Below are 72,089 nucleotides of genomic sequence, written 5' to 3' on the forward strand. Positions count from 1 at the left end.
ATAACCTAGAGAATCTATGTCTCGATGTGTGGTATGAGATATTCTAATTGTGCTAAATTGTTATATTTAGTTGATGTTGCATTTTAGATTTCATGTTGATAACCTTGAGAATCTATATGTTGTTGCTTTGTGTAAGCATGACCCTATGTCGCTAAAATTGCATGAATGAGGTGATTAATGCTAGAAATGATCTTAGATAGCTAGGATGCCTTTTAAGTCTCACCTTTGACATAGACGTTAGGTGGAATGAACCGCAATAATTAAATCATGCAAACTTGTAAAACATAGGTCGATGCATACTCATTTCCTACGAGTAGCTTTATGTTAGGGTATTTTGGGAATTTTCTTTGGGAAATAAATTCCGTTCTTCACATGGTCGGCTTACTTCCATGTAGAGTCGATATGTGGTTTCTTGGAGTCCTTTCGGTGGTTATTTTTGGATCGGTTTGATGGTTCATCAGGAGGAATGCTTTCAGTTGTTGTCTTCCATTCCCTTGTCTGACCTTGAGTTCAGTGTGTGAGTTCGGACTTGTCGTGTGGCTATGTGGTCATTTTTCCTTCGAGAGGTTGTCTTGTCAAGAGCACGTGGGTGCAAATGACACTGGTTCGTGTGTTCCTTTCAGCTTTGAGGTCGCTGGTGTGGCGTGTTGTATGGGGTACTCGGAGATGTACTCCGTAGTTATCCTGGTTTCGCCTTTTTATTTTGTTGGGGCTGGATTTCGGGGACGAAATCCCTTTAAGGTGGGAAGGTTGTAGTGACCCGGATTTTTCGAATAAATTTTTTTCCATGGATCTTTTCCTTTCTGAGTTCAGTTTTACGTCGCTTTGTGTCGTCTCGAGTGCTCGGGAGTGATTTCCAAGACTCTTTTCTGTGGATTAACAACTTCCTTTGAGGACTGAGTCGTTTCCACATTTTTCGTTTTTCGACACTATGCGTTATTTCGTCTTCTTTCCTATTTCGTCTTTTTCCCGTTTGTCACTTTGTTTGCGTAACCACACTTCTTGTGTTCGGAGTTGGTTTCTGACTTCGCGTATCTTCATTCCCAATGATTTCTATGAGATCCGTATCTTTACTTTCGTGAGAAAGTACTCTGGTTGCTCCCGGTGCCCATAGGGGCATAAGTGTAAAGTTCTTTGGAAACTTTTTCTTTTCTTGGGGTGTTTTTCATAAATATCTTTTGAAGATATTTTGTTTTAGGGGTACCTAGAAAATATATTTTGGAAGATATTTTCATTCTGGGGCAGTTTCGCAGTTTTCACTTTCTTGTGGGGCCATTGTGCAATTAATGAAAGTTATTGCTCAATACCTTGTTTTGAGCTTGGATCCTTGTATGGGATTCATTTTCAAATTTCGTCAAGTCACGGACCCTTAGAATTTCCTCCTGGACGATGTTTTCCAGTTTCAGGGTTTCTGTCCCCGATTTGCGCCAAACTTGTTTTGGGCATAACTATCTCCTCGGGACTCACTTTTAGACGCCATTTCTTCTGTTGTTCATATTATCTCATTTGAATCTTTTTTGTTCATGGAGTTTTGCCGTTTGAGCACGTCTGCTTGAATTTCACTTTTCCGGACCCGGCGGGGCCCATTTGGGGCACTTTTTGAGTTTTTCTATAAATAAGAGGTCTTAGAAAGAAAAATTAGATTTTTCTCTCTCTCCTCTCTCATGTCAAGTCCAAGTTCCATCCATGGCTACCATCTTCTCTCTCCTCTTTTGGACTTCTTCCCTTCATTAAAAAGTGGTGATGCCTTTGTGTTTATTGTTCCCCTCGGCGAGGCCTTCGATTCCAACCGATTGGAATCTCATTTTGGCCATTTCTTGAGTTCGAGTTTGAAGTCAAGTTGTGTTTTTGATGGGGCTTCCTTGGGATTCATGTTCGTGGTGTTGTCCCCGACAAAACCTAGGAGTTACGTCGGATTCGGAGTCGATTTATTTTGGTGGGGATTTGAGATTTCATCTCAAATGGAGATAGGAAATGTTTTAGGCTTTTGTGTGTGTTGTATTGAGTATTTAACATGATTATACAACTTATATATGTGCCTTGTATCAAATCTAGAAAGTTAGTAATTTTTATTTCTTTGTATAAGATTTAAAATTCATGATGATATATAACTTTGATTTGAATTGTGGCATGGTAAAAACTCTTATTTTAATATGTTGGTTAAAATATATTAATTGGGGATTAATTAAATAAGAATTGCTCTTTTTAACTAATATTTATCTTTTGTGAAAGATTTAAGTTCATGGCCATACCTTGCATGGAATTGAGTTGTGCTATGCTTCTAAATTAAGTTTTGGCATGTTTGTTAACATACTTTAATTTGAGAGCATTTGGTTAAGTTTGGAAATCTAGAGACTTTAATTAAAGGAATTAATTAAAATCTATTTTGGTGGTTTCATGGGCCTAATTAAGCTTGTGTGTGAATATATGTAATGACCATGATATGTCTATTAACATATATTAAATTAGGGCCAATTAGAAATGATTTGAAATCTAGAGAGTTTAATTATTTTGATGTAATTAAATTTTATCTTGTGTATCCATGGACCTAATCATGTTTTAGAAGTTGTTTCTATTTTAAGAGTATAGATTTAAACTTGTGATGTATTCACTAGATTGTGTTATATGCATTGAAGAGCATTGTTGTTAAGTTTATATTTATGAGAGTATGTTTCTAATATGAATATATTATTGGCTTGTGATTTCGTAGCATTATGGATATGAAATGCTTATTATGCACAATTGAGAGTTATATTGCTAACTTGTTACTATGTAGTAGTAATATATATAAGTTATGAACTTATTTGGCTTATTTTGGAATCTTGGAATATTATTGAGTTGAGATGGCTAGGGTTTGGCTCTAGTACGGGGACGTGAGCCCTCTAAGTCGTTGAGATAGTGCGCTCTTAGGGTGGTCTTCCCTGCGGGTTAGTGCCCGGAATAACCATTGAGGTCTCGGCAGAATTCCGAGCGTGATGTCCAAGTCTTCCACTATTTGTTTTCGCATTCAATTCCAAGTTGACAATCATGTTTACCTTGTTAACTTGTGATTTTGGCTATTGGCGATTTTGATGTTGTTAAGTACATCCATACTAAATTGCTATATTTAGTTGATTTCACACTTTTAGATTTCTAGTTGATAACCTAGAGAATCTATGTCTTGATATGTGGTATTAGATATTCTAATTATGCTAAATTATTATATTTAGTTGATGTTGCATTTTAGACTTCAAGTTAATAACCTTGAGAATCTATATGTTGTTACTTTGTGTAAGCATGACCCTATGTTGCTAAAATTGCATGAATGAGGTGATTGATGCTAGAAATGATCTTAGGTAGCTAGGATGCTCCTTAAGTCTCACCTTTGACATAGACGTTAGGTGGAATGAACCGCAATAATTAAATCATGCAAACTTGTAAAACGTAGGTCGATGCATGCTCATTTCCTATGAGTAGCTTTATGTTACTCACCCCTACGATACTGGGGCATATTTCAGGTATAAGAATCAAAGTTGAGGTCTTCATTATGCTTGGATGGTTTGTGGACTTGGAGACTTCCATTTTTGTGAAGGTTGGCTTCGAATGCCAATTGTAGTCTTATATGTCAACATGTGTACATTTGATTGCCTATATGTAATGCGTACATAAGTACACTCTTTACAATGTATTTGACATGTATGAGATGAGGCCAGAGGCCAATGACATATAAATTGTATCCTATGTAAATTTTGACTTCATGGAATATTATGAAAGTATTGTAAAATATTGAGTTTTTGCTTCACCATGTTTGCATTAGGTATGGGAATTCCATTTTGATTCTTCCATTAGCATTCATTCACCATGCATGAAGTTTGGCCAAGGGCCAAGTGGAATTTTGAAACCATCTCATGATTTTAAATTCCAAGTTTTCGTTCCAAACTTCATTTTTGGCATTTTGGCCGTTGGGGGGTCATATTTTGCATCGGCCATATTTTTGGCCCATGGATCATTGTAGCACATCTTACTAGGTAAGTTACGTTTGCGTGCATGGTCGTTTCTGGGCAAAGCTTCTTCTTCGGTGAAATGAGCCTCTTACGGACTCATTTTTCACTTTTGTTGCATATTCTGACCTAAGGATATTTTAGGAATTTTCTTTGGAAAATAAATTCTGTTCTTTATATGGTTGATTAGAAAACATGATTTTAGGGGGGGTTTATTTTTTGTGTTTTTCCATAAAATGCCATCTTGGCATCGGAAATCGCATCCGAAGTTCAGCTCTCAGTTTTTAAATTTAGCAGCTTTTCGGACCCTTTGGACCAGTTTTCTTGGGAGGGCATTTTGGGCATTTTACATTGCATATTTTTTTATTTTCCTTGAGATTCAAATAGAAAACTCGATTTTGAGGGGGGTTTCTTCTTTGAGTTTTTCCAAAAAATATCATCTAAGGCTTCAAATTTCCATTTTTTTCCGGAAAAACCCCTGCTGCCAGGTTTTTGGGCTGCCCATTCTGCCACCTTCACATGTAAACGTTTAGATAGGGCCTCGTAACCGATTACATGTGCATGGGCAGTGTTTTGGTCGAATTTTTTGGTCTCCTAACCGGTTAGGAAGGCTTGGTAACCGGTTAGATGTTCTTGGTTGTCACCTTTTTTGACCGTTTTGCCCCCTTCTTCTTCCGTTAGCCATATCTTCTTCATCCGGACTCCGAATCAAGCGATTTTTGAGTCTAAGTTCATTGATTTTTCGTTGTCTTTCCAATGGTGTGCTCGGTGGCACCCACTTTTAAGCTAAAAATAATGATTTTGTCCCTAGGTTCAATCTTGTTCCTTTTTGAAACGTTGCTTCCCCATTTGATTCCTTTGGGTTCCGTGACCTCGTTGAGGGTCATAATGGTGTCTTAGAGCCATGTTGTATCTCTAAGAGACCATTGTTTTGTCTTTTGCTTCCGCATATCGGATCCGTTATCGGGTCATCTTTCGGTTCATCACTGGCGCACCGGGTTGAAAAACTTGGGCCGTCACAGCCATAGAATCGGATAGAGAAGAAACTTGCTAATAGGAGAAAGAGATGAGAGGCAAAGGATGTCCCACCGAGTGTGCCAGAAATTTGTACACACAAATTTTGTAAGTCTGCAATTGAAACAAAATATGGAGCAAATAATATAATTTTATTAATTTGAGAAATTGAGGTACAATCCTCTGTAATATTCTTTAGAAAAGAAAGGACTGGTCCTCTTATTAAATTTCCTTTTTGTTGTTGGTTGGTTAGATCCAAGGGTAACACGAACTTGTTCTTGAATCACCGTAGATTTTGATGAAGAACTGTATGTCTTTGACTGTGCTTGTTGTTGATCACCGTGGAATTTGATGAAGAACGGCACGTCTTTGGCTGTGCTTGTTGTTGATCACCGTGGAATTTGATGAAGAACGGCACGATTTGATGTGCTTGGTGTTCTTCGCTTTTGGGTTTGGATGTTGGGGATGAGAGTTTCTGTATTTCTCTCTGAAATTCTAGATTTTTGAATTCTGACTTTTTGTGTCCCCTTCTCCCTTCCTCCAGGCCTCTATTTATAGGCTTCTTGGATCCATAGGATTATGACACGTGTCCTTTCTGATAAGGAAAATATCATAACTGGGCCGAGCTAGTTATATTATGATAATTATTCTTATAAATAATTATTCCAAATATATTTTATTAGGAATAATTATTCTTTTTTATTTAAACATCTGGACCGGACTTAATTAAATAATTTAAGTGGATCAAATTTGGACCAATTAAATAACTTAATTAAACATTAGGCCCATATTTAAAGGGTCCATTTGTCCAAATCAAAGTCTACTAAAATTTTAGTGTCTATAATGGGTCTTAGAATATTGTGGTTCACCATACTGACTACCTTGGTGGAAGTAGGTATTAAGTCTCACAAATAAAGATATCAATAACATCCATCCCAAGAAGCGCCAGACTTGTGTGACTGAAAAATAACAAAAGGGTAAATGCATATTAGCATAAAATAAAATTGATCCACAAATAATTCAAAATAAATTATATGCAGTTATTATTTATTTCTCAAGTCCAGGCCTTGTTCATGCCTTTTCTATAAAAATGGCAAATTTGTTTTTTTTTTTTTTTTTAAAAAAATAAGGAACTTACACGCACCTCTGGCGTGGGATTAAAAACAAGAACGACATCCACGACTCACACGACTAGCATTGAAATTTGCAAGCATTCTCTAATTTATCTATGCATCTCTCGTGCGGCTATGATTGCAAATATTATACCATTCATTTTATTAACTGTACAGCTTGTACGCACGACTACAATTGTAAACATCGTGCAATTCATTTTGTTGAATGGATTGTACGTGACACGCTCCCGCGACTACGATGGCAAATATTATGTAATTCATTTTCCTCCACAAAACCTAGGCTTGTGCGTGAATCTAACTTCAAGGTCTTCAAAATTAAAAAAAAATAAAAAAATAATAATAATAAATTGGGGGAAAAAATAAAATAAAATAAAATAAAAAGAAAAAAAAAAAGTGAACTTTGGGAGGTTTTAGTACTTAGAGATCGAGTCAAAGTCAATATTTTTCAAATTCATAGACTTTAACCAAAATCTAATGTGGATATGAAAAAGCATTTTTCATTTGCCCAAACTACCCTTACTATCTTCGGGTATTACTTTTATGCACATAAGTACCACTTTTGTACATGTAAGTACTACTTCTGTGATCAAATGTATCACTCTTGTGATCAAATGTACCACTTTTGTGCACAGATGTACTACTTTTGTATAAGTAAGTTTACTTTTTTACAAATGTACCACGTTTATGTATTTAAGAATCGCTTTTGTTCGTAAATGTATTACTTTTTATTCAGAGCATTTTGAGTACTTGGTTCGCTCAAAAATGGTACCTGCATAATACCTCTGTACACAAAAATAGTACTTACGTGCACAAAAGTAGTGTCCGAATATACTAAGGGTTGTTCGAGCAAATGAATAGTATTTTTTCATGTCCATATTAGATCTGAATTTGAAAAGTGTTGAGTTTGATTTTATCTCTAAGTAAAAAAACCTTCTAAAGTCCAATTTTTTATAATTTTTCCAAAAAATTGTGTATATTATTCCGTTCGAAAGTTCTCGACACAAGGAATTCAACGATACTACATGAAGATCAGTTTTCTTACGATAATTCGAACTACTAGCTGCTCATTCAAGAGCAATATAAGCACTCCCTACCCTGTCGCCTGGCTCTAAGCATCAGCAAACAAAGAACAGGACGTTGTTCACTTGGATCAATTGCGTGACCGGTGTTGAGAGCGCATGCACAGGATCAGACTCTATTTGTCTCGTGACTTTGCCCCCAACAAGATTTTACTAATCGTTTTTGGGCCTAAAGTTTATGGTTTTATTGAAATTCCATAAAAAAAAAACATGTTTGGTATATCTCACCATTCTAACCACATCTATTCACCAAATTTTAAAAATTCCAATTAAGTAAACCAGCGTGCAAGATTCTTCTACATTTTTCATGCTACACCCATGAATTTAAATCATGCATATTTAATTATAAGCCAACAAAAAGCATAATGTCTCAGATACCAATGATGAAAATAATAAAAATGATTCGGTTACCTCAAGTTGCTCAAATATCCAGAAGCCAAGTATCCAAAATATTATGTTACTAATTTTCCTGAAAATTACATACTAATAGAACGGTACCAGAATACTCTATGGGAATGTTCGGTTGCATCAAATTGGAGTCTTGAAATTAGAATTTGTAGAATTTGAGAAGAATTAAGAAAATTGAACCAAAATTTTTCTTAAATTCCAAGGCTCTGATTCTAATTTCAAAGCTCCAATTCCATACAGCTAAGCACACCATATAAATTTTTCACAATTCAAATTCAGAGTATGCATGATGGCTACTAGAGAAATATTTCCGTTTGGTTATACAGAAATTAATGAGGAAAAGTGAAAGTGAAAAAAAGTGAAATGAAAGAAAATAAAATAAAGTTTTCACCATGTTGACGCTAAAATCGGCCGGCTAGAGCCGATTCAGAATTGATGTAGTGCGAGCGTGCCAGAACCAATTGTATGGTTCGAATGTGAGTTGTCAACATTAGTCTCTTTGGGAAGGTTGACTTTCAGGCGATGTGAGGATAAAGAAAACAGTAAAACTCCTCTTTGAGTTCAATAATTGCCTTAGTTAAAAGGACTTTACAATAAATAATTTATAATAATAATTGAGAGAATAGAAAGGGAGAGAAATAGATAAAGAAAGAAATATAGAGAGAAAGATTGAAAGAAAGAGAGACAGATAGAACGAGATATTGAGAGAGATAGAGAGAGATAAAGAAAAAATAGCAAGGATGTTATTCTAAGAAAGGCTTGAGAAAACAAAAAAATAAATTAAAGGATTCAGCATGCCTATTTGATTATTTATAGAAAATTACGTAAAACAAACTCCTACACACAAGCACTTTACTTGCATTACAACTCTATCACAACTAACTATAAATTTAAAATAAACTAATCATATAGATAAACCAACTAACTATAATTTCAAAATAAATTAATCCTAATGATAAACATAAATATTTAACTTATATCAACTATCAATCTCATTTGCCTCTGAATATAGCTTCTATAACCTTTTCCACGTGTCAATTTATACCCAATTTAGTTGCCATGTCATTAATACAAAATTTACCAAAAAGGGTGTCAACACACCATGCATTTGGTTAGAATGAAAATTTTTCAAGAAAGATACAAGAAAATATAATTTGTTAGTTTGTATAGCAAGAAACGGAAAAGAAAATGATTGTACTTTTCTAAACTACAGTTATGATTTCAAATATTAAATTAATATGAATTTCTTGTTGGATAAGAGCATGCATTAAATTTTGTCATTATTGTTGTTGTTGGTGATAATATTATTATGAACTCAGGGCACTGAAATTTCTTTAATAAAAATATTGTCACATTTTTATTTTTGTTGACAGTTGCAATTTATGTAGTCGGTTATAACAACTTTGATGGAATCAAATAAGATTATGATTGTTCCACTAAAAGTTTGTGTCAATTATAATAACCTATAGAAATTTAAATATAATATAGGGTTTAAATCTAAAAACCCCCACTACTTTCAAAAAATGATCATTAAATGCCCACCAATTTGAAAAACCCCAATAATATTACAACGTTGTCATTTTACCCAATTCTGTCAAATAGGGCCGTTAACCCAGCGCGTGGTTAACAATTGTTTTGCCAACGTGACTTTTGTGACGAAAACACCCCTAGTGTAACATGCGCCAAACAAGTGATATATATTTATATATGTTATTCTAAAAATACCCCCAAGCATCTTTTCTCTCCTCCATGCGTGAAAGTGTTTCAGGAAGCCCTAGAATCTGACACCTTGAAGAGGAAAGCAATTGCTCTAGCCCTTAGCTTTAAAGTTGAGCAATCTTTAAATGCTATAAATGACAAAAACGAACCATTGAATACAACCAACAATTACAATAATAAGCATAAAAATTGTAATTAGAATGCAGCACACATTCGCAGAGCTTTCATTTTGAAACTTGAATAACTCAAGAACACATCCAATGCCCTCTGATCAATCTTGTAATCAATCCAAGCCGTTATCAGATTCCCACACAATCCCAATCCCAACCTTTGCTCACAAAACAGTGTACCTCTTTTGATACTCTTAATTTGAAAAGAAAAAAAAAAAAAATCCAGAAATCCAATTGCAAACCCAGTTTCTGCAACCCATTTTCTTCTTTTGTGAATGCATCAGCAGAGTGTTCATTGTTTATATATATATATATATAAATCAACCCCAAATATATTGTTACAAAGCTTTAATCCCGCTCTGTTGCAAACCACATCATCACCGAGAAGATCACTTAACAACAAGCTTCAGTCACCATCAAAATCATAACAACTACCGTCAATCCTTCCTCTCACCACCAGTTTCAACCAAGTCAGCCACCATAGTTCATTGCAAAGAGTCCCTCCAAGCTCGCCGTTCCCGCCGGCAGCGGTGATGAGAACGGTGGTTGGGATCTTCCTTTCCTAGCGAGGAAGATGCGATGAGGATCGACCGTGAGCTTGCAGCTTCGGATAATGGCGACTAGCGAGCAAGAGGGAGCTCGGCGATGGATGGGATGATGGTGAGATGGAACCGACGAGTAAGGATGGTGAACGGCCATGATGAATCGACTGTGACCTTACGGCGCGACACCTGCAGGCAAGGAAAAGCTTGGTTGTGAGCTTCTCAGTGGTGAGTTCAGCGAGGATGAACTCGGCCGACGGTCCAACTGTTGCCAAACTCACTAATATATATATATATATAAATTAGTTACTAATTTTACTTTTGGTCCTGTTGCCTTTATTTATTATTTTTTTCTAGTTGTTAATTGTAATAGTCAGATTAAATCAAAAGGATAATATTGTAATTTGTAAAATATGATTTTTTTGGTTTTTTAAATAAAATGGAATATCATAAGGGTAATTTAGTCATTTCACTTTCCCTTAACGGTTCATTGACAAAATTGGGGTAAAATGATAAAATTGTAATATTGTTGTGGTTTTTTAAAACTAGTGGGGATTTAATGATCATTTTTTTAAAGTAGTGAGGGTTTTTAGATTTAAACCCCGTAATATGTGACAACAAAGTGGTTTCTTTTTTTTAATTCAATTATAGATAGACTATAAATAACTAGTTAAAATATGAGTATAATAAGAATTTAAAATATAATTGTATAACTTTCGTTTTTGCGTTTCATGCGAGAATTGTTTTGAGGAAAATTGACAATTTTATTTTCTTTTTCATCCTAAACAAATGCAAAAAAAGTTAAATCTTTTCCAATTCTTTTCCTTTCCTCTACTTCCATTTAACAAAACCTATCCTAATAGAGATAATTGTTAAAGATGAACTTAACTTAAATTCAAGTTCGAACAATCAATAAGATAAAGACCCCATCTTATAGTCTCTCTCCATTTGAATTTGAATTTGAATTATGTGGATGCTCTATATGGTTCATGGATTCCAGACAAAGCCAACTAACATTTTAACAACTATTGTGGAAGATGACTAGATATTTGACACAATCCAGTAGTTTAGGCACCCTAATTCACATCCAAAATAGATTTTGATCCAAAATATATATATATATATATATATATATATATATATTCTTACTGAATACAACTGCAAATATATATACCCTTTAACATGAACATTTCGCTCTTTAGAGAGCGATTTTTAGGTTTAGGGTTTGCATGTCCTTAGGCATTTTTACCGTGGCTTATCCTCATGGAGGAAGGCAACCCCTCCTCCCCTCCATCGCCGGCTATGTCTCTGGGCCAACATGTTACCCTTTCACAACCTAAACTCTCTTGGAGGAGTTGTTTTGCTTCTCCAAACTCCTCTTCTTCCGCTTTTACTAACCTGCAATTTCATAGTTCTAGCCTGGATCGAAGGTCTCTATTACCATTGAAGATATAGCAGATGTGATACCCCTCGGATCTAAGACACGGGTTGATCAGGCCCAGGCCCAAACCCGAGGGAATATCAAACAATTAAAGTATTTTAAAGCAAACACAGATGACAAAATGAAATAATAAAGATGGAATAAAACTAGAAGAAACATTAATTATAAAACCCTCCATGCATAACTGAAATAATAAAACTCCAATCCTCCTAAAACTTCAAGGTTATAACTTGGGAATCCACTAATGGACCCCTAACTAAAAGTTCAACTGAAACTGAAAACTGAAAATAGATAATACAAGAAACATCGAGAGAAGTCCTACGTAATCGAGAGAAGTCCTAAGAAATCGGTCGCTCCTCCTGCATCAATACACATCCAAGACCCTGCAACGAAGCATCCGTGTAAACAAGATACTCTATCCCGCTCTGCGGAGTAGCCAGAACCGGTGCAGAAGTCAGCTTCCTTTTCAGCTCATCAAAAGCTCGCTGACAGTGTTCATCCCACACGAACTGTACACCCTTCTTGGTCAGATGAGTGAGTGGTCCTACTATCTTGGAAAACCCCTGGATGAATCTCCTGTAATATCCTGCCAGACCGAGAAAACTCCGAATCTCAGTAGGTGATGTAGGCTGTCCCCACTCAACCACCGCTGAAACCTTGGCTGGATCCACTGCTATCCCCTTTTCTAACACCACGTGACCCAGAAATTTCACCTCCCGCTGCCAAAATTCACACTTCTCGAACTTGGCATATAACTGGTGCTCATGAAGCGTCTGCAAGACTATGCGAAGATGTCTAGCATGATCGTCCTCCGACCGAGAATAGATCAAGATGTCATCAATAAAGACAATAACAAACTGATCCAAATAAGCCCAGAAGACTCTATTCATTAAGTCCATGAATTCTGCAGGTGCATTAGTCGTCCCAAACGGCATAACACGAAACTCATAAGAACCATATCTCGTGAGAAATGCTGTCTTAGGAACATCCTGCTCCCTAACCCTCAGCTGATGATACCCAGAACGCAGATCAATCTTGGAGAAGTATGTGGCTCCCCTTAACTGATCAAACAAGTTATCAATCCTGGGCAAAGGATATTTGTTACGAATCGTAACCTTGTTCAACTCCCTGTAATCTATACACAGACGAAGCGAACCATCCTTCATCTTCACAAATAGAACCGGTGCTCCCCAAGGTGATGTACTCCTACGAATAAAACCCTGGCTGAGTAACTGCTGAATCTGATCCCTCAGCTCTCTCATCTCTACCGGTGCCATCCTATAGGGTGCCCTAGCAATAGGCGCAGTGCCTGGAGCTAAGTCTATCACAAAATCAATCTCTCGACTAGGTGGCAACCCTGGAATCTCCTGAAATACATCCAGGAAATCCTGTACAATCGGTATCTTATCCAATGGCACAATAATCCCCTCCTCATTTTCCTCCTCCACATGGAACAAAAAGGTGCTACCGCCCCCTTTAGAACGTGGCATAGCTACTACATACATATCCTGACCAGGTATGGTAAAAATAATAGATCTATCAAAATAATCAACTTGGGCATGGTAGTGAGACAACCAATCCATCCCAAGTATCACATCAAAAGTGTGCATGTCCAGGACCAATAGATTGGCTAGAAATTTGAGTCTGCCAATATCTAGTGTCACAGGCCTATCACTCTCATGTATAATAGCTGTATCACCCAATGGTGTAGAAATACCCTGAGGTTTAGTGCATACCCTCGTCCTCATCCCAGATAAAGCAACAAAAGTCCTAGCTACAAATGAGTGTATAACACCTGTATCAAATAAAACATGTCCATGTAAACCATGAATAGGAAACTTACCTTCAATAGTCTGAGGTGCCTGAACATCCTGTGGCATGGATTTATACACCTTGCCATAATGCAACTGCTGTGGTGCCTGTCCTTGAGTCTACGGCGGTACCGATAAAGCCAGATGTGTCTGTCCCTGAATCCGTGGAACCTGTGGAGCTGGTAGAGGCACTGGCGCCCTCTGTCCCTGCTGCACATACTGTCCCTGTCCCTGTCCTTGTCCTGCTTTAGGGCACTGCCTGGTGGTATGACCATTCTCTCCACAAGTGTAACAACTACCCTGGAAAGTACCAAATGGCCTCCTCTGTCGGTTAGCCTGTGGCTGACCCTGTCCTACCTGTGGTCCCCTATTCTGTTGCCTCTGAATAGGTACCACATTCCAGTGAGTATCTGAACCACCCTTGTGCTTCTTCCAAGGCTGTTGTCCCTGGAACTTGCCTTTGTCATTCTGCCGGTGACCATTGCCATTCCCCTTTTCAGCTGACTGATTAGTAAAGTCTTTATCACCCCGCTTCTCACCACGAGCTTGTCTAATGTCCACAGTCAACTGATACTATTGTAGAGCGGCGTCTACCACCTGAGCATAGGTAGTATAGGCTAGACTACCTGTAATAGCTCTCTTGATAAACCACATCAGTCCCATGACGAAACTGTTACGCTTCTTCTCATCTGTATCCACCTCCTCCGGTGCAAAGAGAGACAAGCGTGTGAACTGCTGCTCATACTCCGCCACTGTCATGTTTCCCTGCTGCAGATTTAGAAACTCGGTCTTCATAGCTGCCCTGACTGCATAGGGAAAATATTTCTCGTCAAAACGAGCACTGAACTCATCATAAGACAATGTCATCATCTCCTCTGGGGTGGTAACTGACTCCCACCACTGTAGTGCATCCCCTACTGGCTTGAAAGTAGCAAGCATCTGCTTCTAAACCTCCGTGTACTGAACCAAACGAAGATGACGCTCAATGTCCTGTTTCCACTAGTGAGCTGCTCTCGCATCGGTGGAGCCTGAGAAAACAGGTGGACTCCCCTTTGTGAAAGAGCTCCTAGCCTTTCCCCAAGAATTCGTCTGAACCACTGGTGCTGGTACAAGTGCCTGCTGAACCTATGGTTGGTTCCGGAGCAGCTGTTACCCCAGCCTCTATAGCCCGAGCAACAAGGTCATTCAGGTGTGGAGGAATCTCTAGATCTCTGACCCGACCCTGAGTCTATTGAACTTCCTCCTGCTCCTCCTGAAACCTTGGCATTTGCTGCTCTTCTTCCATTTGCCGACGTTGTAGACGTTCCTACTGTCTACATGCCGCTCTCCTCTGTCGACTGTTCATGTTCTGTCCTCTCCCAGTGTTAACATAGAAAGACAGACATCAGTACGAGTTTAAATGAATCGTAAAAGAATTCAACGAATCCTAAACATGAACTCTATATAAAAAAACGCTACGCGGAAGTCTTAATACGAAACGTCCTAGAGACACTTGAACCCGGAGTGCTCTGATACCAACTGTGATACCCCTCGGATCCGAGACACAGGTTGATCAGGCCCAGGCCCAAACCCGAGGGAATATCAAACAATTAAAGTATTTTAAAGCGAACACAAATGACAAAATGAAATAATAAAGATGGAATAAAACTGGAAGAAACATTAATTATAAAACCCTCCATGCATAACTGAAATAATAAAACTCCAATCCTCCCAAAACTTCAAGGTTACAACTTGGGAATCCACTGATGGACCCCTAACCAAAAGTTCAACTGAAACTGAAAACTGAAAATAGATAATGCTAGAAACATCGAGAGAAGTCCTATGTAATCAGATGAAGGTGAGACTATCCTCGACAAGCATGATCAAGCTCTAAGGCTGGAACCATCCTGTACCTGAAAAGAATAATGAAGGAGTGGGTCAGACCCACGAGCAAGTTCTAATCTAACTGCAATCCATACAATGACCCGATACGCAGATACATCGTAGACACCTCACAATATATATCTAGTCCATACGTATAAATATATCCACACTAAAGGACATTCACTAGTCTATAATAGGGGTCTCAACCTGAATAGAAGGCAACATGTGAATACGCACCCAGAGGTGGGCATGAGTACCTAGACCTAACAGGGTACACCTCAACCTATTATAACCAGCTACGCATCCACTGCATATACGCACCCTAACCAACGAGTCTGAGACTCAAGCTCAACTCGTGGTACCATAAACATATATATAAAGTCCGTCCAAATCCAGGGTATGTAATTCAACTATTTATTAAACTGACATACAATAAACCAACTAGTTAGTCACTCAACTTATTCAGTTGATATGACTTAACTACCATCCGTTAATCCAGGAAGTCATCCAACTTGGTTACAGCTGATCTAACTTAGTCACAATTAGGATTCGATATATTTCAATCCATTCCATTAATCCATTAGGTTAGGTTTATGCGTTTTGAGCTAAACCGTCCCTAGTATGTCACCATCCCATACCAGTGCATACAATCCTCCATATCCAGGTAAATTACAATGTATACATAATGAATAAGTAATTTACAGTCCAAAACCACCATCCAAATAATTGCAGAAAAGTATTTAAGATTTCAGCAATTAAATCCCAGAATTAAACCATGTAATTGCAGGAAACAGTTTAATAGTTTACACAACTAGCATCCAAAGCATGCATAGACCCAATCCAATATATCAATGACTCTATCATGCATTTAGAACAAATTCTATAATCCCATTATAGTCCAACAAATTGCTAGATTAACCTAAACAATTTATTTCGTCCCATCCAATAACAGTGTACTAAGTCATTCGCTTTTATACTGTTTTATCCTTTATCTTAGAGACTTAAACCATGCATCAACTAGTTTAATCACACTTAGAATCAAGTAATTAAATCCTCTAAAAAGTCCCCACAATCCATTAGAAGCATCCCAAGGCTCAAACAATGTCCAGAATACCAAACAGTGCCTTAAAACTAAAAAAAAATAAAAATTAAATGTATATTGCAAAAGGGAGCCTGCTCCAAATTTTGGGAGTAGGCTCTTTCAGCCTAGAGCCAGCTCTAGGAGTCCTTAGAGCTGGCTCTACTTGTTGTGGGAGCCGGCTCCCACATCCATGGAGCCAGCTCTCACCTCCTTTGAGAGCCTCTGTCCCCATTGCTTTGTTTCAGTCCGTCTGCTCCCTCTCTGATCAACTCCTACCACTCTGTTGATTTCTAAAGTAGATCTTAAGCATCTTATTAACACCCAGGAGCATCCCAAAGGTTTGATAACAACCATTAGAAACAAATATAGAGGTTAAATTTGCTACCGAACTAACACGCGTTAGGAACAAATCTGAAACTTTTCAATAACTGTTCTAGTTCAACCCCTCTGTTCCTCTTCACTATTGATCTTTAGAGTCCTATAACACCCCATAATCATCCCCATGATTTATTTACAGAGGTTTAAAAACAATTAAAGAAACAAAAATTGCTAACAACCATTACATGCTTAAACAGAGAACAGAATAAGACTTGCAAACATTTAACAGAATTTATTTTAACACGCAGAGATCATCAATATTTTATACGGTAAGCATTTAAGTTCTGATTTAATAATTAATTAAACCCTAGAGATTATCTAGGTGCACAGAACATAAGCCAAATGGAAGGAGGAAGAGAAGAACTTGCCTTTGAGTTTCAGACTTGAATCTCTAAATTCTCAGCTTCTGTGGTGATATGTTTGTGTCCTAAACTGCAAGTCTGTTTCCCCAGTAACTTGGTTCAACCCAGAGACACCTCCTATCTTCCTCTGTTCTCCCTCTGTACCTCACAATTTCTGTGTCTTTCACAGAATGCAATTCACGTCTCCGAGTTAACTGCTATGAATCCCAACCCTAAGCTTAACGCACGTAATATGTTTATAAGCTTAACTCTAAACCCTAATCCTTGTAACCTTAAAGCCAGAGCCCATCTCGGCCCATAAACCGACCTAAGATATATACCTACGTCGGCCACCCATGTAAATTGCAACCCTAAATTCACGTAGAGAACAGAAAACTAAATTCCCTTAAATTTAAATTTCCATTAAATAAAATTAATTAAACAATTAAATAAACACAATTAAATAAATAAATAAAATTATATAAACAGTTACCAAAAACAGATTAAGTAACATGACTGATTAAACAAATAAACCATTAAGCAATTAATTAAGTAACATGACTGATTAAACAAATAAATCCTAAAACTATTACACAAATAAGCAAATAAAATGCAAATAAGCCATAAATTAAATTTCAGAAATAGCCTTTTAAAATTAGGGGTATTACAGCAGACGAGGTAGATTACTGGAAGCCATTTGTGGTGGGTTATGTGTTGGGATGTCGTCCATATTATCACCACTTCAACACGTTTGTGGAAAAATAATGGGATAAAAATATTACACTGGTGTATCTCAAAAATGGGTTTTTCATGGTTCGGTTTCAAAATGAAGATTTGGTGCAACAAGTTTTGTCTAGAATCCATACTTTTGAAGGGAGATTGATCAATATGAAACAGTGGTGCAAGAATGTGATTCTAGAACGAGAAGTTATGGACTCGGTACCTATATGGACTCGTATACATGATTTGCCTGTGCACTGTCGTAATGCTGTATCGGTCTCAAAGCTTTGTTCTTCATTCTCGCATCCAATCTGTATGGACGATCCGGTCAAATACAGAGACAAAGGACGATTTTTTCGTGTCATGATTGAGGTTGGTATCTCTGAGGAATTGCCAAAAAATATGGTTGTTGACATGCACGGATTAGATTGTGATGTCACTTTTGAATATGAGTGGAAGCCTCGTGTTTGCTCCTTGTGTAAAAAGATTGATCATGTAGCTGATCAATGCCCCAAGAAAGTTATCCCAGCCAAGACGAAGAAAATCACAGACAAATGGGTGATCAAAAAGAAAGGAAAACTGGTGGACAATGAAGACGCCGTGCAGGTTGTTGATGAAATGCCTCAACGAGGTTTAGAAGGAACTGCCATGCCAGGACATTCGGGTAACACTACTACTTTGGAGGTATCCAATCCTTTTTCTTTGCTTGGTGATGATACAGAAGCTATATATATTGGAGAGTCATGGAGATGCAAAGGTTGTTGAGGATCTGGAGATAGTTAGTATATAGGGGCAGGTCCAGCAGAATGTTGAAGGGGTTGCTAGTCCAATTAAGATTGTTTATGATTTAACTTTACCAGAGGAAGAGGGTTCTAAGAAAGAGAATTTTAAAAAAACTTTGGAAGAGTCACCACAGGTTATTGAGGAAGCCTTAGTCAAGGGGCTTGTTTTTACTACTGAGGCTAGTACAGAAATTGTTGACAGTGGTAAGGGTGGATCTTCAGGTTTTGGTATTGAGAAACTGAACACTAAGGCATAATTAGAGCCACAGAAGACTATTTGTAGTGAGGTAGCTTTAGTCACGGGACTTACTTCTACTGAGACTTGTAAAGCAAGTGAGGGTAGTGGCAAGGGTGGTTATTCAAGTTCTATTACTGAACAAACTAAAGAACAAAAATTGAAACCTAAGAAGAGGTATCAAGCTCCACCCTCTGATAGGGTTACTAGAGGTAAACAAACTGGTGGTGTTTTACCACCAAAGTCTCTTTCTTAATGCTTGGGATTTGGAATGTTAGTAGTCTAAATAGACCAAATATGCAGGCAGTTGTCAAGGCCTGGATGGGGGAGAATAAATTTTCCTTGGTGGCTCTGGTGGAGACTAGAGTTAGGCAAGGTAAAGCCTAGAAAAATTCAGCATAAAATTAATTCTAGGTGGAATTGGTTGGATAATTATGATTCTCATTTCTTGGGAAAAATTTGGTTTGCTTGGGATCCTCTGGTGTTTGAAGTTTAGCTTATACAGGAAGATACTCAGGACATATTTTTTAAAGTTAGGCATATGTTAATAGGTGAGAATGTCTTTATATCGGTTATTTATGTTTCTAATACAGTGCATGAAAGAAGGAAGTTATGGTTGAATCTGCAAGATCAAGCTGCTGTGGTTGATTGTCCTTGGATTGCTCTTGGGGAGTGGAATATTTCTAGGTTCCATAGTGAAAAAATGAGGGGATTAAGAGTGCCTCAACATCTCCTTGATGAATTTAATCAAGTGATCAAAGATATTCAAATGGAGGAGCTTCCTCTAAATAATGGTGGTTGGTCTTGGAGTAATAAGTAAGAGAGAACTAAAAAGATTAATATTAAATTAGATAGGGTGCTCGCTAATAAAGATTGGTTGCATAAGTTTACTGATACTAGAGTGCATTTGACACCTGCTTCTTTGTCAGATCACTATGGGTTGGCAGTAACTTGGCATTTAGAGTGTGTTGTTGGTCCTAAACCTTTTAAGTTCTTAAAAGTTTGGTGTTTCCAACAAGAAATTGATGAATTGGTGCTAAAAGCATGGACTGAACCAGTTGATGGGAACCCCTTACACAAGTTACAGAAGAAACTTAGAGCTGTGAAATCTATTATCAAAGATTGGAATAAGAAGAAGGGTAAGGTCTCTGAGCAGGTTCAAGCTGCGAGAGGGGATTTACATCTAATTCAACTGGATTTGCTGAAAGATTCTATGAACAATGATTTAATTACTAAGGAGAGGGAAGGCTACTTTGAAGTTGCAATCAACTTTAAACCTAAAAGAAATTTTATGGTGTCAAAAATCAAGGGTTAAGTGGCTTAAAGAGGGAGATAAATGTTCTGTCTTTTTTTATAATTTGGTAAAACAAAGGAGATGTTACAATGCAATTACCTATTTGAAGCATCCTGATGGAGCCATATCTTCTGATCCTCAAGTGATTAAGGATTGGCTTATGCACTATTATAAAGATTTATATGCTGCCAAGGATACTATTATGACAGAAGTGGCTTCCCCTAGAATTCAATTAGCTGTTGCAGATTTGCAGGAGCTTGATAGGGAGGTTTCAGCAAAGTAGATTAAAAGGGTTATGATGGCTTTTAGTCCTAACAAAGCATCTGGTCCAGATGGTTTTCCAGCCAGGTTCTTTCAAAAATTTTGGCATATTGTAGGTCCTGATTTGATCAATGCTATTGTTTTCTTTTTTAATGCTACTGTAATGTCTATGGGGATTAACTTTACTTTCCTTACCTTGATTCCAAAGCTAAATCATGGGGATAAAGTAGAAAATTACAGACCAACTGCTTTATGTAATCTTAGTTATAAAATTATTTCCAAAATTTTGGCTAATAGGCTAAGTGTTATTCTTCCTAATATTGTTGGGTTGGAGCAATCTGCTTTCATCAAGGGAAGAAAAATTCATAATAATATATTGTTGGTGGCTGATGTGATCAAAAATTTTGGATTGAAGACAACAGGTCCTGCTATGGCTTTGAAGGTGGATCTTAGGAAAGCTTACGATTCTGTTAGTTGGGATTTCATACAAAAAAACTCTCCAGTTATATGGTTTTAGTAGTAAATGGGTTCAGTGGGTAGTCCAGTGTGTTACTTCTTCTAAGTTTTCAGTGCTTTGCAATGGGGTGCCTATTGGTTATTTCTCAGTTGGGAGAGGTCTTTAGACAGGGCTGTCCTCTTTCTCCTCTTTTGTTTACTTTAATTATTGATCATTTCTCAACTCTGATACATGATAAAATTATAGGAGGACAGATTAAGATATGCAATGTGGTTCAGAAAACTGGAATGCTGGTTTCTCATGCATTTTATGCTGATGAATTATTTATTATTGTGAAGGCAGATATTTCTACAGCTAAGATAATTGATGAGATGCTTAAAAGGTTTCATCAGGTATCTGGGCTTGAAGTGAACAAAGATAAGAGTTCCATCATATTTTCTAAGGCTGCCAGGGGGAGAAGGAGGATTTTACAGATTCTGCAAATGAAAGAAGAAGCTTTTCCTATAAAATATCTTAGAATTACTCTAGTGAACAGAGTTTTGAAGAGTGTTGATTGCAAAGGTCTATTTGATAAAGTAAATGCAAGGTTGGATCACTGGAATACTATCAACCTTTCCCTTGCAAGTAGAATCGAGCTCCTTATATCAGTTCTATATTCATTCTTATATCATTGGGTATTTGGTTTCAAAATACCATGGGGATGTATTACTGCTTTGGAGAAAAAATTTAAACATTTTTTATGGAGTGGCAAGTTAGACTCAAGAAAGATGTCCCAACTCAAATGGAGTCAAGTAACTCTCCCTTATGCAGTCTTTAATCTACGTAGAATCTCTGACATTGATTTTGCAGCTAAGGTTTCAATTTGTTGGGATTTTCTGAGGAACAAGAAGACTTTATGGGTGCAGTGGATGCATGTTAGATACTTACAACATCATAATTTCTGGATGGTTTTACCAAACCCTCAAGACTCAAGTATTTGGAAACAAATTCTGGATACAAGAGATTTTATTCAAGCAAATGTGGTGTTCAAGATTGGAAATGGTGGATCCTTTAATATGTTATTTGATCCTTGGTGTGCAGGTTTGTCATTGGTTCAGAGATTTGGGGCAACTATGTTTAGAATTTTTGATAAACAAGCTACAGCAGCTACTCTTCTTGTTGATGGTGAATGGGTTTTACCTGTTTCTTTCCCAGAACCAGCTACTGCGTTTGTTGTTAGTATCATTCCAAAAACTGGTAATGATGAGATCTGTTGGATACATGGTGTGTTCAATTTGAAGAATGCTTGGATAGCTTGCAGGGCTAGAGGGCAAGTGGTTCGGTGGAAGGGTCTGTGTTGGAAATATTGCAAACCAAGGATTTCTGTGGTTTTTACAATTATCGTGCATAACAAAAATCTTTCTTTTGTTAATTTACAGAGAAAGGGTTTTCATAGACCATCAGTATGTCATAATTGTTTTCAGGCTGAAGATAATAATAATCACTTATTCTGTACCTGTGTGTATGCTATTGAAGTCTGGCAGCATATTGTTTTTTGGTTGAAAATTCCTGATCACAAGTTCCAAGAGCTTAATTTGTTTGTTGATTGGATGCTTCAGATTACATAGCCTAAGGGTTTTAAGTTCAAGTTGTTGAAAAGGTTCTTTGTTGTGTTTGTTTGGAAGATCTGGATGGTGAGAAATTCAGCTTTACATTGTGATACAAGAGTATCCTTTGCTGCTACTGCAAATGATATAGTTTGGGAAGTTTTAAACTTCTTTTCTATTGGACTTGCTGATTTTCTTGCTCTTTTTGATGTGGTATAATGAAGCTTTGTTGCTGATAGAAACTTGGTTGCATATCTGGTTTGAGTTCAGCTAGAATGGAAGGTCTTGACATAAGTTTTTATGTATTTTGACAAGAATTTCATATGCAACATTTGGTCTGTTTCAAGGTCTTTAATGGGCTGTTTAGTCTGTTTAGGTTTATTTTGCTGTGCTTTGTAAATGGACTTAGTCCATTTATTCTTCTTTTTGCTGGAGAATTTATCTCCTCTTTGTAATTGTATTCCTTTTTCTTTATTTAAATCAAAAACACACCATTCAGGAAAAAAAAATAAATAAATAAAATAAAAGAAAGAAAAAGAAAGAAAAAATACAACTGCAAATCTTTGATTCCGATGGGATAAAAAGAAATGGTCCAATGACTGATAAGATCCAAGGGTATTTGTAGTAGTATGTATAGTGATTATTTGTGGACACGGTGGCTATAAGATATGGTTTCAGTAACCATGGGGTGATGCCTTTGAGCAACGACTATTTTGATGCCTTTGAGAAAAAGATATATGAAATTTTTATTATATATATATATATGAATAACCACATATAGTTATACAGTATGATTTTCCATCTTGTTGATTTATATATATATATATATATATATATATATATTCTATATGACATGTAATTTGGCTAGCTTACCTTTGCTCCAAAAATAGTATGATTGTGCAGTTTTGTAAGAATTGTGAGTTGTAGCACTCTTGAGGTTTTGATTAGTAGATCTGTTCAATTTTTATAGTAACCATTTCCTTTTCAGGTCAATCAGCCTATACTATAGTGCAATAGCTCACATTGGATCAAAAATGTACATTAGGTTGTCTGTTACTTACAATTGCCGGGATGCAATGTGGTCTTCAAGCTGCTTTTTCGCTAAATTTGCAAATCGAGGAGGCACTGAATTCTGATGTGCAACTTATATATATTGTTCGTATGTTTATATTATTTGTGGTAGAATGTACTAATTTTGATACTAATAATAAAATTAAGATAAATAATATAATTAATATTTACATAAGAAAAAGATAATAAAAATAATTTAATAATAAGTGATAAATATAATGAAAACGGAAAAAATAGTCTTTGTAATGAATTTGTAACAAATTAATATTTTAGGAGATAATTTTTAATTTAAAAGTTATTTACAAAAAAATAATAGTTGAACGGACAATTTACATAAATTTAACTTTAAATAAAATGGCTGATCAGTGTAGATTAGATAAACTCTCTGGTCAATTGAATTGACCTTATCTATTTGAGAAATTATTAGATGGTTCTAGACCATTAACACTTGGTGAACCAATTAAATACAGATTCTTGGATTAAGAAGATGGTCTCATAAGAGTGCATTAATAAATTACAAAGTTTCATGATGGGAGGGTTTACATTGAATTAGTTCACCAAATGTCAAATAGATCACGTCTATTTAATAATTTCTCATTCTAAAGAGTCAATGGGACACACCAACACTGACATGTGAATTTGTCACCCATTTCTTTTCGATCAACGAATATGATGTGAGAAAAAGGTAGTGTGAATAGGAGACAAGTTATTTTTTAATTTTTTTATTATTTTTTTTTTTTTTTTTGACAACAACTACACAAAAACAAACAAACTCTCACACTAAACCCGCAACATCAACTACCAAAAGCTGAGAGATGAAAGGTGGGATCAAATAGAGCACCAGATCCCCCTCCATGTCAACCCTCGAGAGACCAGCTAAAGCATGGGCCACCTTATTACCTCCCCTTGGAACATGTGCTAAAGAAAAAGAAGAGCAAGCGTGCAACTCCTTCCGAAGCTCAGACACCAAAGGTAAGCACTCACCATCACCATATCGCACACCCGCAATAGCTTCCACCACCACTTTAGCATCTGTTTCAAAGCAGACATCATGAAAGTTAAAAAATTTGGCCCAATACACAGCACGAGAAAATGCAAAAGCCTCAACTTGGCACAAACAAGGAAGAGACTGGTTTAAAAATCACTACTTAAAGAACAAATCCATAAGATCTCCGAACAACTACCCCTCCACCGCCTAATAATGAGGCATTTTTAAAACTAGCATCCACGCTACATTTAATTAGACTAGGTGACGGGTGTATCCAACGATCAGAGGACACAAAACAACTTCTAGAAAAATCAAACGACTAGCATTTTTTCTACACACGTAGAAATTCCCACATCCGATCCATTGCTTAGATTAGCCACCACCAAAGGATCCCAAACTTCCTTTTCAAACACCATTTTATTTCTAGCCTTCCAAATGATCCACAAACTAAAAGCAGCCAACCCTCCCACTACCCTGTTATTTTTCATGGAAATCAAATAAGCTCTCAAAACACTCTCCCACCAACCAATAAAAGACAAAGAAGAATGCTGAGAAAAATCCCAGCGAAAAGGAATGAGTTTCCATACCTGGACGGAGTGAGCGCACCAGAAAAAAATGTGAAGAATATCCTCAACCGCCAACCCACATCTCGGGCGCACCGGATCCTGCAAGCAATCTCTTCAAACTAACTCAACCCCTATAGGGTTAGTACTATAGCAACATTTCTAAATAAAATGCTTAACGTTAGAAGCTCCACAACTGACTCCAAAATTGTCTAAACACCCTTGGCCCTTCCTACCGCCTCTCGACCTGCAAATTCGGGCAATAAAGAGAGATAGCCAATTGGTAGGCCGACTTAACAAAAAAATGGCCTGAGGCATCACTATTCCATATTTGAACATCCTCCACTGGCCCATTATATAAAGAGATCTGAGATATACGGTTAATCTCAACAGAAGAAAATAATTGCCACAGTACTTTCATACGCCACTGATTATTATCCTCATCAATAAGCTCAACAACCAACTTAAAAGTTGACCCACCCCTCTGCTTTTCAAAAGGCTTGGAAAAACCTGACACCCATTTATCATTCCAAATGTGAATAGATATCCCATTGCTAATCACCCATTGCAAACCATTCCTCAACAACTCCTGCGCTGACTACTACGCTAATCCAGGATGGATTCAATCCAAGACCTGCATCCACAAAGGAACATGATGGAAAATATCGCACTTTGAATAACTGATAAGCCACTCCACGTTTAGAAATTTGGCAATTCCAAGCGTGCTTTGCCAACAACGCCTATTTAAAAGCTTCTAGGTCTCGAAATCCCAATCCACCCTCTTTTGTGCTTTTACATAATAAATCCCAAGGAGCCCAATGTATTACTTTATCTTTACCAAATTTTCACCACCAAAAAGAGCATACCTGTTGCAATAATTCCATACATAAATGACGAGGAAGGTGAAAAGCATATATAATTAGGTTGGAAGATCATTCAAAACAGCTTGTATTAAAACTTCCTTGCCACCATCTGAGAGTGTAAGTTGCTTCCAAGAAGCCAAGCGATCCTTTATTCGTTGAAGCAAAAACTTAAACACATCATATTTAAACCAACCAATTATCGCAGGCATTCCAATTATAGTAGGCATTCCACGATACTTCGACTGAAACCCTTCCTTAGATAGATCCAATGTTTGACTCAAGGCATGCCGTAACTGCAAAGGCGCGTTCTTAGAGAAAAAAATAGCAGAGTTTTCAAAGTTCACCTTCTGTCCCGAAGCCAACTCATAAGCTAAAAGAATACGCTTTAAAGATCCAATCTCCGACGCAAATACCTGACAAAAAACAACAGAGTCATCCGCCAAAAAAAAAAAACAAAAACAAAAACAAAAACAAAAAAAAAACAAAAAAAACAAAAAAAAAAAAAAAAAAAACAAAAAACAAAAAACAAAAAAACAAAAAAGTGAGAAATAGATGGAGCACCTCGAAAGATTCTCACCTCGGAGATAAGTTTCACCTGCTAAGCTCTCTATATAGCTAAAGACAACGCCTCAGCACATAAAATGAAGAGGTACGATACCTTGGCGCAATCCACGCGATGGCTGGAAAAACCACACTGAAGTGCCATTAAAAACCAAAGAATATGAGACCATTGAGAGACATGAGGATAACATTTTAACCCAATGGTCATTCATTCCCAATTTACGAAGCATACTGAATAAGAAGTCACATTCGATACGATCATATGCTTTACTTATATCAAGCTTAAGCGCCAAAAAAGCCTCTTACCCTTCCTTTTATTTTTTCAAATAATGGAGAATCTCATGTGAAATAAGAACATTGTCAGTAATATGCCTTCCTGCAACAAATGCAGATTGATACTCACTAATAATGTAATCAACCACATATTTCAAACGATTAAACATAACTTTAGCAATAATTCTATAAGTGACATTACAGAAAGAAACAAGCCTATAATGAGTAACTAAAGTAGGTGAGTCAATTTTAGGAATAAGAATAATATTAGTATGATTTAAACAGGAAAGTATATACCCGGTTTGGAAAAAACTAGTTACCGCAGCAACAACATCATTCTTAATAACCTCCCAATATTTCTAATAAAATAGAAGAGTCATACCATCTGGTCTAGGAGCTTTCAACGGTTCCATTCCAAAGACTGCTTCCTTTATTTCCAATTCTGTCAATGGCAACAGTAAAGATTGATTCATTTCTGGTGAGACTCGACACGAAATATGCTGTAAAAATTGGTCAACTTGTTGAGGATGCTGAGTCTGGAATAACCGCTGGAAATAGCGCAGAAAAATAGATCGAATTTTATCATCCTCTTCTTGCCAAACTCCCACTTCATCCGTCACCCTAGAAATTCTATTCTGAGCTCTTCTTCTACGGGTCACTGCATGAAAAAAGCATGAATTTTTATCCCCGAGGTGAAGCCACTGATTCCTAGATTTTTGTTTCCAATAAATCTCCTCTTCCAGCTAACACCGCGATAAATCAGATTCCGCTTGAAGCACCAATGAATGATTATATATCGCCGTCTGTTCTTTAAGAGGTCTAAAATAAGATTTTGCCTTTCTAATGTTAGTTTTAAAATTTGGCTCATTATGCGCCCATTCCACTAAAGCTTTTTTACAGGCTTTCAACTTAGTAGCCCAGCAAAACTGTCGAGATCCTTGTACAAAGTTCTTCCACGAATCTTTAAGCATCAAAATGAAACTGTCGTTTTCCCTTGGGAACAATTGGATCAAGATTTAATACTAACACATGGTGATCTGACCCAACCACTGTAAGATGGGATAAGGGAACCTGTAGAAATATCGAGGTCCACTCTGTAGTTCCCAAAGCTCGATCTAATCTTTCTTGAATATTAGTAGACCCAGAACGGTGATTATTCCACGTAAAAGGATAGCCTATGTATCCAAAATCCCACAAATTACAGTTCTCCAATAAAGAACGGAACTTCTACAGACGCCACCCAGCTTTAATCACCCCCCCCCCCCCCAATATTTTTTAGAAGGGTGAAGAATATCATTAAAGTCACCAATGAGCACCCATTTTGAAGACCAATACTTTGCTAGATTCGCCAAATAATTCCATTGGACAGCACGAATACATTCCATAGGGCTAGCATAAACAACATTGAATGTCCATGGGGGGTTGTGGGGAGAATGAATCATTCCAGTAATTGATGAGCGCTAAATACTGGATATTCGAGTAGCTAAATACGCATATGTCAAGACCTAAAGTGATATATCTATTATGTTTTATACTGATTTATGTTTATTTTTTGTTCTCAGGTGTTTTCCCAAAAAAGTAGTTAAAACCAGGTTTTTATGATGAAAAGAATAATAATGAAATTTACTGCGTCATTGCCGGTTATCCGAAGCAAGCCGGGAGTCAAAATGGTGAATTTTGGAAGAAGCTCAAGCCTCAGTTCTATGGCTTGAGCACAAAAGATAAAAATAAGAAATTCCATCAAGGTAAGAAAGCTCGAGCTATGAATTTCAGACCTCAAGCCCAACTATAGGGTGCTTGAGCCTTTGCCTAAGAGCTTGAGCACATAATGCATTAGAATGTGAAAAGTTGAGTCAAGTCCTAGGACCTTGTGCCAAACAACATGGGATCCTAGCACATATTCAAGAAACTCGAGCCCACAGCCCAAGAGCTCGAGCCTAACACCTTGGGATCGAATACCATAAAGGAGGGATCGAGCACCATCAATAAAAAGACGTTTTGGACAAATTTTGCTCCCAGAGCTAGAGCCCAAGCTTCAAAGCTCGAGCCCAACTCAGAAAGTTCGAGCACAACTACTAAGGGCTCAAGCATTGCTGAAAACTCTGACCTACTTCAGTATTTTGGCATAACTTTTGACTCAAAACTCTATATTGAGCAAACTTAGCGGCTCTGGAAAGAAGACTCGAAGCCCGATGTTTTTGTCTATAATAGCCATCTCGAGATTCGTGCTCTAAATGTGCCAGAACTGCGTTACAACTTCAGAACAAGTTGCTGACAGGTTAAGCTCGAGCCCCGACTCCAGAGCTCAAGCTCTGGCATCCTGGAGGTTAAAAATACATGCAAGAATTACTTAAAATCATCTTTCTTTGTTTCCTTATGGGCCCATTTGTTACCAAAAGCTGTAAAACCAATCTAAAGGGGATTAGGACTTGTTCTCCGCTATAAAAGAAGAGGACACATTAAGGAATTCATCCATTAATCCATCATCTTATTCATCTCTCTCTCACGGCGGCTTTTAGGGTTTTGAAGAAGAAGATTCAAAAAGAGTTTTGGCAGTCCATGGCGATGAAGACCACAACAACACAGATGATATTCTACATCGTCATGAGTAGCTAATTCTTCTCTCAGGGCACTAATGTAACCCGATCTAAGTACTATGGTTTGATTGTTTTAACGTTGGGATATTTTTAATATATTATATTTTTTATTACATGATTATGAGCAATTGAGACAACTCAATTGGATTTCAAAAGTTTTAAATAGTTTCTGAAAAGTTATTACCTTATCTTAGATATAATTGTTCTTAGACTATTCTCACCCCATTCTTGTTGGACGGTATCTGGTGGACCCCTGCAGAACATAAGAATGGAGATCATGTAATAGTGCTCCAATGCTTTTTTTAAATGAATGTTTCCATAGTCTATGCTTAGAAAAGATGGATTGTTTGCAGAATTAGTTAAAGTATGTAGGTGGATAGTCCATGCTAACCGTAGATAGGTTATAGTTAATTGAAATTTATAAAACATCTTTCTTTAAAACTGAATTAAACGAATGTTATTGAGTTCAATTCATTTGAAATATAAATTGTTAAAACCCCAGAGTAGAATAGTTAACTATAGTACAAAGTTCGTGGTGAAGTTAAAGCCTTAAGACTTTTCTCTCTCTGATCCTTTTAGTTTAAATTCAGTTTAATTTTATTTTATGTTCGTGACAACCAATCAATCAATTCAATCAGTTACCTGTAAATCAAGAAATAAATTGGATTAGTTAGAAACAAAGCAAAGAACACTCATCTCCCTGTGGGATCGACACCCTCTATATAGTCTTATCCTATAAAGATTCATACTATTGCGAGTGGTAATTAAACTGACACATCAATTTTTGGCGTCGTTGCCGGGGACTGCGTCACCATTTGTTGAGTTTGAGATTAATTCTAATTTAATTTATAGTTTTAGGACTTTTTGATATCTCACCTTATTTCTTTTTCTTTTCAAGTACAAGAATTAAGGAGAAAGGGCGACGAAAGTTAAGGAGAAGAAGCTACGATTTCAGGACCTTTTGTGAGTTCTTTTCAATTTATTTCTTTACTTGAAAATTTTATTTTTACTTGTTACCATTGAACTTAGCTTAAATTGTTAGGAGAATTCTATAAATCAAACATGGCTAATAATGGTGATAATCCCAATGGCGCATATGTGCCACAAACACCTATTCCTCTACCACAATCACAATTGAGGGATCACTTCATTCCCACCTCATATACATCCCCTTATTGCTTTCAATTTCCATAATCTAATGCAACCCACTTTGAGATCAATCCAACTGTGATCCAAATGCTTCCAACTTTCCATGGGTTTGCTACTGAAGATCCCTATAAACACATAGATGAATTTCTAGAATTGTGTTCCACTACCAAGTTGTCCACTCTCTCTGATGATGCTTTTAGGATGAGACTCTTCCAATTTTCTCTCAAGGATAAAGCTAGGACTTAGTTGCACTCCCTACCTCATAATTTAATAAGCACATGGGACAAGTTACAACAAGAGTTCTTAAAAAAAATACTACATTGTGGGTAAAACCACAAAAATGAGAAAAGAGATCATGGCGTTCTCCCAAATCCTGGATGAACAACTTCATGATACTAGGGAGAGATACAATATTCTGAGAAAGTGTCTATACTATAATATTGCTAAATGGCATTTGCTGCAAATCTTCTATGATGGATTAGATTATCCACATAGGAACATGGTAGATGCTTCTAGTAATGGTGGTTTCCTATATAAGAGCCCAGATGACGCTTGGGAACTGTTTGAGGCCCTAAGTGAAAATAATGTTCAACATGCTTCTTCCTCTAGGTCTAGGTCCACTCCTGGTATCCTTCAAGTTGAAATTTTGTATGAATCATAAAAATCTAGAGAGGTTGCCACTCAAATGGAATTGTTGAATCGAAAGTTTGACCAAGTATTGTTAGCTGTCAGTGCTCTTAGTTCATCTCATCATTCTTCTTTGCCAAAGGAGGTGTGTTCTGTTTGTGCTAGTCCATCCTATTATGCTGACAATTATCCTCTTATGGGTCAATCTTTTGAAAATCCACAAGCACAAACCAATGCTGCATTCTCTAGTTCAGGTTACAATCTAAATTCCAATACATATAACCTTGGCTGGAAAGATCATTCCAGTATATCATGGCAGAATCAAAGCCAAGGCAATATTGTTCCCCAATCTCAGGGGTAACACCATAATTCATCCAATCCTCTACAAAATAATCCTTTTAATCAATCTTCTTTTATCTACTATCCTCCTCAATTTAGGAACCAAGCTAATCCAGATCCTCCTCCTCCTAAGATCTCGTTTGTATTTGTAGAGAATGTAATGGCTGCACTTAGCAACTTTAGTTCCACCACTCAATTGGTACACTCACATTCCCAATCTATAAACAAGCTAGAGGTTCAAGTTGAGAAAATAACAACTGCTCTATCTCGTATAGAGGAAAGAACTCTGCCAAGTCAGCCAATAGCAAATCCAAACAAGCAAACTTACAAGATTGATGAGATTAATCCTTCAAGTACTCGTCATGAGTAAGTTAATGCCATCACTACTTTGAGGAGTGGAAATGTCATTGACAATCAAGTTGAGGAACAAGAGGTAGAAAAAGAGAGGCATAGGATTCCCATTAGTCCTGTTATTCCAAATCCACATCCCACATATGTTCCCTCATATCCTACTCTATCAAGCTCAAAGGAGTTGAAGGTGAGTCACTTCTTCATTTACTCCTAACCTTGAGACAACTTATGAGCCAAGAACACCTTTTTCTGAACGTCTCAAGGGACCCTCTTACTTTGTAAGCAAGGAAAAAAAATCTAAGACATGATGGATGTCTTCAAACAGGTAAAAGTCAATATTCCTCTCCTATATGTTATCAATCAAATCCCTGCCTATGCTAAATTTCTAAAAGACTTGTACACTTAAAAGAGAAAGTCAAAAAGCCAAGTCTCTAAGAAAATCTATCTCACTGAGCAAGTTAGTGCAATCATTCAGCATAGCACTCCTCCTAAGTTCAAAAATCGTGGTGCTCCAACCATTTCGTGCACCATTGGAAACAATGTGATAGACCGAGCACTTCTTGATCTTGGAGCGAGTGTTAATCTTCTTCTTTACTCGGTGTATGAGCAATTAGGCTTGGGATAGCTTAAACCCAGGTCAATGGTGTTGCAACTTGCTAATCGATCTATGAAGCAACCACATGGGATCATTAAAGATGTTCTCATTAAAGTGGATAAGTTTTATTTTGTAGTTGACTTTCTTGTCCTGGATACAGAACCTGTTCACGATCCCAATCAATATACTCTCGTGATCCTCGGTCGTCCATTCTTGGCTACAACAAATGCCAACATTAACTGTAGGACTAGGGCTATGGATATTTCTTTTGGGAACATAAAACTCAAATTAAACATCTTCAATGCCACTCCATATTCCTCAGAGAAAGATGAGTGCTTCTTTATTGATGTCATGGATGAGGATTCAGTCACCATCTTTCCAACAAAAAATCATCCTCCTTTAATTTCGAGTCCTCCTTGTCCTTTTTGTAAGTCTTCTCAAGCTTAAACCACCACCGGATAAGCTTAAGTATTCTTTTTTGGGTCTTGATAGAACCACACTGGTTCCACCTGTTTTGAATTTCATAATCACCCAAAGGATTGGTTTTGGGATAAATGAGGTAGTTGAGTTATTGGATACAAGCTAGGGAGTGACCTAATGTCAAGCTATCAATGTTAAACTTAGCATGCTGCCAAGCTATCGACGTTAAACTAAACACTTGTAGGTTTTTACTTTAGTTTAGTTTGGTTTGATTTGTTTTATTTTTCTTTTTCTTCATTTTATTTTGTTTTCTAGGTTTTTAGTTTATTTGTGTATTTTTCTTTTATCTTTAGATTAGGTTAGTTTAGGTTAGTTTTTTATTAAAAAATAAATAAATAAAAAAATAAAATAAAATTTTGACTTGTGCATAATGATATATATATCTGTTTTACTCCATATAATTGGTACTTTGATGTGTGTTGAAGTGTGATTGTTTTATCAGGTACTAAGGACTAAGTTTGGGAGTGAGAAACCTATTTTTGCCCTTCTATGCTATAATTCATGACCTTTGCTGGTTCTGCGTGTTTGGTAATATATTTCTAACTTTTCATCTGTTTTCACACATTGAGGACAATATGAATCTTAAGTTTGGGGGTAAGGTAGTGTCCTTTAAATTTTTGTTGATGATATGACATGCATAAGGGAATGAATTTTAACTGTTTAAGTATGATTTTGAGTATGTTGATTGTTGTGATGTCCAAATGCAGTGTGATATTGGTTAAAGATGGCCTGTATGCCAAATTCATGCTAAATAGGGATTTTTGAAAATTTTTTATATCAGTTGGTGGCCTGTGGTCCACTTTGTCAGGGTAGTTACAATTTGATGATTCTAATTCCTAGAATACTTCACTTTGCACATGTTCACACTTACATGCATTATGTGGGGGTATAAACTTGAAATCTTATTCTGATTTGTGTTAAATTGAAATGAGCAGGTGAATTAGAAAGAAAAAAAAAATGGTATATATGCAATGAAAAAAAAAAAAAAAAAAGGTTATTCACCAATGTGAAAGAAACAAATGAAAAAAGAGAAAAAAAAAAAAAAAAAAGGGAATGGGTCTGTACCTAAATGGCTTGAGCAATTAAGTCATAAGAGGTGTTTTAACACCTAATGCCCTAAAACCATCTGATTTGGGAGTCATTGGCTGAAAGTTTGTTACATAAGAAGTTTAGGTTGCCTAGATTACTTGAGCAATTAGGTCCATAGGGTTGTTTTAACACCTAATGCCCTAAATCCATCTGGTTTGGGAGTCATTGGCTGAAAACTCATTACATGAGTGATTTAGAAAGCTTAATAGACCTGAGCATTACATAGTACCCTTTCAAAAAAAAAAAAAGTTAAAAAAATAAAGTGATGAATGAAATAAATGCATAACTGTAGAAAATTAGAAAAAATACTTTATGGATCAGAATTTGAAAGGTTTACTTGTGAATTGAAGGATAGCATAAGTTAGATATAACTATGGATAGTAAACCACATGTTTAAAATTGTAAGTTCACTATTAAAAAGGATTTTGAGGATCGAGATTATTAAACATGTGATTAAACTGACATATGGGGACCATAGCTGCTGAAATGTTTTTAAGAGTTGGAGATTTTTCCTATTTAAGATAGTTCTTTATACTTGTTGTAGTGGACTGATTGATGCATTGCTGGGACATTATGATATGAAAACAAGTCTAAATGAGTGTACCATGCAATTAAGGAATTGATTTGAGATGTTTGTGGGTACCATCACTGGAAACCTTCACGAGACTACAACTCGTCTACTAGAGGTAACTTAAGGGTTTAAAGGCTTGTTGCATAAGCTAAATGCAACCATGATTCCCACGAAAGCGGCTTTTTAGTTCAATATTGCTAAGGGACTAGCAATATGTAAGTTTGTGGGCGTGATGAGTGCTGAATATTGTATATTCGAGCCCCAAAATATGCATATGTTAAGACCTAAAGTGATGCATCTATCCTATTTTATACTGATTTATGTTTATTTTATGTTTTCAGGTGTTTTCCCAAAGAAGCAGTTAAAACCAGGCTTTTATGATGAAAAGAATAATAATGAAGTTTACCGCGTTGTTGCAGGTTATCCGAAGCAAGCCGGGAGTCAAAATGGTGAATTTTGGAAGAGTTCAACTTCAGAAGCTCGAGCCTCAATTCTTTGGCTCGAGCATAACAAATAAAAACAAGAAATTCCACCAAGGCAAGAAAGCTCGAGTTTTGAACTCCAGAGCTCGAACCCAACCATAGGGTGCTCGAGCCTTCGCCTAAGAGCTCGAGCACATGATGTATCGGAATGTGAAAAGTTGAGTTAAGTCCCAAGACCTTGTGCTAAGCAACATGAGATCGAGCACATATTCAAGAAGCTCGAGCCCATAGCTCAAGAGCTCGAGCCCAACACCTTAGGATCGAGCACCATGAAGGAGGGATCGAGAACCATCAATAAAAGACATTTTGAACAAATTTTGCTCCCAGAGCTCGAGCCCAAGCTTCGAAGCTCGAGCCCAACTCAGAAAGCTCGAGCACAACGACTCAGGGCTCGAGCATTGTTGAAAACTCTAGACCTACTTCAGTATTTTAGGCATAACTTTTGACTCAAAATTCCAAATTAAGTAAACTCAGTGGCTCTGGAAAGAAGACTCAAAGCCCAATGTTTTTGTTGCTAATATCCATCTTGAGATTTGTGCTCTAAATATGTCAAAATCGCGTTACAACGTCAGAACAAGTTGCTGACAAGTTAAGCTCGAGCACTAACTCCAAAGCTCGAGCTCTGGCATCCTGGAGGTTAAAAATACATACGGGAATTACTTTAAATCATCTCTCTTTGTTTCCTTATGGGCCCATTTGTTACCAAAAGCTGTAAAACCAATTCAAAGGGGATTAGGACTTGTTTTCCCCTATAAAAGAAGAAGAGAAGACACATTAAGGAATTCATCCATCAATCCATTATCTTATTCATCTCTTTCTCACGGCGGCTTTTAGGCTTTTGAAGAAGAAGATCCAAAAGGAGTTTTGGTAGTCTATGACGATGAAGACCACAACAACATAGATGATATTCTGCATCATCATGAGTAGCTAATTCCTCTCTTAGGGCACTGATGTTACTCGATCTAAGTACTATGGTTTGATTGTTTCTAGGATATTTTTAATATATTATATTTTTTATTACAAGATTATGAGCAATTGAGACAACTCAATTAGATTTCAAAATTTTTTTCAAAAGTTTTAATAGTTTATGAAAAGTTATTACCTTGTCTTAGATATAACTGTTCTTAGACTATTCTCACTCCATTCTTGTTGGATGGTATCTAGCGAAGCCCTGCAGGACATAAGAATGAATATCATGTAATGGTGTTCCAATGCTTTTTATAAATGAATGTTTTCATAGTCTATACTTAGGAAAGATGGATTGTTTGCAAAATTAGTTAAAGTAAGTAGGTGGATAGTCTATGCTAACCGCAGATAGGTTATAGTTAATTGAAATTTATAAAACATTTTTCTTTAAAACCGAATTAAACGAATGTGATTGAGTTCAATTCATTTGAAATATAAATTGTTAAAACCCCAGAGTTGAATAGTTAACCATAGTCCGAAGTTCGTGGTGAAGTCAAAGCCCTAACACTTTTCTTTCTCTGATCTCTTTAGTTTAAATTCAGTTTTATTTTATTTTATGTTCGTGACAACCAATCAATCAATTCAATCAGTTACCTGTAAATCAAGAAATAAATTGGATTAGTTAGAAACAAAGTAAAGAACACTCATCTCCCTGTAGGATCGACACCCTCTATATAGTCCTATCCTATAAATATTCGTACTATTACGAGTGGTAATTAAACTGACACATCAGTGATGTGAAACTCATTTGATTCCTTCACTTGCAATTAAACCCAATCCTTCCACCAAAGCACCATCCTTCCCGAGCGCCCAATCGAATCTGACACTCTCTAGTGCTTGTTGTAATACCCCTAAATTTTAAAAGGATAGTCTCGGCATTTTAAGTTTTATTTTATTGTATTTTTATTTATTTATGTGCTTAGTTGCCTGTTTATTTTAATTAATTGATTGTTTGTTTGTTTTAATTGAATTGTTTGTTTAATTGTTAATTTAATTGTATTTTTATTTTCTTTAATTGGATTAAAGTTTAATTGTTAATTTAATTGTCTTTTTATTTTCTTTAATTGGATTAAATTAGTTTTAATTTTTTAAAAGGTTTATTAGTTTATTTAAATGAATTAATTGGATTTAATAAGTGTTATTATTTGTAATGTGAAGTTAGGGTTTTATGTTTTATGACATCGTGGGTTAGCCGACTTAGATAAAGGGTTTTACTATTTTAATTTTTAGTTTCAGTTTCTTTCTCTAAGTATAATTAAATATTAGGTTATGAGAGAAGCCTATATATATATCGTTTTATGTCTACAAGGGTTTTAGAACCCTTGTCCCGTAACTGGAGATAGAGAGAAATAGAGAGGGCTTGAAATGAAAAACAGAGAGAAAGAGTTAGGGGTTTTTGCCATGAACAAAGACTGAACTAAGGAGGGATAGTTGACACTTGCTCGTGGGTTGAACCAGAAGTAAAAGGGGTCGGTGAAAGCAATTAAGGTCACCGAAGTTACTAGAGCAAACGGTTTAAGATTTTGAACTGAAACCTAAAGGTAAGTTCTTATTCTAACTCGTTCCCTTAAATCTATGTTATGTGCATGCCTATGTAACATATCTTATATGCATGTTAATTCAGACTATAAAGAATTTTATTGAATTAATTAACTGAATTTGCTTTAATGAACAAATTGTTTCAGTTTGTGTTTAATTCTTGTTAACGATGCGTACTGGTTGTCAATGAGTTTCTGGATAATCTGGGACATTAACCGAATTCTAGAAAGCTTAATAAAAGCATTACAGAAGCTCTGAACATCGCCGAAGGCGAAGAAGACGAACGAAAATTAGACTACGGCTCTTAAGGGAGAAATAGCCGGCTCCCTAAAGGAAGAAGCCAGCTCCCCCAATGTCAGAGCCGACTCCCACATGGAAGGAGCCGGATCCCAGCTCCTTAGAGCCAGCTCCCAAGGGTGTGAAGCCGGCTCCCATGTGTTTGGAGCAAGCTCTTAACTTTTGAGAGCCTGCTCTCGCCCTGAAACGCACAGAAAGTGTTTTTATGGTCTGTTTGGGATGTCTGGGGTTTTCTTAAGTTGTTTAAATTGCACTAACTGATTTAAATAACTACTATGGACCTATAAAAATACTAGGAAGCATTATTACATTAATGTATTAAGGGATGGAACAACATGAAGTTACAGACTAGCCTGCATGTTGAATATTGTTTTGTTGATTTATTTACTTACTGAAACTTAGCAAATCTTTAGTATATGAGTTAATAATGTTAAATCATATTTCAACATTGTTGTAAGTATAGTGGATTATTTGTAATTAACTATGCTTGGATTGGATTAAATTAATAATTAATTTGTTCTAAACTGTATAAATTTATGGACTGTTTGGAGGATTTAAATGCTTAGCTGTATCTTTGCAATTTACAGGATTGGAACATGATTTTTAGATCTTATAATGAATGCCTAATATGGTCATATATGTATTAAACTTTATTTATGCATGCCTTAAAGTATGGTTGATGAATACTTATTACTGTTTTATCAATTATGCTATTTGGAGAATTATATGCACCGGTATGGGACGGTAGCGTACTAGGGATGGATTAGTTTAAACACTAAGTCCTACATAATTTGGATTGAGGTATGGATTAACCATAAAGATTAAGTCCTACTCATATCGGTGTCAGGTCAACAAACCATTAAATGACATACTTTGGTTTCTGGATGGATTTTTGTACATATGTCAGGTCACTATATCAGATGGATGATATTTTGTATTAGGCTTATACGGACTTTATATATCTATGATTATGGTGCCGTAATATGAGCTTGAGTCTCAGGATCATGGTTAGGGTACGTATATTGCCTATAATAGATAGCTGGATATAGTTGTTGTTCCCTGGTAGGTTTAGGTACACATGACCACGTTATGTGCGATTTGTATGGTATCTTTATTCAGGCTAAGACAGACCTATTGGGCTAGTGAGCGTCCTATAGTGTGTACTTATACATATATGGACTACTTTAGTTATTGTGAGCTATCTGCGTATCGGGTTTCTATATGGATTATAGTAGGATAGAACTTACATGTGGGTCAGGCCCTGACCCACTCTCTTATTTTTCAGGTGTTCGTCGGTTCCAGGCTTAGAGCTTGATCGTGCTGAGTAGATACAGTCACTCATTCCTCTGACTACATAGGACTGCTTTCCATGTTTTGCTTTAGATTTTGTTTTTGTTATTTTCTTTTCAGTTTGGGATTTTATTAGGGGTCCACTAGATGGATTCCCGAGTTGTTTTATTAATGGAGGTTTTGAATTATTGGATTTTGAATATATTATTTTGAGGATTTTTAGTTTAGAATTCTTTTAGCTTTATTAATTATTTCCTTAATTCATTTTTGTATTCCATGTTCAATTACGTATTAATTGTTTGGTATCCCAAGGATCTGTGCTCGAACTTGATCACCCGTGGCTCTAGAATCGAGGGGTATCACAGTTAGTATCAGAGCACTCCAGGTTCAGTGTCTCTAGGATTCTATCATTTATGACTTCCGCGTAGCGTTTTCTCTTGTTTGGAGCTGAAGTTTAGGAGTCATTGTATTCCTTTACGGTTCGATTTAAATCGTACTGATGTCTGTCTTTCTATGTTAACAACATAGTTAATGCTAAAACCAAACGGAACAATCAGCGGCTAAGGGAAGCGGCACGTAGGCAGCAAGACCTCCTACGGCGTGAGCAAATGGAGGAAGAATAGCAATTACTTGGGTTTCAGGATGATGATGGTCAGTTTTACGAAGAGCAGAAGGAAGTTCAGCAGACTCAGGATCCAGGAGGAGATCCAAAGTATCCTCCTTATATCAATGACCTCATTGCTCGGGCTATAGAAGCAGGGGTAACAGCTGCACTCTTGAATCAACCATAGGTTCAGCAGGCACCTATACCAGCACCAGAGGTTCAGACTGATACTTGGGAAAAAGGCTAGGAGTTCTTTCACAAAGGGGAGACCACCTGAGTTCTCAGGCTCCACCGATGCGAAAGCAGCTCACTAGTGGAAACAGGACATTAAGTGACATATTTGCCTGGTTAAGTGCACGGAGGTTTAGAAACAGATATTTACTACCTTCAAGCTAGTTGGAGATGCACTACAGTGGTAGGAGTCAGTTACCACCGAAGAGAAGAGGATGTCATTGACTTCTGATCAGTTTAGTGCACGCTTTGAAGAGAAGTACTTTCGTTATGTAGTTAGGGCAGCTATAAAGACAGAGTTCCTTAATCTGCAACAGGGAAACATGACAGTGGCAGAGTATGAGTAGCAGTTTACATGCTTATCTCTTTTTGCTCCAGAGGAGATGGATAATGAGGAGAAGACGCACAATAGTTTCGTTAAGAGACTGATATGGTCTATTAAGCGAGCTATTATAGGTAGTCTAGCTTGCACTACTTATGCTCAGGTGGCAGACGTCGCTCTACAGTAGTATCCGTTAACCGTAGACTTCAGACAGGCTAAGGGTGAGAAGCGGGGTGATAGGGACTCTGTAAATCAGTCAGCTAAAAAAGGGAATGGTAATGGACACCGATACAATGACAAGGGCAAATTTCAGGAACAACAGTCTTGGAAGAAGCACAATGATGGTTCTGATGCTCATAGGGATGAGGCACCTATTCAAAGGCAGCAAAATGGGGGACCACAGGCAGGACAGGTTCAGCTATAGGCTAACCAACAGAGGAGGCCATTTGGCACTTTCCAGGGTAGTTGCTACACTTGTGGAGAGTATGGTCATACTTCCAGGCAATGTCCTAAAGCAGGACAAGGACAGGAACAGCATGTGCAGCAGGGACAGAGGGCATCGGTACCTTTACCCGCTGCTTAGGTTCCACGGATTCAGGGACAGACATATCCGATATTACCGGCACTGCCACAGCCTCAGGGACAGGTACCACAGCAGTTGCACTACGACAGGGTTTCAACCCCATGCCGTAGGATATTTTGGCACCTTAGGCTGTTGAAGGTATGTATCTTATTCATGAATCATTGGGTCATGTTTTATTTGATACGGGTGCTACGCACTCATTTGTATCTAGATCTTTTGTTGCTTTATCGGGGATGACAACGCGGGTATGCAATAGACCTCAGGGTATTTCTACACGTTTAGGCAATACAGCCATTTTACATGAGAGTGATGGGCCTGTGACATTAGATATTGGTAGACTCGGATTTCTAGCCAATCCATTGGTCCTGGACATGCACATTTATGATGTGATACTTGGGATGGATTGGTTATCTCACTACCATGCCCAAGTTAATCGTTATGATAGGTCTGTTGTCTTTACTATACCTGGTCAGGATATGTACGTCGTCACTATGCCACATTCTAACGGGGTCACTAGCACTAATTTATTCCATATGGAAGAGGAAACAGAGGAGGGGATTACTGTGTCATTGGATAGCATACCAATTGTACAGGACTTTCCAGATGTTTTTCAGGAGATTCTAGGGTTGCCACCTAGTCGCGAGATAGACTTCGTGATTGACTTGGCTCTAGGCACTACGCCTATTGCTAGGGCACCATACAGGATGGCACTAGTGGAGATGAGAGAACTGAGGGATCAGATTCAATAATTACTCAGCCAGGGTTTTATTCGTAGGAGTACTTCACCCTAAGGAGCACTAGTTTTGTTTGTGAAGAAGAAATGATGATTCGCTTCGCCTGTGTATAGATTACAGGGAGTTGAATAAGGTTACTATTCGTAACAAGTACCCTTTGCCAGGATTGATAATCTTTTTGATCAGTTGAAGGGAGTTACATACTTCTCTAAGATTGATCTGCATTATGGATATCATCAACTTCAGGTTAGGGAGCAAGACGTTCTAAGGACAGCGTTTCTCACTAGATATGGTTCTTATGAGTTTCGGGTCATGCCTTTCGGATTGACTAATGCACTAGCAATCTTCATGGATTTAATGAACAGAGTGTTCAAGGCTTACTTGGATCCATTTGTCATCATCTTAATTGATGATATTTTGCCTTATTCTAAGTCAGAGGACGATCATGCCAGACATCTTCGCACAGTGTTGCAGATGCTTCGTGAGCACCAGTTATATGCTAAGTTCGAGAAGTGTGAATTTTGGCAGTGGAAAGTGAAGTTTCTAGGTCACGTGGTGTCAAAAAGGAGAATAGCGGTAGATCTAGCCAAGGTTTCAGCAGCGGTTGAGTGGGGACAGCCTACTTCACCTATTGAGATTCGGAGTTTCCTCGGATTGGCCAGATATTATTGTAGATTCATCCAGGGGTTCTCAAAGATAGCGGGACCACTCACTCACCTGATTAAAAAGGGTGTACGGTTCGTGTGGGATGAACACTGTCAGAAACCTTTTGATGAGCTAAAGCGCAAGTTGACTTCTGCATCGGTTCTGTTTACTCCACAGAGCGAGATTGAGTATCTAATCTGTACAGATGCTTCTTTGTAAGGTCTTGGATGTGTTTTGGTGTAAGAAGAGCGACCGATTTCATATAGATCTCAAAAGCTTAAGCCTCATAAGCTTAATTATCCAACACATGATTTGGAGTTAGCTGTTGTGGTTTTTGCTTTACGCATTTGGAGGCATTATCTGTTGGGAGAATCCTTCAGGTTATTTAGTGATCATAAGAGTCTACAGTATTTGTTCACTCAGCGAGAGTTGAATATGAGACAGCGCTGATGGTTGGAGTTTGTGAAAGACTATCTTTTCTCTATACAGTACCATCCAGGGAAAGCGAATGTGGTGGCAGATGCACTAAGTCCCCGACCCGCAACTAGTCTTTCTACTTTATTCACCACTGAGTGGAATGCTTTAAAGACGGTGGATGAGTTGTCGGATGCTTTCATAGCTTGCATGGTAGTTACACCTTCTATTATTCACAAAGTTTTGAAGGTGTAACTCACGGATCAGCAGTGCATTGACAAAGTTACAAAGATCACTTCTGGGGAGGTCCCATTTTACTATGTTGGGACTGATGGAGGTTTGAGGTACAAGGGACGTTTAGTAGTACCTTCTGCGGACGATTTGGGGAAGGATGTGATGACTGAGACTCACCACTCTGAGTTTTCTGTTCATCCAGGAGGAAACAAAATGTATCAGGATATGAAGTGGCAATTTTTATGGGCAGGTATAAGAAAAGACATTGCTATTTTTGTCTCTCGATGTAGTACTTGTCAGATGGTCAAGATTGATCATCAGAGGCCACCAGGAGCTCTACAGCCACTACCGATACCAGAGTGGAAATAGGAGAGCACATTTATGGATTTCGTGAAGGGATTGCCTAATTCTTTTAAGGAACACAATTCCATTTGGGTCATCGTTGGTAGATTGACTAAATCAGCTCATTTCTTACCTATTCGCACTGACTTCACTTCGGAGCAGTTGGTGAGACTTTACATTTCAGAAATTATGAAGTTACATGGCATTCCGTTGTCTATTATATCGGACAGCGATTCGAGCTTTGTGTCAGGATTTTGGAAGATTTTTCAGCAGGCTTTGGGTACAGAGTTACATCTTAGCATTGCTTATCATCCTCAAACTGATGGACAGACTGAAAGAGTTAATCAAATCATGGAGGATATGCTTCGTTCGTATGTTCTTGATTTCAAGGGCCACTGGGAGAATTATTTTTCACTTGTGGAGTTTGCATATAACAATAGTTTCGAGAAGACTATTGGTATGGTACTGTTTGAGGCATTATATGGCCGACTGTGTCGATCTCCTATTTGTTGGATGGAGGTTGGAGAGAGCAGATTTTTAGGTCTTGAGTTTATTAAGGATAGTTCTAAAAAGATTACTCGTATTCGGGATCGCATGCGCACTACCCAGAGTTGGCAGAAGAGTTATACCGATCGTCGCACTCGTGCTTTGGAGTTTCAGGTTGGGGATCAGGTTCTACTCAAAGTATCTCCTATGAAAGGAGTAATGCGCTTTGGGAAGAAAGGGAAGCTGTCCCCACGGTTTGTTGGTCCATTCATGATTACGGATCGCGTTGGAGCTGTCGCTTATCGGTTGGCATTTCTGGATAATTTGGATCGCGTACACAATGTGTTCCATGTTTCCATGTTGCGAAAATTTCTACGAGATGAGGATCGATATCAGCATATCGATGTTGGGGAGATTGAGTTGCAGCCGGATGCAACATATTTGGAGCCACCGTGTCTTATTGTCGACCGTTGGGATCAAACTCTTCGTAATAAGGTTATTCCTTTGGTGCATGTTCAATGAAGTCACCACAATGAGGCTGTGTCTACTTGGGAATGGGAGGATGTCCTTCGCTCACCGTTTCCTGAAATATTGGAATAAGGTAAGAGCGAATTCCGAGGACAGAATTCCTTTTGTTAGGGGGAAGAAAGTAATACCCTTAAATTTTAAAAGGATAGTCTCGGCATTTTAAGTTTTATTTTATTACATTTTTATTTGTTTATTTGTTTAGTTGCCTATTTATTTTAATTAATTGATTAATTGTTTGTTTTAATTGAATTGTTTGTTTAATTGTTAATTTAATTTTATTTTTATTTTCTTTAATTGGATTAAAGGTTAATTGTTAATTTAATTGTCATTTTTATTTTCTTTAATTGGATTAAATTAGTTTTAATTATTTAAAGGGTTTATTAGTTTATTTAAATGAATTAATTGGATTTAATAAGTGTTATTATTTATAATGTGAAGTTAGGGTTTTATGTTTTATGAAATCGTGGGTTAGCCTACTTAGAGAAAGGGTTTTACTATTTTAATTTTTAGTTTCGGTTTCCTTCTCTAAGTATAGTTAAATATTAGGTCATGAGAGAAGCCTATATATATATCGTTTTGTGTCTATAAGAGTTTTAGAACCTTTTTCCCGTAACTTGAGGTAGAGAGAAACAAAGAGAGCTTGAGAGGAAAAACAGAGAGAAAGAGTTAGGGGTTTTTGCCACGAACAAAGAGTGAACCAAGAAAGGATCGTTGACGCTTGCTCGTGGGTTGAACCAGGAGCAACAGGGGTCAGTGAAAGCAATTAAGGTCGCCGGAGTTACTAGAGCAAACGGTTTAAGGTTTTGAACTGAAACCTAAAGGCAAGTTCTTATTCTAACTCCTTCCCTTAAACCTGTGTTCTGTGCATGCCTAGGTAGGCTCCAGGGTTTAAATTAATGTTAAAACATATCTTATATGCATGTTAATTCAGACTGTAAACAGTTTTATTGAGTTGATTAACTGAATTTGCTTTAATGAACAAATTGTTTCAGTTTGTGTTTAATTCTTGTTAACGATGCGTACTGGTTGTCAACGAGTTTGTAGATAATCTGAGGCATTAACTGAACCCTATAAAGCTTAATAAAAACATTGCAGAGACTCTGAACATCACCGGAGGCGAAGAAGACGAACGAAAATCGAACTACGACTATTAAGGGAGAGAGAGCCGGCTCCCTAAAGGAGGGAGCCAGCTCCCTCAATGTCAGAGCCAGCTCCCACCACATGGAGGGAGCTGGCTCCTAGCTCCTTAGAGCCGGCTCCCAAGGGTGGGGAGCTGGCTCCTATGTGTTTGGAGTAGGCTCTCAACTTTTGAAAGCCTGCTCTCGCCTTGAAACACACAGAAAGTGTTTTTATGGTCTGTTTGGGCTGTCTGGGGCTTTCTTAAGCTTTTTAAATTGCACTAACTGATTTAAATAACTACTATGGACCTATAAAAATACTGGGAAACATTATTACATTAATGTATTAAGGGATGAAGCAACATGAAGTTAAAGAAAAGCCTGCATGTTGAATATTGTTTTGTTGATTTATTTACTTACTAAAACTTAGCAAATCTTTAGTATATGAGTTAATAATGTTTAATCATATTTCAATAGTGTTGTAAGTATAGTGGATTATCTACAATTAACTATGCATAGATTGAATTAAATTGATAATTAATTTGTTGTAAACTGTATAAATTTATGGATTATTTGGAGGATTTAAATGATTACCTGTATCTTAGCAATTTACAAGATTGGAACGTGATTTTTAGGTCTTATAATGAATGCTTAATATGGTCATATATGTATTAAACTTTATTTATGCATGTTTTAGAGTATGATTGATGAGTATTTATTATTATTTTATCATTTATACTATTTGGAGGATTGTATGCACTGGTATGGGACAGTGGCATACTAGGGATGGATTAGTTTAAACACTAAGTCCTACCTAATCTGAATTGAGGTATGGATTAACCATAAAGATTAAGTCCTACTCATATTGGTGTCAGGTCAACAAACCATTGAATGACATACTTTGGTTTCTGGATGGATTTTTGTACATATGTCAGGCTACTGTATCAGATGGATGATATTTTATATTAGGCTTATACGAACTTTATATATCTATAATTATGGTGCTGTGATATGAGCTTAAGTCTTAGAATCATAGTGAGGGTGCGTATATCGCCTAGGATGGATAACTGGACATAGTTGTTGTTCCTTGGTAGGTCTAGGTACACATGACCACGTTATGTGCGATTTGCATAATATCTCTACTCAGGCTGAGACAGACCTATTGGGCTAGTGAGCGTCCTATAGTGTGTACTCATACATATATAGACTACTTTAGTTATTGTGAGTTATCTAGAATGTATCTGCGTATCGGGTTTCTATATGGATTGTAGTAGGATAGAACTTGCATGTGGGCCTAACCCACTCTCTTGTTTTTCAGATGTTCGTCAGTTCCAGGCTTAGAGCTTGATTATGTTAAACAGATACAGTCACTCATTCCTCCGACTATGTAGGACTGTTTTCCATGTTTTGCTTTAGATTTTGTTTCAATTGTTTTCTTTTTAGTTTGGAATTTTATTAGGGGTCCACTAGATGGATTCCTGAGTTGTTTCATTAATGGAGGTTTTGGATTATTGGATTTTAATTATATTATTTTGAGGATTTTTAGTTTAGAATTCTTTCAGCTTTATTAATTATTTCCTTAATTCATTTTTGTATTCTGTATTCAATTACGTATTAATTATTTGGTATCCTTCAGATTTGTGCTCGAACTTGATCATCCGTGACTCTAGAATCGAGGGGTATCACACTTGCACCCAAGAACTTTCTGAATACGAGCAATTCTATTTCTATGATTCTTAGTTTCCAACACCGCCAAAATATCCGGAGACTATAATCGATGGAGAGATTTAAGTTGTTTTACAGTCGCAGGGTTACCCAAACCTTTACAATTCTAAACAAGAATACGTAAATTAGCATTCTGAAAATTACCTGTGACCCAACTGACACTGTAGAGCTGTCCCTGCGCCACCTATGGCGGTCTGTATAGAATAGTAGCACAGGCACTGGCGTCATAGGCTGAGATCAAGGACCATACTACACAGGCACTGGCGTCATAGGCTGAGATCAAGGACCATACTAGGATTCGGGATCGCAGCCGGAACAACATCTCCAAAGGATTAAGAAACTGGACCAACACAACCAGCAACCTGGCCATAATCTGGCCCAAATTTTTGATGTCCTCTTAACCCATCTAGGTCTGCAGCCCTTTGCCCGTCAATAAGCACTCTAGGTCCACTACTACTAGGACAGCCCATTGGCGGCCAAATAAAAGAGGCCCAATAAGAGCCCACTACGTCCTCAGCCATAGGATGTGTGTTTCCAGATTCTTCTACAATGTCAGAAAAAATCCATCCCTCAACAGTAGCCGCCGCAGACCACGAAATCGGCGATAAGGTCTCCGTCCACGATTGATGCCCTCTTTCCATCTCACTAATCCTAGAACAAGAATCCATAAGATTGACAGTCATAGTCCTAGACCACCAAGACTTGGCTTCCTGCAATCAATAGAAATGCTGGACACAGAGAAATTGTTGCGTGCCCATCATTAGATAGGAAATTCGAGAGAACAAAACAACCAGATCGGAAACTCTAGAACCCACAACCGTGACCAGCAACAGGAACCCACAAAACAACCCAATCGGACAACAGAGAAACGTACCCAAAATCAATAGAGAAAAGCTCAACCAAACCAACAATCCGAGTACAAAACAAGGCCCAAAACTCCAAGCAACTAGCATAAAACAGAGGAAAACTGACAAAAAAAGGCCGACCAAGACGGCCATCCATAGATAACTTTGTTAATATGTTTTTGTGGCCTCTAATTCTTTTTCTTTACCTTTCCGTTTGAACTGTTTGGAAGGCTTACTTTATTTGTAATTATGAAAATAATTATGAAAATAATTTTCTTTTTCAAAAAAATAAAAAATTATGTTTTGGTTCAACTTTTTAAATATTATTTTTTGAAAATTCAATTATAAAAATGCCTATTTTCAAAAAATAGTCTTTTATACTTATCTGAAAAGTGTTTTCTATTTTCTGAGTTTATAAGAAGTTTTTTAAAATTACAAATCAGGTAATTTTTTATTTCTAAGTTCCATAGGCTATCAAAAATTAAATAATTCTGGATCCTAGCTAAATAGTGTCATTAAAAAATTATCATCAAGTTTTCTTTTCTCATTGAAATGTCAATAAGTCTACCAAAGAAAATTTTAAGACTAATAGATCATACTTTTAATATACAATTTATTTTTGTATATCTATGTTTAAAATTTAGTTGCTTAATTATATTGTATTATAAGTTTAAATAATAATTAATGTAATTTAAATTCAATTAAAAAATTATTGTGTTTAATACAGAATTTTTATAAATTTAAAATTAATTATTTTATTAAAAAAATAATAAATTGTACTGTTTATCATTTTATTTCAAATTTTGTTTAAATATATATATATATCTATACTGTATATGAAATGTTTGAATCTAAATTTTATATCTAATATTCTAGTTATAGTATAATTAGTGGGTGTTTAGGATTGTTTCTCTACCACTTATAACTTTTAAAATTATAATTTTATTTATACCAGTTTAAGTGAAGTTATAAATTGTAACTTTTAAAATTATGTTAGGAGCAGAGGTTCATTTTTTTAGGTAACTAATTTGATAAATATAATTTCGTCACTAGTACAAACAAATACCAAACAAAAATATGATTTTATAACATTTGAAGTGTGTAGTTTTATTTTATGAAATGTTGTCTGTATTGCAAAGCATTATAGTATTAAATTTTATTATATATCATATAAACGAATTAATAATTGTAAAAATATGTTTAATTCATTTATATTTTAGTACTAAATAACAATACTATATGATAAACATAATTTATGATATTAAAAAATAATAATAATAATAATAATAAAAATAAAAAAATAATTAACACCAATACAAGTTGATCTTCATAAATTATTAAACTCAATGGAATTTTAAAATATTTAATATTAAGAAATTAGCACATGTTTATTAGTGTAGGGATAATATAGTAAAATTAATAATAAAAGTGCTATAAACAACATTATTACCAAACAAATTTAAAAGTGATTCAAGAATAACTATGTTTTGCTAACAACATTTTTATGACAGCTCTACTACTAAGAGCACTTTTATCATTTTAACAGTAATCCCAAACGTACGTACTCTTATTCTTTTATTCTTTACTTAAAGTGAATAAAAATATTCAAACTCTACACTCCATTTATATTCTTTTATTTTTTTAAACAACTATTTCTTTTTAAGATTTACACTTAAAAAACACTTACACTCCATTATTAGTTATAGGGTCGCAAGCAAAATCATCCTTATGGTATTCATATCAAGTGTATAACCCCTATACGTTCTAAAAAGTCCCTAACATTCAATTTTGGAGTAAACAACGACCTGAATGCTGAAAAGACTAAAGTGTCCCTCTATAATTGAATAAAAAAAAATAATTAAATGTGAAATAACTAAACTGTCATTTTTAGATATAACTTGTAGGATTGCAGACAAAAAAACACCCTATGATTAGGGCTGCAAATGAATCGAGCTGTTCATGAATAGCTCGGCTCATTCATTAAGCAAACGAGCTGAGCTTAAGCCCAATCATGAACAAGCTTGTTTAGTAAAATTTTATTTGATTTATTCTCAACCCATATAAATAATTACCCACTAAAATTATACTTAAGCCCATATCATAATGTTGGCCTATAATTTTACTTCAGAAGTCCAACTTATAAGCCAATTGGTGTGTTGTGTCGTGCTGATGCAATAAATTGCAAAAGTGTGGCCAAGTTTAAATTTATGAAATGTCACTACCACTTCTAACTAAAAATATAGCTAGGATGAATAGGGATCGTCATAAGGGATCGGATGTGTATTTGTGATGGAAATTAATGTCAGATTAGTAGGTCGAGTTATCAAAGATTGCTTGGGGATTGTTTAATTAAATTATAATACAATTAAAGATTAATGTAAGTAAATAGAGAGCAATCTAGAAAATAGAAAATAGGAGAGAGGTCTTGGGGTATAGAGTCACCACTAAGCTTCACTTCATCAAACACTAGCATATTGTACATTAATGGGGAAATTTAAATTGTAACGTTGTGTGTTGTACACACAAATTTTGTAAGTCTGCAATAGAAACAAAATATGGAGCAAATAATATAATTTTATTAATTTGAGAAATTGAGGTACAATCCTCTATAATATTCTTTACAAAAGAAAGAACTGATCCTCTGATTAAATCTCCTTTTTCTATTGGTTGATTGGATCCAAGGGCTGCACAGGCTTGATCTTGAATCACCGTGGAATTTGATGAAGAACGGCACATGTTTGGTTGTGCTTATTGTTGATCACCGTGGAATTTGATGAAGAACGACACGATTTGATATGCTTGGTGTTCTTCGCTTTTGGGTTTGGATGTTGGAGATAAGAGTTTCTATATTTCTCTCTAGAATTCTAAATTTCTGATTCTGACTTTGTGTCCCTTTCTCCCTTCCTCCAGACCTCTATTTATAGGCTTCTTGGATCCATAGGATGATGACACGTGTCCTCTCTGATAAGGAAAATATCATAACTGGGCCGAGCCGAATATATTATGATAATTATCCTTAAAAATAATTATTCCAAATATATTTTATTAAGAATAATTATTCTTTTTATTTAACCATCTGGACTGAGCTTAATTAAATAATTTAAGTGGACCAAACTTGGGCCAATTAAATAACTTAATTAAACATTAGGCCTATATTTAATGGGTCCATTTGTCCAAATCAAAGTCCACTAAAATTTTAGTGTTTACAAATTGTCCCCACTTCAAGTCCCAAGCTTAACAAGACTTGTCTCCTTTTTCAAGTGGGACTTGAAGTATCCAACTTTACTCTTTTTTTTTTTTTTTGGCTTTCTAATCCAACTTTGGACTGGAATTTTACTTTCCAATTTATACAAATCCCTTGCCTATATATACCACCCAAGTCATAGGGTTTGGCATCAATTTTAATCGGTTCTGAAGGACTTGTAAGATTACCGCCTGTGAAGATTGTGTTGGATTGCGGCATCTGTTTGAACACATAGGTATGACTGTTCTTCTTCTTTTTTTTTTCTTTTTTTTTTTCAAGCTTCTTGGAGGAAATTATTATTTTTTATATTTTTTTTTCTCCTCCACGCTTCCTGAAAGAGATTTTTATTTATTTATTTATTTATTTTTCCTCCTCCACACTTCCTGGAGGAAATTAACTTTTTTTTTTCCCCCTCATCCACGCTTCCTGGAGGGAATTTTTATTTTATTTTATTTTTCTCTCCTCCACGCTTCTTGGAGAATTTTTTTTTTTTTTTCCCTCCTCCGCGCTTCCTGGAGGAATTTCTTTTATTTTTTTCTTTTTTATTTATTTATTTATTTTTCCTTCTCCACCACGCTTCCTGGATGATTTTTTTTTTTTTTTTTTTTTTTTTTTTTTTTTTTTTTTTTCAGGATTCGAAAAGACCTTTCTTATTTCCATCAACGAGAATTTTGTCAATTGAAAATATATTCAAATACCTAATCCTGACAACAAACATTATTTATCTCATTAGACATGCACGACCACATACGAACTAACCAACTTTAGTCTTGATCAGATTAATGAAGAATCTATTATCTCTGAAGCCTTGATACTAAATTCTTTACTTTATGAGAGAGTTGTTGAAAAAAACCAGTTTTCACTATTGTGTGTCACTGTTCAGGCGAGGAATATCATGGAGTATTCCCTATAAACTTTCTGTTGAATTGCTATACACCGAACTATATTGGGAGTGGTTAGAAGATGTCTTGGCGTGTTTTCATGACTTTCTATCAAAACAGCAACTATATGGTGCTCTATTTGCTTCTCTATTTTTCTATGATCATCATGAAGATGAAGTATTCCTTAAATGTTGGGGCCAGCCACTAATACTCTTCATTGTTCTATTGGCGAGCTATCCATTTCCCTTCGAGCTTTATATATGCTAGGCGGTCTTCCTTATCAAGGAAAAATTTTCTATCAAAATAACAACTATATGGTGATCTATTCACCTCCCTATTTTCATATGATCGCCATAAAGATGAAGCATTCCTTGAATGTTGGTGCCCAGCCACTAATATTCTTCATGGTTTTATTGTTTGCAGCTACACTAGGGGTGGGCCTAATTTTTTTCTTCAACAACACCTCAGCGGAAAGCTAAATTTCTCTTTCAGCAATACCATGGCGGCGAGCAGAATTATTATTTTTTTTCTTCAACGACACCTCAACGGTGAGTCAAAAATTTGTTGCAACAACACCATGGTGATGAACCGGAATCTTCAGCAATGCCTTAGCAGAAAGTCAATTTTATTTATTTCTTCCAGCGACACCTTGATGACGAACCGGATTCTTTAGCAACACCTTGGCGGCAAATTAAATTTATTTATTTCTTCCAGTGACACCTTGATGAAAAACCGGATTCTTCGGTGACACCTTGGCGGCAAATCAAATTTATTTATTTCTTCCAGCCACACCTTGATGATGAACCGGATTCTTCGGTGACACCTTGGCGGCAAATCAAATTTATTTATTTCTTCTAGCCACACCTTGATGATGAACTAGATTCTTCGGCAACACCTTGGCGGCAAGTCATTTTTTATAGTGACACCTTGACGTTAAACCGAAAATCTTTGAACTTATTCTTTGAAACTACACATTGCCGACGGATCAAATTTCCTTTGTAGCAACAATTCTGGCGATGAACCAATATATATATATATATATATATATATATATATATATATATATATATTATTTTTTTATTTTTTCTTTTTATGGTTGACTGAACTTGGAACAGGCCTCCAAGATGCCTATGTACCCCTGAACAGGAATCAAGTCATCACGTAGTTCAATTTTTTTCTTCTTTTAGACAGTTTATACTCGTATCAAAGAGTTCCTTTTTTTTTTTTTTTTTTTTTTTTTTTTTTCATCAAACTGAATTTAGAATGAAATTCTAAGCTGCCTACGTACCCTCAAACGAGGGATCAAGTCATCACGTAGTTCAAAAGAGATATGAATTTTTTTTTTTTTAATCCGTACACAGTTTTAACTCATGCGGGCCAGGAGTATAGTGTAGTTTAAGCTCGTACGATCAGGAGCATGGTCTTCATGGGTAGTAACGCTTTAGGAACTTGCCATTAATGGGTCCCACTCTTACTCTATCTTCATCAATAATGAGATATACGCCGTTAGTATAAACTTCACGAACAACATATGGTCCATCCCATTTGGATACAAATTTATTTCCCTTGCGATTCATGATAATTGGTCTTCGAACAGCTAATACTAAGTCTCAAACTTGGAATGACCGAGGTCGAACTTTCTTATTGAAGGCTTTAGAAAGTCGAGCTTGATAATACTCTAGCTATTGTTGGGCTTCTAATCTCTTCTCATCTAATGCTTCCAATTCTTAAAGACGTAAGATGGCATTTTCCTCACTTGTAAGACCTTCTTGTATGGCAATCCTTAACGAAAGGATCTATTGTTCCAATGAAAGAACCGTTTCTATGCCATAGACCAGAGAATACGAAGTTACTTGAGTAGGTGTACGATGCGTAGTGCGGTATGCCTACTATGCTTCTTCCATTCGCTCATGCCAATCTCTCTTTGTCTGGTTAACTACTTTCTTCAATAACTCACAAAGAGTTTTATTGAATGCTTCTGCGAGACCATTGGCAGGGGCATTGTACATGGAGGACTTACGTTGTTTGAAACCAAACTTCTCACAAAGGTCAGTTACCCAACTATTTTTGAAATTCGTCCCATTATCAATAATAATGTATCGAAGGACACCATGTTGATAGATAATGTTCGATTTGATAAAATAAACCACTGTTTCCTTTTTCACAAGTTTATAGGGTGCAGCTTCTGCCCATTTGGAAAAATAATCAGTGGCAGCTAAGATATACAAGTGTCCCTTTGAAGACTTATCTAAAGGACCAACTACATCTAATCCCCATGCATCAAATGGCCATGACGTCATAGTAGGGTGCAATGGTTCCGGTGGTTGGTGTATGAAGTTAGCATAGAATTGACAGGCTTGACACCTTTTCGCATACTCCATGCAGTCCTTGACCATGGTGGGCCAATAATAACCCATTCTTTTGACACAAAAGTGAAGTTTTGGTCCAGACTGATGGGCTCCACAAATCCCAGAATGTGTTTCCTTCATTGCATGGGTGGCTTTATCATTTGCGAGGCAGCGAAGGAAAATGCCCTCATATGAATGCCTATACAACGTATCATTGTAATAGATGAATCGAGGTGCTCGTCTTCGTATTTCAGTCTTGTGGCGTTGATCTTCGGGAAGCTTTCCATGTTCCAGATAATCAATGATATGGAGTCTCCAGTCTTCTTCCTCTTGTGTCCAACAAGAAACCAAATTACTTTCTTCACATTTATCTTCCAAGACTTGTGGCAAGACCCATCATTGACATACAGGAATATCAACCAAGTCCTCAGCAGTTAATGCCAATGTTGTAGCTAAATTTGCTAAAGCATCAGCTATCCGATTTTCTTTCCTTGGAATGTGTTCCAGCATGATGCTATCCAATCGTTCCAATAAACGAGAGGCATAACGATGGTACAGCACTAGATCATCTTTCTTAACTTCATATTCTTTAAGAAGTTGGTTGATCACTAACTTAGAGTCTCCATATTCTTCGAGATCCATGATCTTTATCTCATTTGCCATTTGAAGGCCAATAATCAAGGCTTAATATTCAGCTACATTGTTTGAGCAGTTTTCAGCGAGTGCAAAAGAGTACGGAATAACATGTCTTTTTGGAGAGACAAACACTACTCCTGCTCTGACCCCGTTTGCTCGTGCGGCCCATCGAAAAACATCATCCATAGAGGGAGGATGTCCACAAGGAAGACTTCTTCATCAGGAAAATCTTCAAAAATTTCCCAATCGGCTGGAATAGGATGGTCAGCCAAGAAATCTGCCAGGACTTGTCATTTCACTGCTTTTCGTGGTACATAAACAATTTTAAATTCGTTGAACAAAATTGACCACCTCGCCAAGCGTCCGGAAAGGACCAGTTTAGACATGACATATTTGAGAGGATCAGCCCTTATAATAAGATTTATTGTATGAGCCAAGAAATAATGCCTCAATTTCTTAGAGGCGAAGATAAGTGCGAGGCATGTTTTTTTAATTGGAGGATAATTTCGCTCTAATGGGGTGAGTCTGCGACTTAAGTAATACAATGCTTTTTCTTTATGTTCTTCATTATTCTAAACAAGTAAGGCACCCAACGATTCTTCTTGCGCAGCAATGTAAAGTATAAGCGACTTTCCAGGTACAGGTGCTCCCAATACCGGAGAATTGAGAAAGTACTTTTTGATGCTATCAAAAGCATTTTGGCAAGATTGGTCCCAGATGAATGGGGCGTCTTTCTTCATAAGTCGGTTAAAAAGCTAACAACGGCCAGCCAAATTTGAGATGAACCTACGAATGAACGCAAGTTGACCTTGTAAACTTCAAAGCTCGTGTAAATTCTTTAGTGGCGGCATCTTTTGAATGGCCTCCTTTTATTAGGATCAATCTCAATACCATAATAACGTACAACGTATCCCAGGAATTGCCCTGAAATCACACCAAATGCACATTTAAGAGGATTCATCTTGAGTTGAAATTTTTAGAGACGATTAAAAACTATACGTAAATCCTGTAAATGATTCCTTCATTCTTTCGTCTTAACCACTAAGTCATCAACATAACATTCAACAATCTTGTGGAGTATGTCGTTGAAGATCCTTTGCATGGCACGATGATATGTTGCTCTCGCATTTTTGAGTCCGAAGGGCATAACTTTGTAGCAATATATGCCTTTAGGAGTGCGAAAGGCAGTCAGTTCCTCATCTTTTGGAGTCATTCTTATCTGATTGTACCCGGAGTAACAATCCATGAACGAGAGAGCTTCATGCCCTATGGTTGCATCTACAATGAGTTCGGGGATGGGAAGAGGAAAATCATTTTTTGGGCATGCCTCATTTAAATCACGAAAATCCACACAAATTCGAATCTGTCCATTTTTCTTCTTCACTGGAACAATGCTCGAAATCCATGTTAGATATTTGACCTCACGAACGAACCTTACTTCAATCAATTTGTTAAGTTCTTCCTCTATCCTCGGAACTAGCTCTGGACGGAAGAAACGTTGAGACAGCTTAATCGGACGTGTCCCATGTTTAACAGCAAGATTGTGCACTACAATTTTAGAATCAAGACCGGACATCTCTTTGTATGTCCAAGCGAAGACATCCTTGTACTCAGACAACAATTGAAAGTAATCATTTTCTTCTGAGGGGATTAGGAATGCACTAATAAAAACTGGTCTGGGTTGATTATCAGTTCCTAAGTTGATTTCTTTGAGTTGATCAACGGTAGCCTGCCCCCCGTCTTCTAGTGTTGCTGGAGCTTTCTCAATGTCATCTGGTTGTTCAGCTTCAGGTTCCTCTTCAATAGTGATGTGGTATGAAGTAACACAAGATGATTCGCCAATGTCTTCCACTTCTTTTGCTTGATTAATGAATACAATGGTTCGCCTTCTAGTTTTTAATGTAACATCATTGGTGACATCTATCTCTATCTTACGTTTCATTCGTGAGGGCACTAGGCTCTGAACTTCACTATTATTCACCACGTCAATGCTTGTTTCCTCTGACTTCCCACTCTTGCTACTTTTTAGTGGTGCATCATTGATAATACCAATTAGAGAAAATACTAACTTTCGAGGTTGAGGTTGTGGAGATTTTCTTCCTTGGTCATGAAAGCTCATTCTGTTAAAAACAGAGGCAAGAGGCAAAATGCTGACATGAGAACTAGAAACCTTTGATTCTTGGCTTGACAACCTGTTGAATATAGATATTCGATCACATGGAGCTCCAATACGGTCGAAGACCGATTTTTGATTTATAGTCTGTTGATCTTGTTCATCCGCAACTTCTTCAAACCCAATGTAAAAAGTGTTTGACTTCTTATCCTTTTTTGTGATGTGAATTCAAAGTGGCTCAGAAGGTACAAAACCGATACCAGACTTGGGTGGAATGATTTTATGCCCTTGATCTTTCAACTTCTTTTATGTCTCATTGAGGCCATGCATTTTCTCACCGGTAACTTTTGAATTCAGTTTTCCAAGGTTTGCAGGATTTGTAAAATCATACCCCGACTTAGCCATGAGTTGGTATGCTTTAGGATCGAATCCTTCATCAGTCCTTTGTTTTGGAAGTGATCCATGATTGACAAGAGATTGAGAAGGCCGCATGAACCCTTTTAACGGAGGCTTGGAAGGCAAAGACTTTTGAATCTTGGTGAGAGGAAGAGTTAACTCTCCTTTCAGCTTTTGTACATCTTCTTTTTCTTTGGTTTGTGACATCTTCAATTTAAATTCTTTGGTTTCAAGTATTTCAATGACAGGTGACTGCCTTTCTTTTCGTTGAGATTTTGGAACATACTTTAAAATAGGTTTCGTCCAATGTGCTTTTATCAAAACCCCTCTCGTTTTAGCTACCTTTACAATCTCTGTCACTGAAACATCTAATGGATCACTTAACGCTTCTTTTGTTTTTGTAGATTGAACCTCTTGTGTAGATGGATGGCTTGGGATGGGCACTTCCGAAGGTTTATCAAGATCGATATAGAGCTTGGCATCGGCAAAATGAGATTCTACTTCTGTAAATGGTTTATGGTCCACCACAACTGTTTGTACGCCATTCTTGTAGAATTTGAAGCACTGATGAAGAGTCGATGGAATGACACCATTACTATGTATCCAAGGCCTTCTTAATAACAAATTATAAGACGTCTTTGCATCAATAACATGGAATAAGGTTTCAGCTTGGAGCTCGCCAATAATTAGTTTTGCCCGAATCATGCCAATAGCTCTCTGTCCTCCTTGGTTAAAACCTTAAATAATAAGACGGCTACGAGATAACTCGTCGACTGTGATGCCGAGATTTTCATCATAAATTTTGGCATGAGATTCACCGCTGATCGACCATCAACAAGAATTCGAGTAACTCTTTGTTCCTTTATGTAACCGGAAATGAAAAAAGGACAATTGTGCAGCTTCGAACCCAACTGAAGATCTTCGTCAGTTAAAATAATTGGTGCATAACATGAATCCAGAGTACCTCCAACTACTTCATCATCATCGGACTTTTCAATGATGGCAGCATCATTTGTATGATTCTCCACAGCCTTGGCTTCATCTTGATCCTTACTATTCTCACCATCAGGGCCCATTTTAGTTGAAACCATGTAAGCTGTCACAACTTCGTCATCTAGATATCCTTCTGGAAAGAACTCTAGCAAAGTAATAAGCTTCTGGATCCTTTGGCTTATAGAGGCGTGTTTGGTTGACTATGCCTTCTTGACCCATTTTTTGTTATGGCTAGACTGCTTATAGAGATATTGAGGTTTCTTCTTCCTTTGCCCCCAGTCAGAATAACTAGTTTGAAAAATGTTAGCTCGTTGCTTCCATGATTTCTTTCTTGTCACCAAAGTCCATCATTCTTCATCATCCTGAGGAAGGACCCTTCCAAAGGTTGAAACGTCAAGTGCACTCCCTTTGCCAAGAAAGATGGGGATTGGTTCCAATGAGCCAAACTGGATGGTTGTGCAATACATCTCAGAAGTTGAAGGTTGAGAACGAGTACTCCCCACGACAGAGATTGTCACAGTAGCAGTAGTATGATTTGAATTTACAACTTCGTTCGTGTCTAACAAGATTTTTCCTTGTTTTGCCAGGTTCATCACCACCTCCTTGAAGATAAAACACTTCTCAATTGGATGACTGACAATACGATGATATTTGCAGTATTTTGGATCGTTGACATATCCCATCTCTTGAGGGCGTTTGCATTCAGGAAGTTTTATAAATTTACTTTTGAGTAAACATTCCAAGATGCCAGGGACATCGGAATCGGGGAAGGGGTATTCCTTCTTCTCTAACTCCTTTAACGTAGGACGCTGTCTTTCCCTCTTTTGAAATTGGCGAGATTTTTTATCATCCTTCTTATCATCTTTAACAGATATCTTGATTGGGGTTGTTGAGATAGCCATGGAATCTTTAGCAGCGGTCTTTGACGACTTATTGCCCTTCTTCCAGTCTTTCTTATCCTTGCGTGGTTCTATGGCCACGAGACTTTTGCCTTCATGGGATTTCGTACTGATCTCCATGTCATGGGCACGTGTTGCCAATTCTTCAAATATGCGAGGTTTTATACCTTGCAGAATGTAAGAAGGCCCCAATACATTCCTGCATACACATCTCCACAGCAGAGATTTCTGACAATCGGTCCTTGCAGTCAAGACTGAGTGCTCTCCACCGATTAATGTAGTCGATTACAGGCTCATCCTTCCATTGCTTCGTGTTAGTTAACTTTATCATACTAATAGTACGACAAGTGTTATAGAACTGTTCAAGAATTCTTGTTCCATTTGGTCCCAACTATCAATTGACTCTGACTTTAGGTCGGTGTACCACTCGAATGCGTTTCCTTTAAGGGAGCGGACAAACTGTTTAACTAATAAGTCTCCCTCTGTTCCGGCATTGTTACAAGTCTCGACAAAATGGGCAATGTGTTGCTTGGGGTTACCTTTTCCATCAAATTGCTGAATCTTCAGAGGTTGGTATCCTACATGCATCCTCATACTGTCGATTCTCCTTGTATAGGGCTTTGAGTACATGAGAGTGCTCTGTTAGACGCCTCCATATTGGGCTCAGATTGTATTCGTTATCATATCTTGCAATTGTGCGACAGATAATGAAGAGACTGAAAAAACATGATTGGTTTGACTAGCTGCCTGTTCTGTCACCGGCGTCTGGTTTTGATTAGCCACCTGTTCTGTGACTGGCGTCTGTTTGGGGTCCTCCATGTGAGTACCTTGCACGGTAGAATTAAGATTCTCCATCGGTATTGCTGTGGAAGATGTAGGATTCCCAGGTGGTGGTGGTATGAAAGTTGCACGATTCCCAGTTGGCGGTGGTGTGGAAGATGTAGGATGCCCAGATTGTACTGGTGATTCACCGAAGGTCTGAACTTCGAATTTGTTCATCAGCGTAGCAATTTGTCAGTCCTTCTCTTCAACAGTCTTTGTGAGGTTCTTAATGGCACGAGACATAGTTACTAGTTGTTCCTCCACCGTAGCAGCTCCAGTCATCATAGCAGCGACCACATCTGAGTATGATAGGCCTTGAGAGTCAACGTTTCTTGAAGTGATTGAATACTCCGAAGTCTGACGTGGTGACTCTGGGGGTGAACCGACACTAGAGCGAGCGTCATGGATGGAATGAGGTGAATCTGGTGGCAGAATCTCCTCTGGAACAACGTCAGGGTTCTTGACATGTTGGGTTTTCACGTTTGCCGTCTTTGCAGGATTGGTTTTCACCAAGTCTTGCTGATGTTTGGATGAAGCCATCGCTTGGGACTTGCTACGTGTCACGGGGCCCACCAAGGTACTTCCATCACTTGATTTGGCCTTTGTGCCACTTTTCATGGTGGCTTTAGCATTGACCTTTGTGGTAGCGATGTTCTTTTGGGCTTTCTTGTCTGTCTGAGTCTTAAGGGGAGCCATAGAGTCGGATAGAGAAGAAACTTGCTGATAGGAGAAAGAGATGAGAGGCAAAGGATGTCCCACCGGGCGTGCCAGAAATTTGTACACACAAATTTTGTAAGTCTGCAATAGAAACAAAATATGGAGCAAATAATATAATTTTATTAATTTGAGAAATTGAGGTACAATCCTCTGTAATATTCTTTACAAAAGAAAGAACTGATCCTTTGATTAAATCTCCTTTTTCTGTTGGTTGGTTGGATCCAAGAGCTGCACAGGCTTGATCTTGAATCACCGTGGAATTTGATGAAGAATGGCACGTCCTTGGCTATGCTTGTTGTTGATCACCGTGGAATTTGATGAAGAATGGCACGATTTAATATGCTTGGTGTTCTTCGCTTTTGGGTTTGGATGTTGGAGATGAAAGTTTCTGTATTACTCTCTGGAATTCTAGATTTCTGAATTCTGACTTTGTGTCCCCTTCTCCCTTCCTCCAGGCCTCTATTTATAGGCTTCTTGGATCCATAGGATGATGACACGTGTCCTCTCTGATAAGGAAAATATCATAACTGGGCTGGGCCGGATATATTATGATAACTATCCTTAAAAATAATTATTCCAAATATATTTTATTAGGAATAATTATTCTTTTTATTTAACCATCTGGATTGGGCTTAGTTAAATAATTTAAGTGGACCAAACTTGGGCCAATTAAATAACTTAATTAAATATTAGGCCTATATTTAATGGGTCCATTTGTCCAAATCAAAGTCCACTAAAATTTTAGTGTCTACATGTGTGTATGACATCAATTGAAACTGAGCATGGATGACAAATAAGTATAGATTGTTTAGCCAATTTTAAGGAATAGTACAACTTATCAAATGAGACCAAGATTCCATTCAATTAAACCACAATTGATACGGAAAAATATCTAGAGATATGCACTATTTGCATTCACAAGTATGGAACATCAAGAAACAAAAATGGATTATTCACCTACCTAAGAAATTAAAGCAATTATACTACAACTAGGCTAGAGACATGAAATCAAACTACTTAAACTAGAGATATGATACAATCCATCAAGAAACAAGTGTGAACCATTAAATAAATCACAAGAGTGTTCCATTAAGCACCATGCCTTGACCATCACTAGACTAACATCATAAAAACACATAGACATGCATCAATTTCGTTAAATCTAGAGACAAAAACATGAATATCAATTCTAGCATATATAAACATATGACTAGAGCCAAATGATCAATTAAAAGCATCAATCCATACAAATCAAGTAAAAATCATAAGATCTATATTTATTTATGGTCAAAACATCCATTACAACTAAAATTTTCAAAAATACACAAAAGCTAGGTTTGAGAAACAAGCCTAGGGGCTATCTCTAGCCCCAAGAAAAGGATTTAGCCACTCATTATAGTGGACATGGAACCCTTAAGGGCTAGCTTGGAGGTTGGCATCATTATCTTCATCCTTACTTTCTTCTCCAAAACCCTAGTTCTAGAGAAAAAAATTATTTTTTCTATATTTGGTAATGTCTAATCTCTATCATCCATACAATAATGTTCAATAAATCAATTACATACTCCTTTGAGTAAGGACTAAGTCAGAATAATAGCCTCTGATTGGAGGAAATTTTCCACTTGCACAAGTTAAGTAGAAATCGGCATGCTCGGGAATTAGACAACTCACTGCCAGCAGCATTTTCGATCAATTGTAGATCACTTCGATCAATCGGGACTTCCCTTCGATCGATTGAAGTTCCTTTGGTGCATTTTTCTTGGCTTTTTTTTTCAACTTTGCTCTTTAGCTCTAAAAATGGTCTAAGTGGCTCTTGGTAGCCTGTTTAAACTTTATTATCCTGAAATAGGCAAAAATACAAATAAGTATCTAAAATATGAAAGTAAGATAGATAAATAGACTAAAATACCCTAACTTAGGTGCTAAAATGCGTCACATTTGAACACTCATCACACCCCCAAACTTAGATATTGCTAGTCCCTAGCAATGAAGTACAAGGAAAGGAAAAGAAATGAACAACTAAGTAACTATGAACTAGAAAACAATAAAATGAAAATGTCACTTTCGTAGGGAACACGATTGCAATTAGCATATGCAGCAAGCCTTTTAAACCCCTAGGTTACCCTAGTGGACAAGTGAAGTCCCGTGAGGGTTTCCAGAAATGATACCCACAAACATTGAGCTCTTTCTCACTAAAGAGGCACCAATATACAAAACAAGCATTGGAAGAAAAATACCTCAAGTATGCAATTTTTCAACCATTTCCAATCAATCTCTCAAAATCTCAACACCAAGCAAACAAGTATGGTCCTCCACACATTAAGAAAATGGTCATGTAAATCAAAACAACTCTATAATTCTTTTAAGTGGGCCATCAAATATGTTGCTATCTAAGCCAACTAAAGAAATGATCACATCCTTACCCTCAAACTAGCACATAAATTTAGTCCCGATCATCAAAATAAAGAGTGGACCTTTTATTAAATCTTTATTCATCTAGGTGCACTTATTCTTTTCACTCGATTTTTTTTTTAATTATTTTTTTTTTCTATTCCTAAGGATTAAAGATGGAAGCATAGTGTAATGTGTTGATCTATTAAGCTTTCTAGCGATCCATGAGGTCGAGCGTTAGGTCAATGGCTCCCAAACCAGACGGCTTTAGGGCATTAGGTGTTAAAACACCCCTATAGACTTATAAGCTGAAATCGACTAGGCTACAAATCAAAACTACCTCTATCTAATCATTTTCCACTTCTCACCTTTTGGGAAAAGTCCTCACTTTTTTATTTATTTGCTTTTGCAACTTTTTCTCTCTTTTTTTATTTTTATTTTATTTATTTACTTTTTTCAAGTCAATTATTAACCTAGAGTTTGGGCCCTCCACCTTTTGGCGTAAGAAATTCAGTGTTTGACGAGGCTAGAATCCCAGCTACTCAATGAAAAGAGTTTGTTATCCACTTTTGTCAATATGAAAACTTTCAATGCACTACAAGCCCAATTAGAATATAACCAATTTAATAATTAACAAAGCATGTACCCCACAAATGAAATCTAGTGTGCGCCTGTGCTAGTGTAGAATCCTAGAGTGAATCTCAAAACAATGACAAAATCAGGATGATGTGGACCACAAATGCAAACAAGATATCAATCTTTTAGAAAATTTACTCCTAAATGGCATCCACAAGGCATACAATGAGTATTAGACTTTCAAGTCTAGCAATTTTTAAATTCTAAGTATCATGGCCCTCAAAAGATCAAAATCATAGCCCAAAAATCATAGATTATGTCACGCCCCTAGACCGTAGCCCGAATTATGAACACAATATACAAACAATCACAGTCTCAAAATCAAAAAAAAATATCCCTGTAACCTATCTCAACCACACATCCACCTATCTATTTCCCTTTAAAAAACAAGAATGAAAATTAATAGATAAGATACAAATATTACAATATTAAAGTTTTAAAGTCCGAAATAACATTTATTACATGCCAGAAATATTCTAAAGAAATATAATACAAAACATAGACTATTATACGGAATATAACACAACAACACCAGCCCTGACTCTATCTACAGCTGAGGAGGAACACCCTCCACACCGTCCATGCTATGACCTGAAAAGATGCGAATAAAATAGGAATGAGCAACCACAGCTCAGTAGGAATTACCTAAAACGCACTCCTTAATACCTCCGTAAATCCAAACAAAGAACGGATAAAAGATAAAGGGGTCATATAGGCTCGGGAAAGCAACATATCATATAAGATAATAAAATAAAGTGTCATGCAATGCTAATGCCAATGCTAATGTCACTGACACCTCTCACTTCCCAAAATCCCATTTCAATCACAATAAGTTAATATAATCCACCTAGAGCTGCTCCCCAGTATCACGAGAAGAGAGTTAGTCATCTATCCCTGATACAAGGCCACTCCTTGTGATCATTTGGGGCTCTAGTGACACAACTACGCGTAGAGCCACTCCCTACATCTCCTCTAGATTCCCATTAACTGCATAGACGAGGCAACTCCTTGTCCGGTTTTAAAATCATTAATTCAATTCCCTTTTCTAAACTCACGGATACAAGGCACCTCCCTGTAATCCGGTTTTCAAAACCATTTTAATGAGATGCTCTCACTTCCTTTTCCATTCTAACCTTAACCCCATGACCATGCAAGATGAATGCACAATTGTGTCATGTCCCAAAGTTTCCAAAACAACAAATCAGTTTATACGCAGCATGTTACTTCCATCTTTGAAAATTCATAACAAATTCAATTCTAAGTCAAATTGAGTGATTCCAAAGCCTAATGAAAGCTTAAACAATGTCATTTGAGAGTGTCAATTTATTTTAACAAAATCCCTTCCCAATTGGTACAGTTTTGATCCATAAATTCGAAATAAAAATATGTCAGAAACTGATTTCCAGCCTGTAGCTTCCATCTTCAAAAATTCATAGTAAATTCAATTTTCATCCAAATTGAGTGAATCCAATGGCCAATGAAATTTCAAAGACTATATTTTCAAGATAAAATTTTATTTCATCAAAATACCTTACCATTTAAAGCAGGTTTGATGAGAAAGACTCGGACAGAAATTGCCCCAACCCAGAATTTCCAGCAAGAACATTCTAACTTCAAAAATTCATAATAAATTCATTTCTCAACTAATTTAAGTGAAACCAATTCTTAATGAAAGCTAATTAACTATATTATCATAATATCAAATCATCTCTAAAATATAAATTACGAATTTACATGATTTTGAGCAAAACAGTAGCATGTAATTAAGTTTCAGCAGCACAGAATTTCAGTTTTGTTTGTATACACTTTGCAACTCAAAATTTGAAAGAAATCAACTCACTGAAGGAAAAGGAATTGAGGGTTAGACAATCCTACCTCAATGAAGCTTGAAAACCCTTGCAAGAAAATGTAAAAGTCTCCCAAGGATTGAATCAAAGCTACCTAAAATGATGAAGATGGAAGAACACTTCTTTCTTTTTCAACCAAAACCCTCTTCTTTTAACACCACTTTCCAAACCTAGTAACAAAAGAAATGAACTCAAGTTTGATATCAAAAGAACCCTCACTACCCAAGAAACATTTTTCCTTCACAAAATCCCAACATAAAGCTTCCAAAATTGCATGACAAGAAAATGACTATAAAGAGGAAAACAAAGGTACGAAAATGTGTTCTGCAGATTGTTTTAGTTTGTATAAAACATTTTAATCACTTTACAATAGTCACCATACACACACCCAAAATACAGCCAAGTGTCCCTCCACATGTCAACCATAAATCTAGCCAAAGCATGCCCCCATGAATTGACTAAAAGGCCCTTCACACATTTACCAATTACCAAGTATGTCATGCTTACAACAAAAGACTATAATACCATCCATGAAATACTAATTGACAGATATGTTATTTGCATAATAAAATCTATAATACTTCTTAACAAATAATGACACTTCATTAAATTAACACACATTTACAAAATAATCATAATTCCGACAAGAAAAATAAAATGCATGTATGCCACCATGTTCGGAAAAATGATAAAAATGTAAGTCCTCACAGATTATATGACATGCATAGAAATCAAGTGTGATATGTAAGATATGCTAATACACCCCCAAACTTAATCTGTGCATTGTCCTCAATATGCAAAGAAGCAACAAATAATGGAAAGAGTATACCAAATGGGTAAAGCAAAAAGGACCTGGCAACGGAAGCTTAGCTTTGGAAGGTGCACCCCCAAACTTAGATTCTGAAAACCTGTCTGAAAATGGTCACACTAACAACTGGTCAAAGCATATGCATAAATGACATAAATGAGAAGTGATACTGAGATCTAGGCAAAATTATGGCACATAGCAAGATATAACATAGGATGGCTAAAACTAATATTAAAGATCCAAAAATCCATAAATAGAAAATAAGTGTAAGATCAAATATCTAATGAAAATCCCAAAATATCCGAATTTCCAGAAACCAGTGCAAATATCTAAATAGTGTAGAAATATCACAGGCATAGCAGTGAGAGAGAGAAAATGGAATCAGGTGGTAGGATCTGGAATAAGCATGTCGGTAATATGCTGCAGCATGGTAGACATCTCGGTACTGTGGCGAGTGAGCGAAGTGGTAACGTTAGTCCTCAAAGCTCCAAGCTCATGTCTCACTTTGGCTACCTTATCTCGCAGTGCATCAGATCTCCGAACAAAGTCATCATGTCTCCCTACCAGATCGTCGTGTCTCCTCACTAGGTCATCATGCCTCCTTGTGATATCCTCGTGACATCCAATCATATCAGCTCTGAAAGATATGAAATTGTATGCAATTGAGCTACCTCTGATCTATAGCTAGAATCAGTGCTGGTATGGGCTGTCGGCTCAGTAGGAGGAGCATGTGAAGGGCCAGTGTGCTGAGATGCACCAGGTATATCTGGCTGGGAGGTAGAACCGGAAGTAGTAATGCGACGTCTCTGTCTGGGAGGAGATCTATCAGCTGTATCATCCTCTGGAATATCACCTGTTACGGCTACCTATGCTGCCTCTCTCTGTAGTTGTGTTTGCAGTCTCTTGAAGTCTCTGTTTGCTATGTTTTTGCGGCATAAATTGAAAGTCTTGTTCCACCGAGCCAGATCATAAGCTCTCTTAGACTTGTTAGTGTTAGGCTCTGCAATATCCTCGGGGATAAACTGATACCCCTGGTCTAAGAGTAGCTATGTGATCAAATGGCCAAAAGGTAAAGGCCAAGTCTCTACTCTGGTGGTAGGCAAAAAATGCAAGTTCTTCCAAAACTTGTGGATAAGCTCCCAGATGAGCGCGAGAATGGAGAACCAGTAACCCTAATCTAAACAATATAAAGCCTAAAATATCCCCTCTCACCTCTGAGTGCTATGACCGATAGGGAAAGTATTGAGGTGAAACACGGAATCGAAGAACCAGTATTGGGGATCAATCTCGACCCGGTCTGCAATTGTGTGCCCCTCAGATACCACCTGTGGGGATAGTGTGGCTACTGTAATACCCCTCACTTCTAGAGCCACGGGTGATGAAGTTCGAGCACAGATCCGAGGGATACCAACTAATTAATATGTAAATAAGCACGGAATACAAAAAATGAAATAAGAACAAAATAATAGGCTTAAAGAATTCTAAATTAAAAATCCTCAAAATACTATTATTAAAATCTAATAATCCAAGAACCTTCATTAATTTAACAACTCGGGAATCCATCTAGTGGACCCCTAACAAAAACCCAAACTGAAAAGGAAACAACTAAAACAAAATATAAAGCTAAATATAGAAAGCAATCCTACGTAGTCAGAGGAGTGAGTGATTATTTCTGCTTTGCACGATCAAGCGCTAACCGTGGAACTGACGAGCACCTGAAAAATAAGAGTGGGTCAGGCTCACATGCAAGTTCTATCCTACTACAATCCATATAGAAACTTGATACGCAGATACATCCTAGATAGCTCAATAATAACTAGAATAGTCCATATATGTATAAATACACACTATAGGACGCTTATTAGGCCAATAGGTCTGTCTCAGCCTAAGTAGAGATACCATACAAATCGCACATAACGTGGTCATGTGTACCTAGACCTATTAGGGAACAACAACTATGTCCAATTATCCATCCTAGGCGATATACACACCCTAACCATGATCCTGAGACTCACGCTCATATCACGGCACCATAATCATAAATATATAAAGTCCGTATAAGCCTAATACAGAACATCATCCATCTGGTATAGTGGCCTGATATATGTATAACAATCCATCTAGAAACCAAAGTATGTCCTTCAATTATTTATTGACATGACACAAATATGAGTAGGACTTAACCTTTATGGTTAATCTATACCTCAATCCAAATAGGTAGGACTTAGTGTTTGAACTAATCCATCCCTAGTATGCCACCGTCCCATACCGGTGCATACAATCTTCCAAATAACATAACTGATAGAACAGTAACAGGTATTCATCAACCATTCTCCAAGATATACATAAATAAAGTTTAATACATATACAATGATATTAGGCATTCATTAGAACACCTAAAAATCATGTTCCAATCATTTAAATTGCTAAAATAAATCTAAGCATTTAAATCCTCCAAACTGTCCACAAATTGATACAGTTAACAACAAATTAAATATTAATTTAATCCAAACCAAGCATAGTTAATTTAAGATAATTCACTATACTTATAACTCTATTGAAAACTCTTATAATGGCATGCTCGGCATCCATGGCATATGAAGAAGAAGAAGATGAAGAGGAAGATTCTGCATCTGGAGATGTAGACTGTGGCACTCTTGGAACTCTCTTCCTGGTAAGAGTCTTTCTTCTAAGCTGCATCTGCAAAAATAATTATAAATCAGTGTACATGCAGAAAATATGGTAAGTAACTGATAAGGAAACATAAAGCATGCCTAAAATAGATAGAAATGGTGAATTGACAAATAGGATCATGTTTGTGTAAGAAGTGATTGGGAAAGCTTTAGAATCAAATTAAAATATGCCTCAGCTAAACAAAACATATCAAATATGTAATGATGTCATAGAGGGCAGAAAAGTCACATAGGAAACAAATGGAGCAGAAATATGATCAACAGGACAAGCATAGGCTGTGATGTGCATAAATGATATAATATGCATTCACAAACCTAAAACTCAAGAAAATGCTGTAATGGTATGACAAGTAGATTCTAGGATGACATCGTATCAATTCCAAGCAAGAATGTCTACAGGTGCAACAATGAAGATCAAAATAGAGCAACAGGATAACATGGAGCATATAGGCATGGCAAGTGTCAACCTAGGACTCAAGAAACAAGCATATCATGCAATAAAGACTCAGTGAAATGCACGGTTGCAAAACACAGCAATCCAAAGCATGTTATGACAAGCAAGTTTAAGGAAGAATCGTGGACATGGTATGCAACTAGATGGCATATATCTAAATGATGCATAAATAAGAACAACTCTAGTCAAAGAAATATCATGTATAACAATGCAACAAAATCAAAGTCCTAAGATCACTCATGGCTCGTGACTTCCTCTAATGCTCAAAACGAAGCATAGAATGGATAAATATGAGAATATAAGAAACTTACCATCTATAAATCAAAATCTGGACCGGACAGAACCTCGGTGATCAAGCATAGATCGCCAGTGTACAAGATATCAAGATAATGGCATATAATCAGATAAACAACAATATCAAGTAAACATAATCCTAACTTGGTTCACATTTCAGTTCAAAATCTCAATTCAGGCCAAAGAACAGAGATAACATCCAAATCATGAATTTGAAATTCTCAAAATCCATAACATACCCCCAAACTTAGTTAGAAACCACATTAGGCAGGTCTCAAAGTCAGTAAGCACAAGAAAATCAAAATCATGATAAAGAATGTCAAAGGACATCAAACTACTGCCCTAGCATGGCAAGAATCAATAATTGGATCACATACAAATTCAAAGGCACTTAGAACATGCAAATGGATACAAAAGAATCAAATGGAACAAATTTCAACTTAGTCAAGGGCATTTTGGTCAACTTTGGAATTTTTCAACACTTTTGGGGCAAAATTGAAATTTTTGAAAACTTTAGGGTCAAGACATTCAATTGCATTGTAGAAAAGCATCATGATAAGAATCATGCAATGTCTGAAAACCAGAAGAAGGAATCATGCAATTCAACTTCACATTTTTCAAACAAAGTTCAAAAATTTCTCTATTTAAATCATTTGAAACTCAATAAGTGTGATCACAAAACATGCTAACAATGAAAGCTCATTTTACCAAAATGATGCACTCAATCCAATCAAGATTTTTGTAAAGAAGTCCATTTGAAACATTTTAGATGCATTAAAAGAAGACTTAGCATTTTCAATTTCAAAAGCACAAAATCAAATCAAGTCATGCTTGCAATTAATGGAGACAACTTAGAACAAATCCATGCATTCCTTTTTCAAAAACAAATAAGACAAGATGAAACTATGCTTACAACAATTTAAACTTTCAAAGCCATTTCAAAATCAACATCAACATTTCATCTTTGAAAACAAGTTAAAACTTTCTTTCTTTTCAATCCAAAATCAATTTTAAAAGTCTTTTCAAATTCTATCTCATCTCCCAAAAATCAAACCACATGCCTTATTTTGATTTTAAAAACTAAGTGTAGAAATTTTAAAAAATCCAGCATGGTTTCCCCTTAAAAATAGACAATCCAAAAAATTTTCAACACAACAAACAATCAATCAACTTCAGTATTCCACATTCAAAACAATCTTATTCAAGAATTCAACAATTAAAAAGGGACACCGCCCACAACAATCCACAAAACCAATTCAATTTGCCCATTCTCCTTCTAACAACTACAATCAACCACATTTATCTCATTCCAAAGTTTTTCAGCACCATTCAACATATATCAAAGGTCAGGCCCAACTCAAATGTTTCCAATTTTTTAACTTTTTACGTTTTTATATATATTTTTATTTGTTTTTGTTATTTTTAATTTTCTATTTTGTTTTCAATCAATTTTTTTATGTACAAGAATATACAAAGTGACAATTATGTAAAATTAAAATCAAAATTAAATAGAAAGCAACAAACAACATAAAAATAAAAATAAAACTAAAGTTGATGCAAAAATAAAAACCAAAGATTTGGAGCTCACCCAACAATTTAGAGAGAAGAGAATAGTGGAGGAAAAGATCGGGAGTGAAAACGAAGGTTTTTCAACCTCGCCGGCGTCGGAAAAGGTGACCGAAGACTCGCCGGAGTCTCATCGAAATTTCAGGAACTTGCCGGAGCTTGATTCGGGTCCTCCTTGGGCTAAATCGGCCGGAGGTGATGAATAAAATGTAAAACGAGAGAGAAATAGAGAGATTAGAGGAGAAGGAGCTTGGCCGTATGGCCAAAAGCGTCGCCGGCGTTAATGGAGGTGACTAGCGGTGGCTTTGGCTTCTAGGGGTTTCGCCACGATGAGAGGAAAGTGGTGAGGTGGTGTTGAGGGAGAGAGAATGAGATGGAGTGAGAGCGTATGAGAGAAATGGAGGCTCGGAGAGAGAGAGAGAGATGGAAAAGGGTTAGGGTTTGAGTGAGGGAGAAGGTGAATAGGAAGGGAGAAAAAAAAAATAGAAAAAAAAAGGAAAAAGAAAGGGAAAAAAAAAAAAAAAAGAAAAAATAGGGAGAAAAGAAAAAGAAAA

General features: G+C 36.8%; 1 protein-coding gene and 1 long non-coding RNA gene across 2 annotated transcripts; one reads left to right on the forward strand and one right to left on the reverse strand.

The window, feature by feature from the left end:
* Positions 1 to 17,890: 17,890 nt before the first annotated feature.
* On the forward strand, positions 17,891 to 20,274 carry LOC132305032 (uncharacterized). The gene is made up of 6 exons (XM_059802717.1): positions 17,891 to 18,437; positions 18,541 to 18,713; positions 19,001 to 19,073; positions 19,291 to 19,506; positions 19,627 to 19,991; positions 20,101 to 20,274. The coding sequence occupies exons 1-6, from the start codon at positions 17,891 to 17,893 to the stop codon at positions 20,272 to 20,274; spliced, it is 1,548 nt and encodes a 515-aa protein (XP_059658700.1).
* Positions 20,275 to 23,618: 3,344 nt separating this feature from the next.
* Positions 23,619 to 47,995, reverse strand: LOC132303371 (uncharacterized). The gene is made up of 3 exons (XR_009481184.1): positions 47,097 to 47,995; positions 26,358 to 26,717; positions 23,619 to 26,193 (listed from the first exon to the last, which is right to left on the reverse strand). It is a non-coding gene; the product is annotated as an uncharacterized LOC132303371 (long non-coding RNA).
* Between the last annotated feature and the right edge of the window lie 24,094 nt (positions 47,996 to 72,089).

This window comes from Cornus florida, unplaced genomic scaffold (genome assembly GCF_030987335.1).
Source record: "Cornus florida cultivar Cherokee Brave unplaced genomic scaffold, ASM3098733v1 CherokeeBrave_3.0.0_Hap2_Chr04, whole genome shotgun sequence".
NCBI classification, from domain to species: Eukaryota; Viridiplantae; Streptophyta; class Magnoliopsida; order Cornales; family Cornaceae; genus Cornus; species Cornus florida.

Bases quoted from the DNA above. Each gene is read 5' to 3' on its own strand.
- LOC132305032 (XM_059802717.1), top strand. From the start codon at position 17,891: ATGGACTCGGTACCTATATGGACTCGTATACATGATTTGCCTGTGCAC. The intron at 18,438-18,540 runs GTTGTTGAGGAT...TAACTTTACCAG, and splicing joins AGAGTCATGGAGATGCAAAG to AGGAAGAGGGTTCTAAGAAA. The intron at 19,992-20,100 runs GTGTCAAAAATC...ACCTATTTGAAG, and splicing joins AACCTAAAAGAAATTTTATG to CATCCTGATGGAGCCATATC.